Genomic DNA, 72,089 nt, shown 5'->3' with positions numbered 1-72,089 from the left:
CAGAGTGAAGAATAAATTTTACCTAACAATTCTTCCTCTACTATTTCTTTTTCCTTGCAGGATATTCAAAGAGACATATCTTTTCAAGTAGAAAATTCAAGAAACGTGTCTTTTGAAGAACCAATAGGTGTGACCTTTGGTAATCCACAAGACATGTCCTTTGACGTTCCAACAGTTATGCCACTTGAAGTTCAAAATGATGTGTCACTTGAAGTGCCACAAGTTGTGATCATTGAGGCTCCAAGTACATTACAACTGTTAAAGAGATTTCAGCAACCAATGGAATTTTTCATCATCAAGCAACCAACACCCATTAAACATCCTCCATGGTTTGATATTTCCTTTCATATTATTAATAGTTTTTCATTTACTAACTTTGATTTGTGTTGCAGCAACTTGTTTCATCCTTATGGTGAAATACTACCAACCTTAAAGGTAATCATTCGGAGAGGCACAAAGGTGAAAGGACATGATCTTTTAAATCAGCACCAAGGAGTTATTATCTTCACCAAACGATATGTCTCTCCCGTTCAAAGGACATATGATGGTTCCCAAACATTGTGTCCACCCATAAAAGGACGTGAAGTTACCAGAATTGAAGTCAAGAGTTTCAACTATTCGTGTGAAGCATTTATTGGAGAAAAACATAAGGATTCAATCCTTCCAACATCAAGAAGGTCTTCAATGAGAAACTACTTCGATTTGAGGACAAATCGCCTGAAAGAAGGGGAGGATGATAGGATCCAAACTAGCTCCAATTTTCTCTATGACTTAATCATAACATGGATGTTTTTCATTGCTGATTCTAAGGGAGTTTTTTCTTACCCTATCTTATATTCTATCATTTATACGTGTTATTCTATCATAAGCATGCATTCACATGTTAGTATAAATTATCATATTATTATTTTCATCCTATGCTTAATTGATCATGTCTTTCATATCATTCAAATATATGCTATGATTACATATCATTTCTTAGGATATTATTATTACATGTTTCCATTTATCATTTATGAATACCATGTTATATGATATTCATGCATACAACATATACCCAGATCTTTATGATTGATACACATTGTTATAAGTATGTTAGATTAATCTTACATCCATTTAAGCATGATTCATTACATTCATGAAATGGCAGCATGCTTAATCATTCATTTGTTAGCTCATATGCATTCATTTTAGCTCCTAGGTCTTTCACATTAGCTTACATATGTTATATCATTATGTACTTAGCTCATGACATGCATTCATAGCTTATATCACTCAAACACCTCACGACAGCATGCATTTCACCTTAAATGAGTTCATAAATTGCTTAATTTGTTTGTTTGTTGATTCCTATAGGTGAAACACAAAGCAAGGTATATTATGGTAGCTTGGTTAGCTAACAGGACAAACATAGTAGCTCACACTAGCTCATGAACATTATGGCAGTTATTTCATCACATAAGGAGCTTAAACTTTGCTGGAGAAGCTAACATGTAGCTGAACTTAGCTGGAGGAGAGCTTTGAACCAAATTGCTGAAAAGTGGACTAGAGGTAGCTGGGAGAGTAGCTGAGGAGCTGAGAAGACCAAAGCTAACTAGCTTGAGTTCATCAAGCTATAACTCACCTAGTTAGCTACGAAGACACTTATCTAGCTTACCTTGAAACTAGTTCATCTCTAGGCTGCCCAATGGATGTCATGTCATCTAGATACACGTTGGAAGCTAATTCATACCTAGTTGTTGCTTATCTTCATTCCATGGACTTCAAGACATCATCCTATGGTTGCAACCTCATCAAAGCATAGGAAGAAGACCCATGTGCATTCATGTAGGCTGCCATGTGCATCATTCAAGCATATGCACTCCATGTGACATCAAATTGGCGCCAAAACACCAAGGGATGCTTCTTATTCGGCCAAATACTCTTTCCTCTTCATTTTTGCACCCAAATAACTCCCAAAAGCCTTCAAATCATCCTTAGGGCCGAACCAACACATAACCATTCAGCCAAGAGCTTGTATTTTCATTAAAGTCTTGTTTTTCATTAAAAATCATCTCATTTTAGGAAGGTACAAGGGCTGGCCGAACCAACATGTACTTATTCGGCCAAGTCCCTTCAAAAACTATAAATAGGCTTTCCTATTTCATTTGCAATCAGACCTTTTTCTTTAATTAAAGTGAGATTATTCTCTTCCTTAAGTCATGGTGACTTTTATCGACTTATCAAGTATATTTTATACTTGTGGCGTCAACCCCTTCTCTTTCACCTTGATACTTCTGGTTCCTAGTTCTTTATAACTAGTGGGTCAAAGTACTTCATACCACCCCTAAAAGAAGCAATATAAAGTCTGGGTCTTTGCTCTATATAGCATTGGTTCTTCTTTGAGTCTTCTTTAAGATACTATCCTCACAACCATCCCTTTGTTTCATAAACCATAACCACAACCATATCAACCATCTTCCGCTTTCATCTCTCAATTAAACAGCCCACCCTTAACCATTCTGTTTTGAGCCATTCACTTTACAGGTTGTTTTGCTTCATTCCTAGATCCACAATCAATTTGTTAAGGCATCAGAAGAGCCTTACATCAATAACTAGTGGGTTCAAGTCCTTTTATACCATTCCTTAATTAAGTTTATAAAGATCAGGGTTAAACTTCTTATAGTTTTGCTTCCTCTTTGGCTTACTTAAGATTCTACTTAAACTATCACCATATTCCATCACCTTCACGCCAACATCATCACCATTTCATTACCATTCCTTCACCATTAAATCATCCTTCATCTATCATCAAAGTCAACATCCATTATCACCATTGGAGGCCGAGACATTGCAATTGAAGGAGATTTCTACGATACTTCCACAGCTTACCTTTGATAACATCTCTATCTATTTTAATTCTTATCTTTTCATTTCTTTATTTCATTTCTTATTTCATATATATAATTTCTTTCTTTATATTGTACAGATTTCTAATTAATTCAAGTGTAGCATTTGGTGTCTCTCATAGATCAAGAAACAACAAGGCTGCCAACTTCTCCATTATTGAAGAAGCCTGGTTAGCCTTACATCAGGCCTATTTATAGGAAATGGAAAGGCATGGCCGAATGGTTACAAAGGGATTCGGCCAGCCTTGTGCCTTCCTATAGAGACATAATTTAATTACAAAATAGAGATGATGGTTCAGTTTAAATGGAGGTTAATAACCCTTGTCTGAATAGCTCTTGCGTCCCTTCATGTTGGCGCCAAATTGGATTGGAGATGTTGCTTGGCTGAATAGAGAAAGGGCTCTTCATCTTGGCGCCTAAATGATATCACACGCAAGGTACATAGGGGCTGGTCATATGGTATGCACATGGGTGCTCTAGGGAGCCTTGTGGTGCAGCCTTGTACATGGGATAAAGGCTGGTCATGTGCTCCATCTTGGGCATGCATGTGTCTCCTTCCAAGCTAGTTTGAGTTTGGAGCTAGCTAGCTAGCATGGGGCTGTTTGTGAACAAGCTTCCTAGCCAAGTCCTTGTGAGCACCATAACAACATGTTCAGCTACATTCAGCTACCACTGATATCACTTTTGGAAACTCAGCTCCAAATAGTCCAACTAGCTGAGCTTAGCTAGCCTTAAGTTCCTCCAGCTAAATCGAGCTTTCCTTACTGTTCCATGAGATGCCTTGTACTTTGTGAGCTGTTTTTGAGCTGCATATGACGTCCAAATTATCCATCAAGCTACCTCAATGTGTATCACTCTCCAATGTACCTATATATGCAAGGAAACAAGGTAAGTCCATGGAATTGAGCTGATATGAGCTAAATACCTTGCTTCCATGCATGGATATGGTAATGTGAGCTATGATTGAAGGTCATGAGCTAAATATATCATGTTATAATATGTATGAACTAATGCATAAAGCCTAAGTGCTAAAATGAATGCATAGGAGCTGATAAAATAAATGATAATTATGTTGCTGATGTGATCCTGTATAGCACTAACTTTCTTCATGACATACTCATATAATTGAAGATCGATCAAGTTCAATCTAAAGGAGTCTACCTTAATTTATCTTAAATTTACTCATTTATGCACTATGTATTATTATGAGCATACATTTGCATATTAGACTCTACTTGAATTATCAAAACATGAGCATTCATTCATTATGTCATATGGTTTGATCATTGATTGATATTCAAGCATATAATCTATAGTTATAATAATAATATTCATTATCATATGATGCATGAGATATTATTATAACCTATAGTCCACATCTTTATATTATAAGTTATTTACTTTAAATACTTAGCTTATATTGATGTAAGGCACTTGTACTTTAACAATTGATTGTTGATCTAGGAAGGAAGCAAAATAACCTGCACAAGTGAATGGCTCAAAAAAAGATGGTTAAGGGTAGTAAACGTATGGGTGAATAGGTGGGTTGTTTAAATGAGAGATGGAAGCGGAAGATAATTGAAATGGCTATGGGTTATGGCTATGAAACAAAGGGATGGAAGTGAGGATAGTATCTTGAAGAAGTCTCAAAGAAGAACCAATGCTATAGAGAGCAAAGACCCAGACTTTATATTGCTTCTTCAAGGGGTGGTATTAAGGACTTTGGCCTACTAGTTATAAGAACTATGAACCAGAAGTATCAAGGTGAAAAGAAAGGGGTTGATGCCACAAGTATAAAAATACTTGATAAGTCAATAAAAGTCACCAAGACTTAATGAAGAGAATAATCTAACTTATATTAATAAAAAATGGTCTAATTACAAATGAAATAGGAAAGCCTATTTATAGTTTTTGAAGGGACTTGGCTGAATAGGTATATGTTGGTTTGGTCAGCCCTTGTACCTTCCTAAAATGACATGATTTTTAATGAAAAAACAAGACTTTAATGAAAATTCATGCTTTTAGCCGAATGATTATGTGTTGGTTCGGCCCTAAGGATGATTTGAATGCTTTTGAAATTTATTTGGGCTCTAAAATGAAGAGAAAAGAGTCTTTTGCCGAATAGGAAGCATCCCTTGGTATTTTGGCACCAATTTGATGTCACATAGAGTGCACATGTTTGAATTATGCACATGGTAGCCTACATGAATGCACATGGGTCTTCTTGCTATGCTTTGATGAGGTTGCAACCATAGGATGATGTCTTGAAGTCCATGGAATGAATATAGGCAACAACTAGGCGTGAATTATCTTCCAACATGTATCTAGATGACATGGCATCCATTGGGCAGTCTAAAGTTGAACTAGCTTCAAGGTAAGCTAGGTGAGTGTCTTGGTAGCTAACTAGGTGAGTTATAACTTGATGAACTCAAGCTAGTTAGCTTTGGTCTTCTCAATTCCTCAGCTACTCTCCCAGCTACTTCCAGCTACCTATAGTCCACTTTTCAGCAATTTGTTCCAAAGCACTCCTCCAGCTAAGTTCAGCTACATGCTAGCACCTCCAGCTAAGTTTAAGCTCCTTATGTGATGAAATGAGTTGCCATAATGTTCATGAGCTAGTGTAAGCTGTTATGCTTGTCCTTTTAGCTAACTAAGCTACCATAATATGCCTTGCTTTGTGTTTCACCTATAGGAATCAACAAACAAACAAATTAAGCAATGTGTGAGCTCATTTAAGGTAAAATGCATGCTGTCGTGAGGTGTTTGAGTTATATAAGCTATGAATGCATGTCATGAGCTAAGTACATATTGATATAACATATGTAAGCTAATGTGTAAGACATAGGATCTAAAATAAATGCATATGAGCTAACAAATGAATGATTAAGCATGTTTCCATTTCGTGAATGTAATGAATCATGCTTAAATGGATGTAAGATTAACCTAACATACTTATTACATTGTGTATCAATCATAAAGATGTGGGTATATGTTGTATGCATGAATATCATATAACATGGTATTCATAAATGATAAATGGAAACATGTAATAATAATATCCTAAGAAATTATATATAATCATAGCATATATTTAAATGACATGAAAGACATGATCAACTAAGCATAGGATGGAAATAATAATATGATAATTTATACTAACATGTGAATGCATGCTTATGATAGAATAGAATGTATAAATGATATAATATAAGATAGGGTAATGAAGAACGCCCTTAGAAACAACAATGAAAAACATCCATGGTGTAATCAAGTCATGGAGAAAGTTGGAGCTAGTTTGGATCGTATCATCCTCCCCTTCTTTTAGGCGATTTGTCCTCAAATCGAAGTAGTTTTTCATTGAAGACCTTATTGATGTATGAAGGATTGAATCCTTATGTTTTCCTCCAATTGATGATTCACACGAAATGTTCAACCTCTTGGCTTCAATTCTGGTAACTTCACGTCCTTTGATGGGAGGACACAATATTTGGGAACCATCACATGTCCTTTGAATGGAAAAGACATATCCCTTTATGATCCAACTTGATCCTTTTATTTTATTCTTTGAATAATCACAATGCTTGGAAAGGACCTCTGTCTCTTCATTTCCTCCTTTTAATTCACCATGCTTGTTGGTGAAAAGGTTTGTCTCCTGGTTGGAGTCATCACGTATCTTGGTGAAAATAATTGTTCTTTGAATGACTCCTTGGTGCTGATTTAAATGATCATGTCCTTTCATCTTTGTGCCTCTCTGAATGATTGCCTTTAAGGTTGGTACTATTTCACCATAAGGATGAAACAAGTAGCTGCAAAACAAATCAAAGTTAGTAATGAAAAACTATTAACAATATGAATGGAAAAGCAAACCGTGGAGGATGTTTAATAGGTGTTGGTTGCTTGATGATGAAAAATTCCATTGGCTGTTGAAATCTCTTCAATAGTTGTAATGTACTTGGAGCCTCAATGATCACAACTTGTGGCACTTCAATTGGCACATTCTTTTGAATTTCAAGAGGTACATCCATTGAAATGTCAAAGGACATGTCTTGTGGATCACCAAAAGTCACATCTATTGATTCTTCAAAAGACATGTTTCTTGAATCTCTAGCTTGAAAAAATATGTCTCTTGGAATATCCTGCAAGGAAAAAGAAATAGTAGAAGAAGATTTGTTAGGTAAAATTTATCCTTCACTCTGCTTCTCTTCTCTACACTCATCCTTTTCAAATATGCCATTTACAATTTGTTCCACTACTTACAAATCATCCTTTTCAACTTCGACAGATTCATTTCCAATTCTTCTTGTCTCCTCAAAATATTCTTCTTCAATGGTATTTTCTTTGATTTGCTCATTTCTCCTTATATCTTTAATACTTTTCTTCATGGCCTTCATTTTCTCCCATTCTTCTATGCGTGACTTAAGGGTCACTTGGCATTCATGGAATTGGCTTGGAAATATCGGTGCTAATATGATTTTCCTCCCTTGGTGTTGGAATGAATACTTATTGGAAAATCCATCGTGAGTAGCCTTCTTGTCAAATTGCCAAGGACGTCCTAATATAATGTGGCTTGCACTCATGGGCACTACATCACAAAGGACTTCATCATTTTATCTCCCAATTGAGAAAGGTACAACAACTTGTTTGGTTACCTTGGCGTCACCCACATTGTTGAGCCACTGAAGTTTGTAAGGATGAGGATGCTTGGAAGTCTTGAGACCCAACTTTTCCACCATGTGAATACTTGCTACGTTTGTACAACTTCCTCCATCAATGATCACCACACAAACTTTATCTCCCACGTGACATTTGGTATGAGAGATGTTCTCTCTTTGTTCATCCTCTTGACTTTGAATGTTCAAAGTCCTTTTGACTACAAAGATGTTGGATGGAAGAGACATGTTAGCAAATAAGGAAAAATGAAATGTGTGTAGGACCTTACTAGAATATACTCTCACAAAGCCTCACGAGTCACTACAAGGAAACTTGAATGTCACTCAATCTGCTCGTGTTTGCACTCTAGGACTTTAATGGCTTTTACTTGTCCTCTTCTGATCTCACACACGCTCCAACATTTTTCCTCTCGATTCTCTTGTCTCAAGTTCTAGAGAACTTTACTCAAGACTGTATCAAATAAATTTCTACTTGTTTGGCGTCAGCTGCAAAAGGGTTAGTAGGAATGGAAAACAAAATATAATGAAAGGGTGTATTAGAAATAGAAAGAAGAGAACAAAAAGGGTTACTTACACAAGTCACTTCACAACCTTCTATCACCACAATCAATTAAAACTGCTTACTTGAATTGCTTAGTGATGATAATTGTTGATGAGTTCTTCAACTTCTTTTCTTTGCTTTTTCTTCTTTTGAGTGCTGGATTTTTCTTTCTTTTGAGTGCTTCACTTTCTTTTCTGATTTTTCTTTTTCTTTGACTTTGCACTTCACTTTTGCACTTCTTTTTGTATTTTTCTTTTTGTTATTGTTGCACGTTGCTATCTTCCATCAATAGCTATGATTACCGCTTGATGTAAGGCACTTGTACCTTAACAATTGATTGTGGATCTAGGAAGGAAGCAAAACAACCTGCACAAGTGAATGGCTCAAAAAGAGATGGTTAAGGGTGGTAAACGTATGGGTGAATAGGTGGGCTGTTTAAATGAGAGATGGAAGAGGAAGATAATTGAAAAGGCTATGCGTTATGGCTATGAAACAAAGGGATAGAAGTGAGGATAGTATCTTAAAGAAGTCTCAAATAAGAACCAATGCTATAGAGAGCAAAGACCCAAACTTTATATTGCTTCTTCAAGGGGTGGTATTAAGGAATTTGACCCACTAGTTATAAGAACTAGGAACCAGAAGTATCAAGGAGAAAAGAAAGGGGTTGACGCCATAAGTATAAAAATACTTGATAAGTCGATAAAAGTCACCAGGACTTAAGGAAGTGAATAATCTCACTTATATTAATAAAAAATGGTCTGATTACAAATGAAATAGGAAAGCCTATTTATAGTTTTTGAAGGGACTTGGCCGAATAGGTACATGTTGATTTGGACAGCCCTTGTACCTTCCTAAAATGACATGATTTTTAATGAAAAAACAAGACCTTAATGAAAATACATGCTTTTGACCGAATGGTTATGTGTTGGTTCGGCCCTAAGGATGATTTGAATTATTTTGGAAGTTATTTGGGTGTCGAGGAAAGAGTCTTTGGATGAATAGGAAGCATCTCTTGGTGTTTTGGCACCAATTTGATGTAACATGGAGTGCACATGCTTGAATGATGCACATGGCAGCCTACATGAATGCACATGGGTCTTCTTGCTATGCTTTGATGAGGTTGCAACCATAGGTTGATATATTGAAGTCCATGGAATGAAGATAGGTAACAACTCGGCATGAATTAGCTTCCAACGTGTATCTAGATGACATGGCATCCATTGGGCAGCCTAGAGATGAACTAGCTTCAAGGTAAGCTAGGTGAGTGTCTTGGTGGCTAACTAGGTGAGTTATAGGTTGATGAACTCAAGCTAGTTAGCTTTGGTCTTCTCAACCCCTCAACTACTCTCCCAGCTACTTCTACTCCACTTTTCAATAATTTGGTCCAAAGCTCTCCTCCAGCTAAGTTCAGCTACATACTAGCTCCTCCAGCTAAGTTTAAGCTCCTTATGTGATGAAATGAGCTGCCATAATGTTCATGAGCTAGTGTAAGCTGCTATGCTTGTCTTTTTAGCTAACCAAGCTACCATAATATGCCTTGCTTTGTGTTTCACCTATAGGAATCAACAAACAAACAAATTAAGCAATGTGTGGGCTCATTTAAGGTAAAATGCATGCTTTCGTGAGGTGTTTGAGTGATATAAGCTATGAATGCATGTCATGAGCTAAGTACATATTGATATAACATATGTAAGCTAATGTGTAAGACATAGGAGCTAAAATGAATGCATATGAGCTAACAAATGAATGATTAAGCATGTTTCCATTTCATGAATGTAATGAATCATGCTTAAATGGATGTAAGATTAATCTAACATACTTATTACATTGTGTATCAATCATAAAGATGTGGGTATATGTTGTATGCATTAATATCATATAACATGGTATTCATAAATGATAAATGGAAACATGTAATAATAATATCCTAAGAAATGATATGTAATCATAGCATATATTTGAATGACATGAAAGACATGATCAACTAAGCATAAGATGGAAATAATAATATGATAATTTATACTAACATGTGAATGCATGCTTATGATAGAATATAATGTATAAATGATATAATATAAGATAGGGTAATGAAGAACTCACTTAAAAAAACAATGAAAAAATCCATGGTGTGAACAAGTCATGGAGAAAGTTGGACCTAGTTTGGATCGTATCATATATTATGCTTTCTTTTATAGGTGCATATTCGGCCACATGATGGGATCTAAATTTGAGCTTAATTAAGGATAAAGAGCTAGGAAAATTTACATAGGATGACTCGGGAGATCATGAAGAACAAATGGTGAAAAGTTGTCAGTTGACCCCCGAGCTTATAGCTAACTTGAGCTAGCTAGAGATTTCATTTCAGCTGGAGAGTTACACCATCACCACCACCACATAGAGTACTTCAAATATGTCCTAAGTCAAAATTTGTGAAATCATACCTTTTCACGAATAGTTTCCACCTCAAAAGGTACCTTTTCACAAAGAGCTGCCATAATGTTCACCGTGCTACAAGTCACATATGGCTAGCTCACCTTTAGCTCATTCACACCATAAGTAGTTCAAACATGAAGGAACACCTTTCTCAAACATTGTGACCTTTCATGAATGATGCTGCCCATGAAGATGCCTTTACATCCAAGAGCATGCTGATGAAGATATTGTAATCATTGGAGGTTTAAATCACCAAGGAACATGATATAAAGCTCCATGCCTATTCGGCCACACACATTCCATGCACATGAGAGCTTTTGGAACCAACATGAGAATACACAACACCATTCGGACAAGGGAGATGTTCCCTCATCGTTGTCGAATCATCAAGCCCCTTAATGAAGGGTTAGCCGAACCATCACAAGCCCAAAGAACTCCTTCATTCATTTTAAGCATTATGTACTTTCATCAAAAGCCATGTATCAACCGAATAGCTATGTAACCATTCAGTCAAGCCCTCTCATTTCCTATAAATAGAGTGGCTTGCCTTCATTTGTACTCATCTCATCTCATATATAAAAATTACTCTTATGAGTTATTTCTCTTCAAAGTTCTTTGTGAACTTTATCGATTAAACAAGTATAGTTCCTATACTTGTGGCGTCATTCCTTCCATCCTGATTCCAAAATTCCTAGATTGATCAGCACCCCTCAAGCAAGTTTGTGAAGACTGGGATTATGCGTCATAATATAGTTTCCTCTTTAGCGTGTTTGAGATACAACATCACCACCATTGCCATTTCATCATCATCCATCATCCACATCCTTCATCAAGACCATCATCAATTCCATAATTCCGCAGCCATCTCTATCCTTTCTTTATTTCTATTCATTTCTTATCTTTATTATTTCACTTATTCTTCCGTTATTAATCATATTCCTTTTCTTATCTTTGTTGCAGCCAAGCTTGTAATTCAAGGGCATCAGTACTTGTCAATCCTAGATCAGGACACAATAAGGCTATCTACTCTCTTCCACCAAAGCGTGTAGATCACCTTACATCAAGCGGTAATCAGAGCATAGTTGGATTGACAACAAAAGTGTCATTGGCATGCAAAGAAAAAAGAAGTTCAAAAGAGAAAAGACTCCTTCAACGAAATTGGAGTGCAAAAAGAAAAGAAAAGACAAAAAGAAGAAAAAAAATTCAAAAAAGAGAAAGCAAGCCAAGGAAAAAGTTCTTTACCATTACAAGAACATCAAAGAGGCCATCGACACTAAGAGAAGATAACCTTATTGTTTCTTGAGAAAGATTGCAGTAAGTGTTGTTTCTTGAATTGTAAGTTACCTCTTCCTTTTCTATCCTTTCATTTTCCTTGTCTTCAACCATTTCTTTCTTTTAATACCTTTGAATCCTTTCTTCTACCTTTCCATTTTCTTTTATTCTTTCTACCCTAACCTATTTGCAGCCGACGCACACAATGATAAAATTAACTTGTTCTAATTTTGAGTAAGTTCTTCAAAGGACTTAGCAAGAAAAATTGAGTTGAAAAAGGCTATTTGAGAGAGTGATATCAGAAGGGGAATTGTTAAAAGCCAAAATTATATTCCCTATAGTAAACACGAGTATTGAGTGGAGTGATCTTATCTTTTCTTTGGAGTGAAGATTGTGAGGCTTTGTTAGTGTGTTGGTAAGGTTTTTAATTTTCTTTATTTAATACTATCAATGTCTTGTGATCTTCCATCTTTCCAAATATTGGAGGACGAACAACAAAGAACAAACACATTTCACACTCGTTGCCATGTAAATGGTAAAGTGTGTCTTGTAGCTATTGACGGAGGAAGTTGTTCAAATATTGCAAGCACATACATGGTGAACAAATTGGGGCTTACAACGATCAAACATTCCATCCCATATGAATTGCAATGGTTGAATGACGAGGAGGAATTGAAGGTTACTGAACAAGTACATGTTCCATTCTCACTTGGAAGTTACAAAGAAGAGATTCTATGTGATGTGGTGCATATACATACGTGTCATTTACTCTTGGGGAGGCCATGGCAATTTGATAAGTCGGCTGTCCATGATGGTTTCACAAACTGATACTCTTTCTTTCACAATGAAAGGAAAAACATCTTGACTCTACTTTCACCAAACCGAGTAAATGAAGATCAAAACACCTTGAAGAAGAACATTGAAGCAATGAAAGAACAACTTAAATACAATGCAATTGAAGAATGTTTGGAGAAAAATTCAAATGAACAAAAGCATTTTGAAAACAAAATGTTGGAGCTGAAAATGATGAACGCAAAGTGGATGCAGAAACCGTTGGAGTTGAAAAGAATGAATTTGGAGGAAAATAGGAGAGTGAAAAACAATTTTTATCTAACCTTACTTCTTCTCCTATTCTCTCTTTTGTTTTGTAGGATAATTCAAGAGATATATCTTTTCAAGGAGATGATTCAAAAATCATGGCTTTTGAAAAACCAAAAGATGTGACTTTTGAAGAACCAATAGCCATGACTTTTGGTGATTCACAAAACATGTCTCTTGATATTTCAAAGGTTATGCCATTTTAAGTTCCAAGAGAAGTATCACTTGAAGTTCCAAGAGTTGTGTTCGTTTACATTCCAAGTGCATTGCACATCCAGGAAAGAATTAAACAACCAACTCCCATTAAACATCCACCTTGGTTTGATAATTCCTTTCATCTTGTCAATAGTTTTTCATTTACATGTTTTGATTTATTTTATAGCAAATCTATTCATTTCTATGGTATTATCTTATCAATTTTAGATGACATGGTCATTCGAGAATCCTTATGGACGAGACAAAAGATCAAGGATGATTATTCTAACCATGGAATTGTAGAAATTTTCTTTGATTTGTAGGACAATCTAAAATGCACAACTTGTCAAGGGAAAGAGCCAAGAGGCGTGATTAATAAAGGCTTAAAGGACATGACTCTTTCAGAACCTAAGGCTGTGACTTTTCAATCAAAGGACATGAACCTTGGAGGAACAAAGAATGTGTCTTTTAGAATGCCAAAAGTTATGAATGTTCAAAGCAACATCTCTTGTGATTCAAAAGGCATCACTATTGGCCATCCAAAAGATATGAACAGGGAGTATACTTTCAACCTAACAATGGTGATACGATCCAAACTAGCTCCAACTTTCTCCATGACTTGAACACACCATGGATGTTCTTCAAAGCTGTTTCTAAGGGAGTTCTTCATTACCCTATCTTATATTATATCATTTATACATTCTATTCTATCATAAGCATTCATTCACATGTTAGTATAAATTATCATATTATTATTTCCATCATATGTTTAGTTAATCATGTCTTTCATATCATTCAAATATATGTTATGATTACATATCATTTCTTAGGATATTATTATTACATGTTTCCATTTATCATTTATGAATACCATATTATATGATATTCATGCATTCACATCTTTATAATTGATGCACAATGTTATTTCAAGTATGTTAAGTATGTTATATTAGTCTTGCATTCATTTAAGCATGATTCAATTCATTCGTGAAATGGCAGAATGCTTAATCATTCATTTGTTAGCTCACGTGCATTCATTTTAGCTCCTAGGTCTTATACATTAGCTTACATATGTTATATCATTATGTACTTAGCTCATGACATGCATTCATAGCTCATATCACTCAAACACCTCACGGTAGCATGCATTTTACCTTAAATGAGCTCACACATTGCTTATTTTATTTGTTTGGTGATTCCTATAGGTGAAACACAAAACAAGGCATATTATGGTAGCTTGGCTAGCTAAAAGGACAAGCACAGCAGCTCACACTAGCTCATGAACATTATGGCAGCTCATTTCATCACATAAGGAGCTTAAACTTAGCTGGAGGAGCTAGCATATAGCTGAACTTAGCTGGAGGAGTGCTTTGGACCAAATTACTGAAAAGTGGACTAGAGGTAGCTGGAAGTAGCTGGGAGAGTAGCTGAGGAGTTAAGAAGACCAAAGCTAACTAGCTTGAGTTCATCAAGCTATAACTCACCTAGTTAGCTACCAAGACACTCACCTAGCTTACCTTGAAGCTAGTTCATCTCTAGGCTGCCCAATGGATGCCATGTCACCTAGATGTATGTTGGAAGCTAATTCACGCCTAGTTGTTGCCTATCTTCATTCCATGGACTCCAAGACATCATCCTATGGTTGCAACCTCATCAAAGCATAGCAAGAAGACCCATTTTCATTCATGTAGGCTGCCATGTGCATCATTCAAGCATGTGTACTCCATGTGACATCAAATTGGCGCCAAAACACCAAGGGATGCTTCCTATTCGGCCAAAGACTCTTTCCTCTTCATTTTGGCACCCAAATAACTTCCAAATGCATTCAAATCATCCTTAGGGCCGAACCAACACATAACCATTCGGCCAAGAGCATGTATTTTCATTAAAGTCTTATTTTTTCATTAAAAATCATGTCATTTTAGGAGGGTACATGGGCTGGCCGAACCAACATGTACCTATTCGGCCAAGTCCCTTCAAAAACTATAAATAGGCCATTATATTTCATTTGCAATCAGACCTTTATTTTAATTGAAGTGAGATTATTCTCTTTCTTAAGTCCTGGTGACTTTTTATCGACTTATCAAGTATTTTATACTTGTGGCTTCAACCCCTTCCTTTTCACCTTGATACTTCTGGTTCCTAGTTCTTTATAACTAGTAGGTCAAAGTACTTTTAAACCACCCCTTAAAGAAGCAATATAAAGTTTGGGTCTCTACTCTCTATAGCATTGGTTCGTCTTTAAGCCTTCTTTAAGATACTATCCTCTCATCCATCCATTGTTTCGATAACCAAACCCATAGCCATATCCATCAACTTCTGCTTCCATCTCTTAATTATTAAACAATCCACCTATTCACCCTTATGTTTACCACCTTAATCTTTCTATTTTTTAAGCCATTCACTTTGCAGGTTGTTTTGCTTCCTTCCTAGATCCACAATCAAACGAGAAGGTAGAATTACCTTACATCAAATGGTTCATAATTCCCTTACTTATGAAAGTTTTCTTTCTTTTCAGGACAAGGAGGTTTAAGGTACTTATTCAAGGTTTAAAACTTTTCACACAGATCCTATCATAAATCTTTTCGAAAGGGAATATCTTGAACAAGTTTCTACTGAATGGATATATTTTGAAGATAAATCAACAATGTTTGAATGGAAAAACACTAAGGAGAATTCACCTTTCAATTTTGGGACAAATCGCCTAAAAGAAGGGGAGGATGATGTGATCCTGTCTAGCACTAACTTTCTTCATTATATACTCACATCATTGAAAATCCATCAAGTTCAATCTAAGGGAGTTCTACCTTACATTATCTTAAATTTACTCATTTATGAACTATGTGATGTGATCCTACCGACCACCAAGTTAAACAAAAACATGCTCACAACTTTGAAGTTCTTCCAAGATGATTCTAAGGGAGTCTTGCCTTATTTTATTATTTATTTACTTATTTATGCATTACATGTCATGTGAATATGTTTATCTTATTCTTAATTATGCTTGAATGTTATATGCTGTTATTTATATGCATAATATATGATATTCATGCATGACTTATTAATTCACATCTTTATATAACTCATTCAATGCATATGCATTCATAGTTAGCTCATTTGCATTATTAACGTAGGTGGCATTCATAAATATCATAGCTCAATTCCTATCTAATTATTTGTTTACATACTTTGTCTAGGTGGCAATTGAAGAGTTGGTTGGACAGTTCACGTCATTCATATTGATATAAATTTTTGAACATGTTAAAAGCATCTTTGGGAGATGAAATCTTCTTAACATTTAATACCCTATCTCTTATATTTCCAACGCATTTTGAATCACATCAATCCGATATTGGGAGCTTGAGATATGCCCAGATTACTGAAGACAGTGCATGTTGGAAAAAAAGTACCGAATTTGCAACCATTCATCTCCTTCAAAGGATTTATGCATGAGAGGCATTAATGGAGACATGCATGGACAAGAAAAGAGTATTAAAATGAATCAGAACATTTTTTTAAGGTGCAAGGTTTCATTCAAAGGCTTTTAAGTTCATCCATTCATGCATATTCATGCAAGAAGCCAAATAGTCATGTTCACACAAGGGGAGAAGAATTTCAGCCAAGATACATTCATGAACATTCATCCATAGAAGACAAATAAAACATGTTCGCACATGGGAGGAAAGATTCAACCATGAAAATACATTCATGAAGATTTATTCATTAATTCATCATACATTCACCATTGACCTTACATTGTATTTCCTAAGGGATGAACATTCATCCATGAATGTTCAATCATTAAATCTTGTATGTGCATCCTAGACAACTCTTAGGCCTATAAATAGCTTCCCATTTCATTTGTAAAGACCAATTCACTTTGTTTAATCAAATATTTGTGAGAGTTTCTCTCTTTAGTTCTTAAGTGAACTTTATCGACTTATCAAGCTTATGCTTGTGGCGTCACCCCTATCTATGTGACCCTGATACTTCTGTTTCTTATCTCTTTATAGATAGTGGGTAAAAGTCCTTGTTTACTATATCTTAAAGAAGCAATGTAAAGTCTGGGTCTTTGTTCTTTAACATTGGTTCTTCTTTGAGTCTTCTTTGAGATACTACTTTTTATATTCATCTCCATCACCTTCATTCTACTTCCATTACCATACTTCATCATTTCCTTTAAACATATCACCAACTTATATATATATTCCGCTTCTATATTTATCTTTCCATTTCATTACTTCCATTTAACTATTTTTTTGAGCTTTCTTATTTGTGCAGGATCCTTGTTGCTTCCCTAAATCGAAACAATCAAAGGTACAACCTTAACTTCACCATCCATCTAAGTGAGGCTAGGTTGAACTGTATCATATGGTATCAGAGCTAAGGTGGATTGTAATAAGAACAAGCAAAAGCAACATCCTGCCATTCAATAAAAAGAAAATCAAAAAGAGAAGTGCCAAAAGAAAAAAATCAGCAAGTTAATCCCAACATCAACAAGGGATTCCAAGTGAAGAAAAACTAAAGAAAGGAAACAAAGAAATCAAAATGCAAAGAAGTGCCAAAGGTGACAAGCAACATCATTATTTCAACCGTTCCTATGGAAGTCTTCAAGACCTTGATTGTTCTTCTAGGAAGGTGGTGAGTATCTTTGCATAGTAAGTGAACCTTTTTTTATTTTTATTCCTTTTATAAGACCACCCTTCATTATTTAATCTTTCTACTTTTCTATTTTTTCCTCTACACTAACAAATTTTTCAGTCGACGTCCATAGCACTTGAAAGATCTCGAGTTAGTTCTTTTAAGAACCTTACAAGAGAGGAACGAGTGGAAAAGGATAATTGAGTGTGTGAGATCAGAAGGGGAATTGTAAAAGCCAATTTATATTCCCGAGTGCATACACGAGCGTTGAGTGGAGCATCATCATTTTTTTGGAGTGGTCGTGAGGATTTGTGAGTGATTGTTGGTAAGGTCCTTTCATCTTATTCAACTACTAATTTTTCACTAATAATTCTCCCATCTTTTTAATGGAATACGAACAACAAAGAAGGAATCCATTTCATACTCGTTTTCATGTGAATGATAAAGTATGCCTTGTAGCCATTGATGGTGGTAGTTGTGCGAATCTTGCAAGCACATACATGGTTGAGAAGTTGGGGCTTATAACATTCAAACATCCCAGTCCATATGTTTTGCAAGGATTAAATGAAGATGAAGAGTTAGAAGTCATAGAGCAAGTACGTGTCTCATTTTCAATTGGGGGATATGAAGATGAAGTTTTGTGTGATGTTGTTTCTATGAATTCAAGCCATCTACTCCTTGGACGTCCTTGGCAGTTTGATAAACGAGCATTGTATGATGGGTTCTCCAACAAATATTCATTCAAACACCAAGGAAGAAAGATCGCGTTGGTTCCATTGTGCCCAAATCAAGTCCATGAATGCCAAGTTATCGTCAAATCACGTATAGAGGAATGGACGAAAACTAAAGCCATGAAGAAAGTTGAAAGGGAAGTTTCACGTGAGAAACAAATAACAGTGGAGGGAGATCAAAATGAAAATGAGAAAAGTGATGTGAGAAACATTGGAGTCAAAAAAGATAAAGTTGAAAAGATTGTGATGCAAGCACGTTTTCATCTACAAAGGGAGTACTTTTGAACATCTTTATATTGAATTTACTTATTACTAGCTTTTATAATAAATGCTATTATAATACAATTTATGATAAGAATATTATTTATGTAACTTAGTATGGACACATCATGCACATTGTTATTTTAATATGTTAAGTATGTTAGAATAATCTTATAATCATATTAAGCATGATTATCATATATAGATTAAGGCATCTTACTAATTATACATTTCATTAGTTCATATGCATTCATATTAACTCTTAAGCTTTATGCATTAGTTCACACATATTATGACATGATATAATTAGCTCATGGCCTTCAAACTTAGCTCATATTCCTATAAATCAAACATGGCAGCAAGGTATTTAGCTCATCTTAGCTCAATATCATGGACTTACTTTATTTCCTTGCACATATAGGTACAATGGAGTGTGATGAACGTTGAGGTAGCTTGGTGGATGATTTGGACATCATATGCAGCTCACAAACAGCTTACAAAGTACATGGCAGCTCATGGAACACTAAGGAAAGCTCCATTCAGCTAGAGGAGCTTATGGCTAGCTAACCTCAGCTAGTTGGACTATTTGGAGCTTAGTTGCCAAAAGTGATATCAATGGTAGCTTAATGAAGCTAAACATATTGTAATGGAGCTCACAAAGACTTGGATAAGAAGATTATTCACAAAACAACCCATACTTGTTAGCTAGCTCAACAACTCAAGCTACCTTAGAGGAAACATGTGCACACATAATAGGGAACATATGACCAGCCATCATCCCATGCACAAGGTTGCACCACAAGGCTCCCTATAACACCCATGTGCGTGCCATATGACCAGCCCCCATGTGTCGTGCATATGATCTCATTTAGGCGCCAAGAAGAAGAGCCATTTAACCATTCGGCCAAGCATCATCTCCTCTCCCATTTGGCGCAAATTTGAAGGGATACAATTGTTATTCAGACAAGGATCATTTCCCTCCATCAAGGGTCGAACCATCATCTCTTTTAGAATTTAAATTAAGTCTTTATAAGGAGATACATGGGCTGGTCGAACCATTATGTCTCTATTCGGCCATGCCCCTCCATTTACTAGAAATAGGAAAGCATATCTCAATTGTACTCAGACCTTTTGATTAATATAAGTGAGATTATTCTCTTCCTTAAGTCCTGGTGACTTTTATCGACTTATCAAGTATTTTTAAACTTGTGGCGTCAACCCCTTTCTTTTCACCTTGATACTTCTAGTTCCTAGTTCATATAACTAATGGGTCAAAGTACTTAATACCACCCCTTGAAGAAGCAATATAAAGTATGGGTCTTTCATCTCTATAGCATTGGTTCTTCTTTGAGTCTTCTTTAAGATACTATCCTCACAACCATTCCTTTGTTTCATAAGCCATAACCATAGCCTTATCAACCATCTTTCGCTTCCATCTCTCATTTTAAATAGCCCACCTATTCACCATATGCCTACCACCCTTAACCCTCTCTTTTTGAGCCATTCACTTATGCAGGTTGTTTTGCTTCCTTCCTAGATCCACAATCAATTGAAGAGGTATAAGTGCATTGCATCAAGTGGCATCAGAAGCCTCACATCAAGCGGTAATCAGAGCTTTGGTGGAAGAAATCAACGTGAAACAACAATAAAAAGAAAAATACAAAAAGAAGTGCAAAGTCAAAGAAAAAGAAAATCATAAAAGAAAGTGAAGCACTCAAAAGAAAGAAAAAAATCCAGCACTCAAAAGAAGAAAAAGAAAAGAAAAGAAAAGAAAGAAGTTGAAGAACTCATCAACAATTATCATCACCAATCAATTCAAGTAAGTCGTTTAAATTGATTGTGGTGATAGAAGGTTGTGAAGTGACTTGTGTAAGTAACCCCTTTTGTTCTCTTCTTTCTATTTTTCTAAGCCACCCTTTCAATTATATTTTGCTTTCCATTCCTACTAACCCTTTTACAGCCAATTTACTTGATACAGTCTTGAGTAAAGTTCTCTAGAACTTGGGATAAGAGAATCGAGAGGAAAAAGGCTAGAGTGTGTGAGATCAGAAGAGGACAAGTAAAAGCCTTAAAGTCCTAGAGTGCAAACACGAGTGGGTTGAGTGACATCAAGTTTACTTGGAGTGACTCGTGAGGCTTTGTGAGAGTATATTCTGGTAAGGTCTTTTACACATCTTATTCTTTCTTTATATTTCACTAACCATGTCTCGAAGTCCAGGAAGAACCCAGAAAGAGAAGGCCCTAACTTGTAAACACAAGCCATTATGCATGAAATGGCAAGATTGCTGAAATTAGAATTGGAGCCTTTGCATGATCGTATGGATCAATTTGAAGCATCCTTAGGCAACCGGAGAGTAAATCGCCCTAGAATGGAAGAATAATTCGACGAGGAGGAGGCTGAAGTAACATCAATAGCAAGAAGAAATGTTCATCGAAATCAAAATGACAACTTCAGCATCATTAAGGTAACCATTCCTCCATTTCAAGGACGAACTGATCTTGAAGCCTATCTTGACTGGGTAATCAAGATCGAACAGATTTTTGAATGTCAAAACTATACGGAACAAAAGAAGGTCAGGCTTGCTGCTATGGAATTCGTGGACTATGCCCTAGTCTGGTGGGATCAATTGGTGAGTTCAAGAAGACGAAATGGTGAACATCCCATCACTACGTGGGAAGAAATGAAGGCTATTATGAGGAAAAGGTTCATGCCTACTCACTATGACAGAGATCTCTATCATAAGCTATAAAATCTTAAACAAGGGAGCATGAGCGTTGAAGATTATTTCAAAGAAATGGAGATAGCCATGATCCAAGCCAATGTGGATGAAGATAGAGAAGCAGCAATGGCAAGGTTCTTATCTGGCCTAAATCTTGATATTGCTAACCTTGTTGAACTTCAGCATTATGTAGAGATTGAAGAGATGGTACATGTGGCCATGAAAATTGAACGACAACCTAAAAGGAAAACCTACAATCGGAGTAGTCCAAATTTGGCCACCAAATGGAAGCAAGAGCCTAATACCTTCCGGAATCCAATTCCAGCCCAAGCAAAGGATCCTATAGAAATTACCAAGACTAAACAAGTGGGCGAATCTAGCAAGGGTAAAGAAAAGCAAACCAACACTTTCGATAGGTCCAAAGACATGAAATGATACGATCCAAACTAGCTCCAACTTTCTCCATGACTTGAACACACCATGGATGTTCTTCAAAGTTGTTTCTAAGGGAGTTCTTCTTTACCCTATCTTATACTATATCATTTATACATTCTATTCTATCATAAGAATGCATTCACATGTTAGTATAAATTATCATATTATTATTTCCATCCTATGTTTATTTGATCATGTTTTTCATATTATTCAAATATATGCTATGATTACATATCATTTCTTAGGATATTATTATTACATGTTTCCATTTATCATTTATGAATACCATGTTATATGATATTCACGCATACAACATATACCCATATATTTATGATTGATACACAATGTTATAAGCATGCTATGATAGTCTTATAATCATATTAAGCATGATTATCATATATACATCAAGGTAGCATCATTATAAATCATTTCATTAGTTCATATGCATTCATATTAGCTCTTAAGCTTCATGCATTATCTTACACATATTTTGAGATGATATAATTAGCTCATGACCTTCAAACATAGCTCACATCACTATAATCATACATGACAGCAAGGTATTTAGCTCATAACAGCTCAATGCCATGGACTTACCTTGTTTCCTTGCACATGTAGGAACATTGGATCATGGCACACGTTGGGGTAGCTTGGTGGATTATTTGGACATCAAATACAGCTCACAAATAGCTCACATGGAATATGGCAGCTCATGGAACACTAAGGAAACCTCAACTTAGCTGGAGGAGCTAGCATGTAGTTGAACTTAGCTGGAGGAGAGTTTTGGACCAAAGTGTTGAAAAGTGGACTAAAGGTAGCTGGAAGTAGCTGGGAGAGTAGCTGAGGAGCTGAGAAGACCAAAGCTAACTAACTTAAGTTTATCAAGCTATAACTCACCTAGTTAGCTACCAAGACACTCATCTAGCTTACCTTGAAGCTAGTTCATCTCTAGGCTACCCAATGAATGCCATGTCATCTAGATACACGTTGGAAACTAATTCACGCCTAGTTGTTGCCTATCTTCAATCCATGGACTTCAAGACATCATCCTATGGTTGCAACCTCATCAAAGCATAGCAAGAAGACCCATGTGCATTCATGTAGGCTGCCATGTGCATCATTAAAGCATGTGCACTCCATGTGACATCAAATTGGCGCCAAAACACCAAGGGATACTGATACAAGCACGTTTTCAACTATAAAGGGAGTATTCTTGAACATCCTTATAATGCATTCACTTTATAATAGCCTTATAATATATACTATTATAATACATATCATGCTTAGGATATTAGTTATTAAGTTAAAGAATAAGTTAGTATGAATACATCTTGTACATTGTTATTTTAATATGTTAAGCATGTCAGGATAGCTTTATAATCATATTAAGCATAATTATTATTTATACATCAAGGCATCATACTTATAATGCATTTCGTTAGTTTCATATGCATTCATATTAGCTCTTAAGCCTCATGCATAATCTTACTCATATTATGAGATGATATAATTAGCTCATGGCCTTCAAACTTAGCTCACATTACCATAATCAAACATGGCAGCAAGGTAATTAGCTCGTTTTAGCTCAATAACATGAACTTACCTTGTTTCCTCGCACATATAGGTACATTGGAGTGTGATGCACGTTGAGGTAGCTTGGTGAATGATTTGGACGTCATATGCAGCTCACAAACAGCTTACAAAGTACAAGGCAGCTCACGGAACACTAAGGGAAGCTCGATTCAGCTGGATGAGCCTAAGGCTAGCTAAACTTAGCTAGTTGGACTATTTGGAGTTGAGTTGCCAAAAGTGATGTCAAAGCTAGCTCCACAACTTAAGCTAGCTCGGAGGAGACACATGCACGCCCAAGAGAGAACACATGACCAGCCATCATTCCATGCACAATGATGCACCACAAACATCCTAGAGAAGCCTTGTGCACGCCTTGTGACCAGCCCACCATGTGCTAGGCGTGTGACTTCATTTAGGCGCCAAAATGAAGAGTCGTCTCACCATTCGGCCAAGCACTCCTTTCTCTCCAATTTGGCACCAACTTGAGGGGACATAAGAGCTATTCGACAAAGGGTTATTTCCCTCCATCTAGGGCCGAAACATTATGCCATTTAGCATTAAATTATGCCATTTTATAGAGACACAAGGGCTGACCAAATCCTCTTGTAACCATTCGGCCCTGTCTCTCCATTTCCTATAAATAGGAAAGCATTCATCATTTGTAACCAGACCTTTATTTTTAAATGAAGTGAGATTATTCTCTTTCTTAAGTCCTGGTGACTTTTTATCGACTTATCAAGTATTTTATACTTGTGGCGTCAACCCCTTCCTTTTCACCTTGATACTTATGGTTCCTAGTTCTTTATAATTAGTGGGTCAAAGTACTTTTAAACCACCCCTTAAAGAAGCAATATAAAGTCTGGGTCTCTTCTCTCTATAGCATTGGTTCGTCTTTAAGCCTTCTTTAAGATACTATCATCTCATCCATTCCATTGTTTCGATAACCAAACCCATAGCCATATCCATCAACTTCCGCTTCCATCTCTTAATTATTAAACAACCCACCTCTTCACCCTTACGTTTACCACCTTAACCTTTCTATTTTTGAGCCATTCACTTTGAAGGTTGTTTTTCTTCCTTCCTAGATCCATAATCAAACGAAAAGGTAGAATTACCATACATCAAGTGGTAATCAGAGCTTTGGTGGAAGAAAGCAAAGTGCAACAACAACAAAGAAGGAAAATACAAAAAGAAGTGCAAGTGAAGTGCAAAAGTGAAAGAAATAAAGAAATATCAGCAAAGAAAATAAAAGCACTCAAAAGAAGAAATTGAAAGCACTCGGAAAAAAAAAAGTTGGAAGCAATCATCAACAATTCTCATCACCAAGCCATTCAAGTAAGCCTTTAAATTTGATTGTGGTGATAGAAGGTTGTAAAGTAACTTGTGTAAGTAAACCCTTTGTTTCTCTTATTTCTATTTTTCTAAGCCACCCTTTCAATTATATTTTGCTTTCCATTCCTACTAACTCATTTGCAGCCGACGCCAAACAAGTAAAATTTACTCGATATAGTCTTGAGTAAAAGTTTTCTAGAACTTGAGACAAGAGAATCGAGATGAAAAAGGCTGGAGAGTGTGTGAGATCAGAAGAGGATAAGTAAAAGCCATTAAAATCCTAGAGTGCAAACACGAGTGGATTGAGTGACATCAAGTTTTCTTGGAGTGACTCGTGAGGCTTTGTGAGAGTATATTCTGGTAAGGTCTTTTACACATCTTATTCTTTTCTTATTTGCTAACCATGTCTCAGAGTTCAGGACGATCACCAGAAAGAGAAGCCCCTAACTTGCAAACCCAAGCCATTATGCATGAAATGGCAAGATTGATGAAATTAGAATTGGAGCCTTTACAAGATCGTATGGATCAATTAGAAGCATCCTTAGACAACCGGAGAGTAAACCACCCTAGAATGGAAGAAGAATTAGAAGAGGAGGAGGCTGAAGTAACATCCGTAGCAAGAAGAGATGTTCATAGAAATCAGAATGACAACTTCAGCAACATCAAAGTAACCATTCCTCCATTTCAAGGACAAACAGATCTTTAAGCCTATCTGGACTGGGTAATCAAAATCGAACACATTTTTTAATGTCAAAATTATACGGAACAAAAGAAGGTCAGGCTTGCTGCTATGGAATTCGTGGACTATGCCTTAGTTTGGTGGAACCAATTGGTAATTTCAAGAAGACGAAATGGTGAACGCCCCATCACTACATGGGAAGAAATGAAAGCCATTATGAGGAAAAGGTTCGTACCTACTCACTATCACCGAGATCTTTATCATAAACTACAAAATTTGAAACAAGGAAGCAAGAGCGTTGAAGATTATTTCAAAGAAATGGAGATAGCCATGATCCGAGCCAATGTGGATGAAGATAGAGAAGCAACAATGGCAAGGTTATTATCTAGCCTAAATCTTGATATTGCTAACCTTGTTGAACTTCAGCATTATGTAGAGATTGAAGAGATGGTGCACGTAGCCATGAAAATTGAAAGACAACTCAAAAAGAAATCCTATAATAGGAGCAGTCCAAATTTGACCAACAAATGGGAGTAAGAACCTATTACTTTCCAGAAGCAAACTCCAGTCCAAACAAAGGATCGTGCAGAGGTACCTAAAACTATACGAGTGGGCGAGTTTAGCAAGGGTAAAGAAAAGCAAACCAGCACTTTCAAGAGAACAAGAGACATCAAATGTTTCAAGTGTTTTGGAAAAGGACATGTTGCTAGTCAATGTCCCAACCGAAATGCCATGATGATACTTGACAATGGAGATATTGTATCGGATTCATACGAGCCTATTTTTGATGAGGAACCTGAAACAATGCAAGACGAAGAAACTAAAGAAAAACGCAGATCATGGTGAGATGCTTGTTTCGAAAAGGTGCCTACAGTCAAAAACATCCCAAGAGGATATTCAAAGAAACAATATTTTCTATACAAGATGCCATGTCAAGGACAAGGTTTGCACAATGATCATCGATGGAGGAAGTTGCACAAACGTAGCCAGCACTTTTATGATTGGAAAACTTGGATTGGCAACGTCAAAGCATCCTACTCCATATAAACTCCAATGGCTAAATGAAGGAGGTGAGTTAAATGTTACCAAACAAGTTCTAATTCCTTTTTCAGTTGGAAGGTACAAGGACGAGGTACTTTGAAACATTGTCCCTATGCATGCTAGCCACATTCTACTTGGGAGACCATGGCAGTATGACTAAAGGACCATTCATGATTGTTTTAACAATCAATACACTTTTAAGCATGATGGACGCAAGGTGACCTTGATGCCTTTAACGCCTAAAGAAGTACAACAAGATCAATTACATATACGAAAGAGTGTACAAGCATGGCGCAAAGACAAAACCCCAACAAAAAAATGAAGAGGAACTAAACAAGAAACCAAACTTCTTCATAAAGAAACATGATGGTTCAATTATGGAAAATGAAGGGTCTCCTACGAAAGGTGGTGATGATTGGGACTTAAAGTCACAACTCTTCACCAAAGGTTTTAATCTTCAAAAGGTAAGTACCCTTTTATATGAAACCTTTTCTCTCCTCACTTTTCAGGACAAATCACGAGAAAAGTCACTTCCAAAAGGGATATCCCTAGATAAAGATCATTCCCAAAAGGTACCTGTTGGTAATCATATTCCAAAGAAAGACCTAAAGGGAAATCTTACGAAAGGGAATCTAATGGAAAGACATAATCGTTCAAAGGATGTTTTCTTTTAGCAAAAAGACGTGACGCTATGCAAGGACAAAATGAACTCGATTTGAGGAAAAATCGCCCTAAAGAAAGGGGGATGATACAAGCATGTTTTCAACTATAAAAGGAGTATTCTTGAACATCCTTATAATGCATTCACTTTATACTAGCCTTGTAATATATACTATTATAATACATATCATGCTTAGGATATTAGTTATTAAGTTAAAGAATAACTTAGTATGAATACATCTTGCATATTGTTATTTTAATATGTTAAGCATGTTAGGATAGCTTTATAATCATATTAAGCATGATTATTATTTATACATCAAGGCAGCATACTTATAATACATTTCGTTAGTTCATATTCATTCATATTAGCTCTTAAGCCTCATGCATAATCTTACACATATTATGAGATGATATAATTAGCTCATGGCCTTCAAACCTAGCTCACATTACCATAATCAAACATGGCAGCAAGGTAATTAGCTCGTTTTAGCTCAATAACATGAACTTACATTGTTTCCTCGCACATATAGGTACATTGGAGTGTGATGCACGTTGACGTAGCTTGGTGAATGATTTGGACGTCATATGCAGCTTACAAACAGCTTACAAAGTACAAGGCAGCTCACGGAACAATAAGGGAAGCTCGATTCAGCTGGAGGAGCCTAAGGCTAGCTAAACTTAGCTAGTTGGACTATTTGGAGCTGAGTTGCCAAAAGTGATGTCAAAGCTAGCTCTACAACTCAAGCTAGCTTGGAGGAGACACATGCATGCCCAACAGAGAACACATGACCAGCCATTATTCAATGCATAAGGATGCACCACAAACATCCTAGAGAAGCCATGTGCACGCCTTGTGACCAGCCCACCATGTGCTAGGCGTGTGACTTCATTTAGGCGCCAAAATGAAGATTCCTCTTACCATTCGGCCAAACACTCCTTTCTCTCCAATTTGGCGCCAACTTAAGGGGACATAAGAGCTATTCAACCAAGGGTTATTTCCCTCCATCTAGGGCCGAAACATTATGTCATTTAGCATTAAATTATACCATTTTATAGAGACACAAGGGCTGACCGAATCTTCTTGTAACCATTCGACCATGTCTCTCCATTTCCTATAAATAGGAAAGCATTCATCATTTGTAACCAGACCTTTATTTTTAAGGGTAAAGTATAGTAATGGTCACTGAACATTTCTGAAGCTTGCATTTAGGTCCCCCAACATTTAAAACTTGCAATACAGTCCCCCAACATTTATTTCGTTTGCAATATGGTCCCCCAACTTAAACCACAGTTAGAAAATTAGGATAAATTATATAAACGGTCATTGAACTTTTCAGTCACTTGAATTTAGGTCCCCCAACTTTTAAAACTTGCAAAACAGTCATCAATTTCATTCTAAACCCTAATTTCCAAAGTAATTCAATTTTATTCTAAACCCTAAATTCTAAAATACTTCAATTAAATTCTAAAATACTTCAATTTAAGGTAATATAGGCTTGAAGAAAGAGTTCAAGGCACAGACACAACGAATAAAAATATATTTATATAAATGTATATTTATATTTAGATGTATAAATAAAAAATATATTCATATATTAATGTATGAATCATTTATATTTTTTGAATATTTTATTTTTAATAAGAAATTAAAATTATTAATTATATTAGAAATACTCAACTTAAGATTATATATATAATCATGAATTATAAATATGAAAAATATAATTATTAAATTTAGTTTAAAAATATATAAATCTTAAATTTATTCTTTTAAAATATTGTATCAACTAATATTTAAAAAATATATTAAATCTATCAAACAATTTATCAAATATAATATTTTTTTATTGTAAAAATATAATATTTTCCCATCATTTATTGCTTTCAAATTTTTTGCCGAAGTTCAAATCTCATTATTTCCATTTTACATTATATTCTTTTTTTTTCTGGCATTGATCATACTATTAGTATATGTATTATTGTATATCTCTTAACACAAACGATGGTGTTAGCTTAGTGGCTCCACCCTGTATCTTTCATTTGCGTGACTCAGGTTTGAGTTTGCCCAAGACCCAAATTTTACTTCTTTGTAACTTAATTTTCTTCTAATTAGGAGGTGACATGTGTCACCAATAACACATATCATGATCATGTGTTAACACATGTCAGATCCTGATTAAATGATTAATTTATTAAATTTTATTTAATTTAGGACCAAATTGATAGCATATATAAATAATTAGGTGGTAACATGTGTCACCAATGACACGTGTCATGATCATGTGCTAACACATGTCAGATCCTAATTAAATGATTAATTTATTAAATTTTATTTAATTTAGGACCAAATTGATTATAAATAATAAAGACTGAATGTATAATAATACCAATTCCTTTTAACTGCCACATCATCATTTTTATCAATTGGTAACGACTAGTGGCTTAGTTGAAACAGTTAAATAATTATGTGGTATGATTGATAAATTTAAAAGATCGATGACAAAAGTAAAAAGGGCTAGATAGTTAAGTTATCAACCGAGTAGTTTACACTTTTATTTATACGTCAAAATAACATTTTATAAATTTAAAATTCGAATTATTTTCAACCTCTTCTATATCCTAACTACTTTTTTTAATTAAAAAATTTCTTCAACAGATAAGAATTATACTATTATATTTATATAAAAAATACGTATCACATGAAATAAGATGAAATTAAATAATAATAAATTTGACATAATTGAATTTAATTTAAGTATTTTGGAATTTAGGGTTTAGAATAAAATTGAATTACTTGGAAATTGGGGTTTAGAATGAAATTGATGACTGTTTTGCAAGTTTTAAAAGTTGGGGGACCTAAATTCAAGTGACTGAAAAGTTCAATGACCATTTATATAATTTATCCTAATTTTCTAACTGTGGTTTAAGTTGGGGGACCATATTGCAAACGGAATATATGTTGGGGACTGTATTGCAAGTTTTAAATGTTGGGGGACCTAAATGCAAGCTTCAGAAATGTTCAGTGACCATTACTATACTTTACCCTATTTTTAATTGAAGTGAGATTATTCTCTTTCTTAAGTCCTGGTGACTTTTTATCGACTTATCAAGTATTTTATACTTGTGGTGTCAACCCCTTCCTTTTCACCTTGATACTTCTGGTTCCTAATTCTTTATAACTAGTGGGTCAAAGTACTTTTAAACCACCCCTTAAAGAAGCAATATAAAGTCTGCATCTCTGCTCTCTATAGCATTGGTTCGTCTTTAAGCCTTCTTTAAGATACTATCCTCTCATCCATTCCATTGTTTCAATAACCAAACCCATAGCCATATCCATCAACTTTCGCTTCTATCTCTTAATTATTAAACAACCCACCTCTTCACCCTTACATTTACCACCTTAACCTTTCTATTTTTGAGCCATTCACTTTGCAGGTTGTTTTTCTTCTTTCCTAGATGCACAATCAAACGAGAAGGTAGAATTACCTTACATCAGATGCTTCCTATTCGGCCAAGGACTCTTTCCTCTTCATTTTGGCTCCCAAATAACTTCCAAAAGCATTCAAAACATCCTTAGGGCCGAACCAACACATAACCATTCGGCCAAGAGCATGTATTTTCATTAAAGTTATATTTTTTCATTAAAAATCATGTCATTTTAGGAAGGTACAAGGGCTAGCTGAACCAACATGTACCTATTCGGCCAAGTCCCTTCAAAAACTTACTCAATTCCCCTTCTGATCTCACTCTCTCAATTAGCCTTTTTCCACTTAACTCAACACTCATGTTTACTCTCGGGAATATAATTTGGCTTTTAATAATTCCCCTTCTGATCTCGGGAAGGTACAATGGAGTGTTATGAATGTTGAGGTAGCTTGGTGGATGATTTGGACATCATATGCAGCTCACAAACAGCTTACAAAGTACATGGAAGCTCATGGAACACTAAGGAAAGCTCAATTCAGCTGGAGGAGCTCAAGGCTAGCTGAACTCAGCTAGTTGGACTATTTGGAACTGAGTTGCCAAAAGTGATATCAATGGTAGCTGAATGTAGCTGAACATATTGTTATGGAGCTCACAAAGACTCGGCTAAGAATATTATTCACAAAATAGCCCATACTTGTTAGCTAGCTCCACAACTCAAGCTATCTTAGAGGAGACATGTGCACGCCCAATAGGGAACATATGACCAACCATTATCCCATGCACAAGGCTGCACCACAAGGCTCCCTAGAACACCCATGTGCGTGCCATATGACCATCCCCCATGTGCTGTGCATATGATCTCATTTAGGTGCCACGGTGAAGAGCCATTTAACCATTCGGCCAAGCATCATCTCCTATCCTATTTGGCATCAATTTGAAGGGATACAAGTGTTATTTGGCCAAGGATCATTTCCCTCCATCAAGGGCCGACCCATCATCTCTTTTAGCATTTAAATTATATCTTTACAGAGAGATACATGGGCTGGCCGGACCATTATGTCTCTATTCGGCCATGCCCCTCCATTTACTATAAATAGGAGGAAAGCATATCTCAATTGTACTCAGACAGTGCAGGCTGGAAAAAAGTATCGGATTTGCAACCATTCATCTCCTTCAATGGATTTATGCATGAGAGGCATTAATGGAGACATGCATGGATGAGAAAAGAGTATTAAAATGAATTAGAACATTTTTTTAAGGTTCAAGGTTTCATTCAAAGGCTTTTAAGTTCATCCATTCGTGCATATTCATGCAAGAAGCCAAATAGTCATGTTCACACAAGGGGAGAAGAATTTCAGCCAAGATACATTCGTGAATATTCATCCATAGAAGGCAAATCAAACATGTTCATACATGGGAGGAAGGATTCATCCATGAAGATACGTTCATGAAGATTTATTCATTAATTCATCATACGTTCACATTTGATCGTACATTGTATTTCCTAAGGGATGAACATTCATCCATGAATGTTCAATCATTAAATCTTGTATGTGCATCCTAGACATCTCTTAGGCCTATAAATAGCTTTCCATTTCATTTGTAAGGACCAATTCACTTTGTTTAATCAAATATTTGTGAGAGTTTCTCTCTTTAGTTATTAAGTGAACTTTATCGACTTATCAAGCTTATGCTTGTGGGTCACCCCTATCTATGTTACCTTGATACTTCTGGTTCCTATCTCTTTATAGATAGTGGGTCAAAGTCCTTGTTTACCATCCCTTAAAGAAGCAATATAAAGTCTGGGTCTTTGTTCTTTAACATTGGTTCTTCTTTGAGTCTTCTTTGGGATACTACTTTTTATATTCATCTCCATCACCTTCATTCTACTTCCATTACCATAATTCATCATTTCCTTTAAACATATCACCAACTTATATATATATATATTCCGCTGCCATATTTATCTTTCCATTTCATGACTTCCATTTAACTATTTTTTTGAGCTTTCTTATTTGTGCAGGATCCTTGTTGCTTTCCTAGATCGAAACAATCAAAGGTACAACCTTAACTTCACCATCCATGCAAGTGAATCTAGGTTGAATTGTATCACTATGTATTATTATGAGCATACATTTGCATATTAGACTCTACTTGAATTATCAAAACATGAGCATTCATTCATTATGTCATATGGTTTGCATCATTGATTGATATTCAAGTATATAATCTATAGTTATAATAATAATAATCATTATCATATGATGCATGAGTTATTATTATAACATATAGTCCACATCTTTATATTATAAGTTATTTACTTTAAATACTTAGCTTATATCATGCTTTCTTTTGTAGGTGTATATTCGGCCACATGATGGGAGCTAAATTTGAGCTTAACAAAGGATAAAGAGCTAGGAAAATTTACATAGGATGACTCGGGAGATCATAACGAACAAATGGTGAAAAGTTATCAGCTGACCCCCGAGCTCATAGTTAACTTGAACTGGACTTTTAAGCTAGCTAGAGATTTCATTTCAGCTGGAGAGTTGCACCATCACCACCACATAGAGTACTTCAAATATGTCCTAAGTTAAAATTTGTGAAATCGTACCTTTTCACAAATAGTTGCCACCTCAAGAGTTACCATTTTAAAAAGAGCTGCCATAATGTTCACCATGCTACAAGTCACCTATGGCCAGCTCACCTTTAGCTCATTCACACCATAAGTATCTCATATATGAAGAGACACCTTTCTCAAACATTGTGACCTTTCATGAATGATGCTGCCCATGAAGATTCCTTTACATCCAAGAGCATGCTGATGAAGACATTGTAATCATTAGAGGTTTAAATCACCAAGGAACATGATATAAAGCTCCATGCCTATTCGGCCACACACATTCCATGCACATGAGAGCTTTTGGTGCCAACATGAGAAGACACAACACCATTCGGCCAAGAAAGATGTTCCCTCATCATTGTCGAATCATCAAGCCCCTTCATTAAGGGTTAGCCGAACCATCATGATGTGATCCAATTCAGCATCACAAATGGACTTGCATCTCCAACCTTTCTCAATAATCTAAGGGGGATTTTCTTTAACTTAATCTTTCTTTATACCATAGTTATGATAATAGCTTAAGTACATTATATTTATAGTTATGATGATGATATTATGAATGTATGAAGTTATTATTATGAACCACATATTTACATAATTATATCTTTAAATACTTAGCTTATATTATGCTTTCTTTTGTAGGTACATGTTCGGCCACATCATTGGAGCTAAGTTAAAGCTAGAATTGGAGTCATTGAGCTAAGGAAACTTGACTAGGATAACTCCGGGATAGCTCAATGACATTTTGAGATAAAGTTGTCTGTTGACCTCTGAGCTCATAGCTCACTTGAGCTGGACTTTTGAGCTAGCTAGAGACCTTATTTCAGCTGGAGAGTTGCACCATCATCTTCACCACACAGAGCACTACAAATATGTTTAGGTCGAATTTTGTGAATTCGTACCTTTTCGCGAAGAGTTACTCGAGAAGTTCCCTTTCACAAGGAGCTGTCCTAAGGCTCATCTTCATGTATTTCATCTATGGCCAGCTCATCTTCAGCTCAAACACATGGGAAGTAGCTCAAATGATGAAAGGATGCTTCACACAAATGTGCCCTTTCATAATTAGTTGCTGCCTCATTGATGCCATGTCACCAAGATACAAGATGGAAGCCAAGTCACACCTAGTTGCTGCTCAACTTCACGCCAAGTAGAAGCCACACCATAAGCACCCTATGCCGCCCATATGAGTGTCTCATGACCAGCCCACACATGTGCTATGCATGTGGATGAAATGGTTGCCAAAATGAAGAGGGTTCTCTCTATTCGGCCAAACCATCATCTTGCTTCAAGTTGGCGCCAAGATGAAGAGACAAGGGAACCATTGGGCCAAAGACATCTCCCCTCATCTAAGCAACATCTATTTTCGTTTTAAGGCATGTATCTAGCTGAATAGAGACCTAATTATTTGGCCAAACCTATGCAAGCCTGTAAATAAGATTTGACATTTCATTTGTAACTTAACCTTTTTGATAAATTAAAAACTCTTGTGAGATTATTCTCTCTGCATGTTCTTTTTAGAACTATATCGATTAAGCAAGCTTTCATAGTTTGTGGCGTCAAACCCCTTCAATTGATACTTCTGGTTCCTAGTTTATATAACTAGTGGGTCAAAGTCCTTTCATACCATCCCTTATAAGACTTATAAGAAACGGGTCTTTGCTCCTTTATAGCATTGTTTCCTTCTTAGTTTTATAAGATACTACCTAAACATCACCATCTTCCATCACCATTTTCACTTCTATAACATCACCATCTTCCATTACCATTGCACACCTATATCATTACCATCTTCTATCACCATTTCACGCCTATATAACCACCAATCCCTTACCAGCTATTCATCATTCAATCATCCTTCAACCATCATCAAGGCATTCATCCATCAACATTATTTGGAGGCCGAATTCATCAATTCTTGAAGGATTCTTCTACAATACTTCCGCAGCCATCTTTGATAACATTTCTATCCATTTCCTTACTTATCATTTCCTTTCTTCTTCCATATTCCATTTTAATCATTTCTTTCTTTGAATTTTTACAGATTACTTATTAATTCAAAGTGTAGCATTTGGTGTCTCTCCTAGATCGGGAAACAATAAGGTTGCCAACTTTTCCATTATTGAAGAAGCCTGGTTAGCCTTACATCACATCACAAGCCCAAAGGACTCCTTCATTCATTTTAAGCATTATGTACTTTCATCAAAATCCATGTATCAACCGAATAACTATGTAACCATTTGGCCAAGCCCTCTTATTTCCTATAAATAGAGTGGTTTGCCTTTATTTGTACTCATCTCATCTCATATATAAAAATTACTCTTGTGAGTTATTTCTCTTCAATGTTCTTTGTGAACTTTATCGATTAAACAAGTATAGTTCCTATACTTGTGGCGTCATTCCTTCCATCCTAATTCCAAAATTCCTAGATTAATATCTAGTGGGTTGAAGACACTATCACCACCCCTCAAGCAAGTTTGTGAAGACCGGGATTATGCTTGATAGCATAGTTTCCTCTTTGGCGTGTTTGAGATACAACATCACCACCATTGCCATTTCATCATCATCCACATTCTTCATCAAGACCATCATCAATTACATAATTCCGTAACCATCTCTATCCTTTCTTCATTTCTTTATTTCTATTCATCCACATATTCCTTTTCTTATCTTTGTTGCAGCCAAGCTTATAATTCAAGGGCATCAGTACTTGTCAATCCTAGATCGGGACACAATAAGGTTATCTACTCTCTTCCACCAAAGCGTGTAGATTACCTTACATCAGCTGCCTTGACGTTTATGTGATAATCATGCTTAAATGAATGCAAGACTAATATAACATACTTAACATGCTTGAAATAACATTGTGGATATATGTTGTATGCATGAATATCATTTAACATGGTATTCATAATAAATGATAAATGGAAACATGTAATAATAATTTCCTAAGAAATGATATGTAATCATAGCATATATTTGAATGATATGAAGGACATGATCAACTAGGCATAGGATGTAATTATTATGATAATTTATGCTAACATGTGAATGCATGCTTATGATAGAATAGAATGTATGAATGATATAATATAAGATAGGGTAGGGAGGAACTCCCTTAGAAACAACTTTGAATAATATCCATGGTGTGATAAAGTCATGGAGAAAATTGGAGCTAGTTTGGATCGTATCACCTTCACTCTGCTTCTCTTCTCTACACTCATCCTTTTCAAATTTGCCACTTTCAATTTGCTCCACTACTTGCAAAACATCCTTTTCAACTTCAACAAATTCATTTCCAATTCTTCTTGTCTCCTCAAAACATTCTTCTTCAAAGCTTCTTTTTATGACCTTTATTTTCTCCCATTGTTCTATGCGTGACTTAAGGGTTACTTGAAATTCATGAACTTAACTTGGAAGCAGTGGTGCCAATATGATTTTCTTTCCTTGATGTTGGAAAGAATACTTGTTGGAAAATCCATCATGAGTAGCCTTCTTGTCAAATTGTCAAGGACGTCCTAGTATAAGGTGGCTTGCACTCATGGGCACCATATCACAAAGGACTTTATCATTGTATCTTCCAATTGATAAAGGTACAACAACTTGTTTTGTTACCTTGGCTTCACCCACATCGTTGAGCCACTGAAGTTTATATGGATGAGGATGCTTGGAAGTATTGAGACCCAAATTTTCCACCATGTGAGTACTTGCTACGTTTATACAACTTCCTCTATCAATGATCACCACGTAAACTTTATCTCCCACGTGACATCTTGTATGGAAGATATTCTCTCTTTGTTCATCTTCTTGACTTTGAATGTTCAAATTCCTTTTGACTACAAAGATGTTGGATGGAAGAGACATGTTAGCAAATAAGGAAAAACGAAATGTGTGTAGGACCTTACCAGAATATACTCTCACAAAGCCTCACAAGTCACTCCAAGGAAACTTGAATGGCACTCAATCCGCTCGTGTTTACAGTCTAGGACTTTAATGGCTTTAACTTGCCTCTTCTGATCTCACACACGCTCTAGCCTTTTTCCTCTCGATTCTCTTATTCCAAGTTCTAGAGGACTTTACTCAAAACCGTATCAAGTAAATTTTACTTGTTGTGCGTCGGCTGCAAATGGTTTAGTAGGAATGGAAAAACAAATATAATGAAAGGGTGGCTTAGAAATAGAAAGAAGAGAATAAAAGGGATTACTTACACAAAGTCACTTTGCAACCTTCTGATACGATCCGATCTACCTTATCGAATGATTGTGGATCTAGGAAGGAAGCAGAACAACATGCATAAGATAATGGTAAGAAATGGATAGATTAGATGGTAAAACGTGGTGGTAAATGGTCGGTTTAAGAGTGGATAGCGGAAGACTTGGTTGTGATAATATTATGGTTTACGAAATGAAGGAATGGTGAAATGATAGTATCTTAAAGAATACTCAAAGAAGAACCGATGTTAAAGAACAACGACCCAGACTTTATATTGCTTCGATAAGGGATGGTAAATAGGACTTTGACCCGCTATCTATAAAGAGATATGAACCATAAGTATCAAGGTGAAATAAGGAATGACGCCACAAGTAACAAGTTACTTGATAAGTCGATAAAAGTCACAAAGGACTCAATAAGAGAAAACTCTCAATTATAATTCAAATTCCAATGTTTTATTACAATGCAATATGAAGACCATTTTATAGGACTTGGAATACAAAGCTGAAAATGATATTATGCATGGCCTAGTCGTGCTTGATGATGTGGCAACCTTTAACATATAATTCAAACGTGTTTTAAGCATAATTATAATGCTTAAATTCGGTCAAATGGAGAAGTGAAATGCCTTGGCCGAATTTCCTTCAATGGTGGTGTAGTGGAGACAAGTAATATTCCAAGCACATGGGCTGTTTGAGTGCCTTATTCCCTCACGCACATGGGCTGTCTCTAAATGCAATTGTGTGAATGTTTTCTATCAGCAAGTGCACGTGGTTTGTCTTTATCCTATGCCCAAGTAAGTGGAAATATAATAAGGACAAGCGGGATGCATTTTCCAGCTCATTTGATTCTCCAAAGATGTTTCATGAATCTGCCCAGCTTTGTTACGTGATTTGGTGAGTTGGAAATGCTGGATATTTCTCCATTAAAAACCGTGCATCATGGGGCATGTGCTTGATGTTCCCTTGATGAATTGTTTATGATGCCCATATTGTCGTGTCTTGTGCTGGAATTGTTTGAAAGTAATGCTCCAATATTCTGCCAAATAGGTTCCATAATATAATAGCTTGTTGCCGTGTATTTGTGCTGGAAATGTGTTAGAAAGCTCTTCAAAAACCATCCAGCATGGGCATGCCCTATAAGTGCAAGAATAAACAAGTATTATAATGATATAGTGCTCAAACACTTGCTGCCATGTATGACCTTGTGTTTTGTGAAACCATGTGCATGTTTATTAACTATATTAACCACACGTGAAGATGCTGGATGTAAATATGAGTGCAATGTACTGTCAATTAAATATGAATGCAATTGATGAACTTCATAAAGGATATGTTGTTTAACACGTGAACAATGTTGAATGCAATGAACAACATAAATGCTATGCAATCATATGGAAGTAAAAACATGAAAAACACGTGAAAACTATAAGTATTAAAAATAAATGCATGGATTTACATGAAACATGTTAATATGATAATGCTAATGAGCTAATCAAACGATTAAATATGAATGCAAATGATTTGCACTATGATATGTTTATTGTGTGAACAACACGTGAACTTAGTTGAAAACCTAGGAACTAAGATGAATGCACATTAGTTATATATGATGTATGCTGTTTATGGAAACATGCTACATAACACGTGAACATTTTAAATGCTAAGATGGAATGCAAAAACTAATAATATGCATGACATGAATTGATGTTTGAACGAAATTGTGAAACATGATATGCAAAGCTACTCTAACATGCTAAGCAAACTTAAATACTACTATACAAGACATGTAATGCATAAATAAGTAAATAAGTAATAAAATAAGGTAAGACTCCCTTAGAGTTAACAAGGTAGAACGTCCTTGAAGTGATCATGTGTTGAAAAAGTTTGGTCCTTGGCATGATCACATCATCCTCCCTTTCTTTAAAGCGATTTGTCCTCAAATCGAAGTAGTTTCTTATTGAAGACCTTCTTGGTGTAGGAGGGATTGAATCTTCATGCTTCTCCCCAATGGACGATCCACTCGTATTGTTCAACCTCTTGGCTCCAAATGTGGTATCTTTGTGTACTTCAATGAGGAGACACAATGTTAGTTTCACCCCGTCGTGGTGGATGAATTTGTTGTACCAATCAAACTCAAAATGACAAATATTTTTGTCATCATAAATTTGTTGGATAACACTGCTTAAGTGAATCAAATTGCTATAAAATAAATCAAAGTTAGTGAATGAAAAACTATTAACAAAATGGGTAGAACTAGCAAACCATGGTGAATCCTTAATTGGTTGCTGAATTCTTTTCAGGATCGGCAATGCACTTGGAATATCAATGAACACAACTGTTGGCACTTCAAGTGATGCTTTGTTTGAAACTTCAAGTGGCATAACCTTTGAAATATCAAGGGACGTGTTTTGTGAATCATAAGGAGTCACACCTATTGGTTCTTTTAAGGTCACATCCTTTAGACCTCCATAATTCATGATTCTTGAATCATTCTCCCAAGAAGATACATCTCTCGAATTGTCCTGCAAAACAATAGGAAGAATAGATGGAAGAGCAAGGTTAGTTAAAATATGTTCTCCAACATTTCGCACATCAATTTTCTTGTTTTCATTGTTCTCAATGTCGTTTTCAACTTTCACTTCTTCTTTCTTTTTGCAATCAATTCCTTGTTCTAGTTGTCTTTGCAATTGGGTTTCTTTGATGAGATTGTCAACACACTGTTGTAAACGAGCTAGAGTTTCTGGATTAGAAAATGCAAAATTCCTTGGCTCTTTTAGCGTTGAACTTTTGACATTATTTAGGAAATTGGGATCCTCTTTGTAAGATCTTTCTCTCCAATTGGATGTAGGAACGGGTCGAGTGTCGTCTATCCTCTTGATTTGGCCTTTGATCTTTGGCGGAGGTGTTTGTGAACAAGAACGTTTTTCGATTATACAATCCATCTTCTTTATGATTGGTTTGTGATGTTCTTTGAGAAAACTCCTCATTTCTCGACTGAAATCTTGAAATTGAGAATTTGATGAAAAATCTCTTTCATTATCTCTTGTATAATCATTTGGTCTTGTGTACTTTTGAGACATAATGAAAAGAAAAAGGTTAATAAAAAAATCAAAATAAATGTCACTAACATAAAAAAAAATCTCACCAATACACTCCAAAGAAAACTTGAATGTCGCTCAACACTCGTGTTTAACTCGGGATGGCTTTTTCCCTTAGTGTTCACTCTTGCCTTTTACCGCTCAATTCTCTTTATGTCAAGTCCTAAAATGACTTTACTCAAAAACCGTATCAAGTAAATTTCACTTGATGTGCGTCGGCTGTAAAAAGGGTTAGTAGGAATGGAAGACAAAATATACAAAGGTGGCTTAGAAATTGAAAGAAAAAAAATGGTTACTTACACACGTTAATCCACAACCTTTCTATCACCACAATCAACTAAAGTCTTACTTTAATGGTTTGATGATAAAACTTGTTGTTGTGTAACTTTTCTTTGCTGATTTTTGTTTTTCACTTTGCACTATACTTGCACTTCTCTTTTTGTATTTTTTTTTGTTTTTGTTTTTGTTGTTGCTCGTTGCTTCTTCCACCAAAAGCTTTGATTACCGTATGATACGATCCGATCTGCCTTATCGAATGACTGTGGATCTAGGAAGGAAGCATAACAACATGCATAAGATAATGGTAAGAAATGGATAGATTAAATGGTAAAACATGGTGGTAAATGGTCGGTTTAAGAGTGGATAGAGGAAGACTTGGTTGTGATAATATTATGGTTTACGAAATGAAGGAATGGTGAAATGATAGTATCTTAAAGAATACTCAAAGAAGAACCGATGTTAAAGAACAATGACCCAGACTTTATATTGCTTCGATAAGGGATGGTAAATAGGACTTTGACCCGCTATCTATAAAGAGATATGAACCATAAGTATCAAGGTGAAATAAGGAATGACGCCACAAGTAACAAGTTACTTGATAAGTCGATAAAAGTCACAAAGGACTCAATAAGAGAAAACTCTCAATTATAATTCAAATTCCAATGTTTTATTACAATGCAATATGAAGACCATTTTATAGGACTTGGAATACAAAGCTGAAAATGATATTATGCATGGCCTAGTCGTGCTTGATGATGAGGCAACCTTTAACATATAATTCAAACGTGTTTTAAGCATAATTATAATGCTTAAATTCGGTCAAATGGAGAAGTGAAATGCCTTGGCCGAATTTCCTTCAATGGTGGTGTAGTGGAGACAAGTAATATTCCAAGCACATGGGCTGTTTGAGTGCCTTATTCCCTCACGCACATGGGCTGTCTCTAAATGCAATTGTGTGAATGTTTTCTATCAGCAAGTGCACGTGGTTTGTCTTTATCCTATGCCCAAGTAAGTGGAAATATAATAAGGACAAGCGGGATGCATTTTCCAGCTCATTTGATTCTCCAAAGATGTTTCATGAATCTGCCCAGCTTTGTTACGTGATTTGGTGAGTTGGAAATGCTGGATATTTCTCCATTAAAAACCGTGCATCATGGGGCATGTGCTTGATGTTCCCTTGATGAATTGTTTATGATGCCCATATTGTCGTGTCTTGTGCTGGAATTGTTTGAAAGTAATGCTCCAATATTCTGCCAAATAGGTTCCATAATATAATAGCTTGTTGCCGTGTATTTGTGCTGGAAATGTGTTAGAAAGCTCTTCAAAAACCGTCCAGCATGGGCATGCCCTATAAGTGCAAGAATAAACAAGTATTATAATGATATAGTGCTCAAACACTTGCTTCCATGTATGACCTTGTGTTTTGTGAAACCATGTGCATGTTTATTAACTATATTAACCACACGTGAAGATGCTGGATGTAAATATGAGTGCAATGTACTGTCAATTAAATATGAATGCAATTGATGAACTTCATAAAGGATATGTTGTTTAACACGTGAACAATGTTGAATGCAATGAACAACATAAATGCTATGCAATCATATGGAAGTAAAAACAAAAACACGTGAAAACTATAAGTATTAAAAATAAATGCATGGATTTACATGAAACATGTTAATATGATAATGCTAATGAGCTAATCAAACGATTAAATATGAATGCAAATGATTTGCACTATGATATGTTTATTGTGTGAACAACACGTGAACTTAGTTGAAAACCTAGGAACTAAGATGAATGCACATTAGTTATATATATGATGTGTATGCTGTTTATGGAAACATGCTACATAACACGTGAACATTTTAAATGCTAAGATGGAATGCAAAAACTAATAATATGCATGACATGAATTGATGTTTGAACGAAATTGTGAAACATGATATGCAAAGCTACTCTAACATGCTAAGCAAACTTAAATACTACTATACAAGACATGTAATGCATAAATAAGTAAATAAGTAATAAAATAAGGTAAGACTCCCTTAGAGTTAACAAGGTAGAACGTCCTTGAAGTGATCATGTGTTGAAAAAGTTTGGTCCTTGGCATGATCACATCATCCTCCCTTTCTTTAAAGCGATTTGTCCTCAAATCGAAGTAGTTTCTTATTGAAGACCTTCTTGGTGTAGGAGGGATTGAATCTTCATGCTTCTCCCCAATGGACGATCCACTCGAATTGTTCAACCTCTTGGCTCCAAATGTGGTATCTTTGTGTACTTCAATGAGGAGACACAATGTTAGTTTCACCCCGTCGTGGTGGATGAATTTGTTGTACCAATCAAACTCAAAATGACAAATATTTTTGTCATCATAAATTGGTTGGATAACACTGCTTAAGTGAATCAAATTGCTGTAAAATAAATCAAAGTTAGTGAATGAAAAACTATTAACAAAATGGGTAGAACTAGCAAACCATGATGAATCCTTAATTGGTTGCTGAATTCTTTTCAGGATCGGCAATGCACTTGGAATATAAATGAACACAACTGTTGGCACTTCAAGTGATGCTTTGTTTGAAACTTCAAGTGGAATAACCTTTGAAATATCAAGGGACGTGTTTTGTGAATCATAAGGAGTCACACCTATTGGTTCTTTTAAGGTCACATCCTTTAGACCTCTATAATTCATGATTCTTGAATCATTCTCCCAAGAAGATACATCTCTCGAATTGTCCTGCAAAACAATAGGAAGAATAGATGGAAGAGCAAGGTTAGTTAAAATATGTTCTCCAACATTTCGCACATCAATTTTCTTGTTTTCATTGTTCTCAATGTCGTTTTCAACTTTCACTTCTTCTTTCTTTTTGCAATCAATTCCTTGTTCTAGTTGTCTTTGCAATTGGGTTTCTTTGATGAGATTGTCAACACACTGTTGTAAACGAGCTAGAGTTTCTGGATTAGAAAATGCAAAATTCCTTGGCTCTTTTAGCGTTGAACTTTTGACATTATTTAGGAAATTGGGATCCTCTTTGTAAGATCTTTCTCTCCAATTGGATGTAGGAACGGGTCGAGTGTCGTCTATCCTCTTGATTTGGCCTTTGATCTTTGGCGGAGGTGTTTGTGAACAAGAACGTTTTTCGATTATACAATCCATCTTCTTTATGATTGGTTTGTGATGTTCTTTGAGAAAACTCCTCATTTCTCGACTGAAATCTTGAAATTGAGAATTTGATGAAAAATCTCTTTCATTATCTCTTGTATAATCATTTGGTCTTGTGTACTTTTGAGACATAATGAAAAGAAAAAGGTTAATAAAAAAATCAAAATAAATGTCACTAACATAAAAAAAAATCTCACCAATACACTCCAAAGAAAACTTGAATGTCGCTCAACACTCGTGTTTAACTCGGGATGGCTTTTTCCCTTAGTGTTCACTCTTGCCTTTTACCGCTCAATTCTCTTTATGTCAAGTCCTAAAATGACTTTACTCAAAAACCGTATCAAGTAAATTTCACTTGATGTGATTCGGCTGTAAAAAGGGTTAGTAGGAATGGAAGACAAAATATACAAAGGTGGCTTAGAAATTGAAAGAAAAAAAATGGTTACTTACACACGTTAATCCACAACCTTTCTATCACCACAATCAACTAAAGTCTTACTTTAATGGTTTGATGATAAAACTTGTTGTTGTGTAACTTTTCTTTGCTGATTTTTGTTTTTCACTTTGCACTATACTTGCACTTCTCTTTTTGTATTTTTTTTTGTTTTTGTTTTTATTGTTTCTCGTTGCTTCTTCCACCAAAAGCTTTGATTACCGTATGATACGATCCGATCTGCCTTATCGAATGACTGTGGATCTAGGAAGGAAGCATAACAACATGCATAAGATAATGGTAAGAAATGGATAGATTAAATGGTAAAACATGGTGGTAAATGGTCGGTTTAAGAGTGGATAGAGGAAGACTTGGTTGTGATAATATTATGGTTTACGAAATGAAGGAATGGTGAAATGATAGTATCTTAAAGAATACTCAAAGAAGAACCGATGTTAAAGAACAATGACCCAGACTTTATATTGCTTCGATAAGGGATGGTAAATAGGACTTTGACCCGCTATCTATAAAGAGATAGGAACCATAAGTATCAAGGTGAAATAAGGAATGACGCCACAACTAACAAGTTACTTGATAAGTCGATAAAAGTCACAAAGGACTCAATAAGAGAAAACTCTCAATTATAATTCAAATTCCAATGTTTTATTACAATGCAATATGAAGTCCACTTTATAGGACTTGGAATACAAAGCTGAAAATGATAATATGCATGGCCTAGTCGTGCTTGATGATGTGGCAACCTTTAACATATAATTCAAACGTGTTTTAAGAACAATTATAATGCTTAAATTCGGTCAAATGGAGAAGTGAAATGCCTTGGCCGAATTTCCTTCAATGGTGGTGTAGTGGAGACAAAACCAAGTGGAGACAAGTAATATTCCAAGCACATGGGCTGTTTGAGTGCCTTATTCCCTCACGCACATGGGCTGTCTCTAAATGCAATTGTGTGAATATTTTCAATCAGCAAGTGCACGTGGTTTGTCTTTATCCTATGCCCAAGTAAGTGGAAATATAATAAGGACAAGTGGGATGCATTTTCCAGCTCATTTGATTCTCCAAAGATGTTTCATGAATCTGCCCAGCTTTGTTACGTGATTTGGTGAGCTGGAAATGTTGGATATTTCTCCATTAAAAACCGTCATCATGGGGCATGTGCTTGATGTTCCCTTGATGAATTGTTTATGTCTTAAGTGCTGAACACGCTGCCAAATGCTTTGAATTGTTTATGATGCCCATACTGTCGTGTCTTGTGCTGGAATTGTTTGAAAGTAATGCTTCAATATTCTGCCAAATAGGTTCCATAATATAATAGCTTGTTGTCGTGTATTTGTGCTAGAAATGTGTTAGAAAACTCTTCAAAAACCGTCCAGCATGGGCATGCCCTATAAGTGCAAGAATAAACAAGTATTATAATGATATAGTGCTCAAACACTTGCTGCCATGTATGACCTTGTGTTTTGTGAAACCATGTGCATGTTTATTAACTATATTAACCACACGTGAAGATGCTGGATGTAAATATGAGTGTAATGTACTGTCAATTAAATATGAATGCAATTGATGAACTTCATAAAGGATATGTTGTTTAACACGTGAACAATGTTGAATGCAATGAACAACATAAATGCTATGCAATCATATGGAAGTAAAAACATGAAAAACATGTGAAAACTATAAGTCTTAAAAATGAATGCATGGATTTACATGAAACATGTTAATATGATAATGCTAATGAGCTAATCAAACGATTAAATATGAATGCAAATGATTTGCACTATGATATGTTTATTGTGTGAACAACACGTGAACTTAGTTGAAAACCTAGGAACTAAGATGAATGCACATTAGTTATATATATGATGTGTATGTTGTTTATGGAAACATGCCACATAACACGTGAACATTTTAAATCCTAAGATGGAATGCAAAAACTAATAATATGCATGACATGAATTGATGTTTGAACGAAATTGTGAAACATGATATGCAAAGCTACTCTAACATGCTAAGCAAACTTAAATACTACTATACAAGACCTGTAATGCATAAATAAGTAAATAAGTAATAAAATAAGGTAAGACTCCCTTAGAGTTAACAAGGTAGAACGTCCTTGAAGTGATCATGTGTTGAAAAAGTTTGGTCCATGGCATGATCACATTACCTTCTATCACCACAATCAATTTAAAAGGCTTACTTGAATGGCTTGGTTATGAGAATTGTTGATGAGTGCTTCAACTTTCTTTCTTTTTCTTTTCTTTGCTTTTCTTCTTTTTGAGTGCTGGATTTTTCTTCTTTTGGAGTGCTTTTAATTTCTTTTCTGATTTTTCTTTTTTTATTTCACTTGCACTTCTTTTTGTATTTTTCTTTTTGTTGTTGTTGCACGTTGCTTTCTTCCACCAAATCTCTAATTACCGCTTGATGTAAGGCACTTGTACCTTATCGATTGATTGTGGATCTAGGAAGGAAGCAAAACAACCTGCATAAGTGAATGGCTCAAAACAGATGGTTAAGGGTGGTAAACGTATGGGTGAATAGGTAGGCTATTTAAATACTGATTGATGGAAATAGAAGATGGTTGATATGGCTATGGTTTATGGTTGATGAAACAAAGGGATGGTTGTGAGGTAGTATCTTAAAGAAGACTAAAAGAAGAACCAATGCTATAGAGAGCAAAGACCCAGACTTTATATTTCTTCTTTAAGGGGTGGTATAAAGGACTTTGACCCACTAGTTATAAGAACTAGGAACCAGAAGTATCAAGGGGAAGGGGATTGACGCCACAAGTATAAAAATACTTGATAAGTCGATAAAAGTCACCAGGACTTAAGAAAGAGAATAATCTCACTTGTATTAATCAAAAAGGTCTCATTACAAATGAAATATGATGGCCTATTTATAGTTTTCAAAGGGTTTAGGCCGAATAAACACTTGATGGTTCGGCCAAGGTTGAAACCCCTTTGAAAATACATGATTTTTTTATGAAAATACACGATTTAAATGAAGATACATGCTCTTGGCCGAATGGTTATGTGTTTGTTCGGCCCTAAGGAAGATTTGAATTCATTTGGAAGTTATTTGGGTGTCAAAATGAAGAGAAAAGAGTCTTTGGCCGAATAGGAAGCATCCCTTGGTGTTTTAGCACCAATTTGATGTCACATGGAGTGCACATGCTTGAATGATGCACATGGCAACCTACTTGAATGCACATGGGTCTTCTAGCAATGTTTTGGTGAGGTTGCAACCATAGGATGATGTCTTGAAGTCCATGGGCAGCCTAGAGATGAACTAGCTTCAAGGTAAGCTAGGTGAGTGTCTTGGTAGCTAACTAGGTGAGCTATAACTTGATGAACTCAAGCTAGTTAGCTTTGGTCTTCTCAGCTCCTCAGCTACTATCCCAACTACTTCCAGCTACCTTTAGTCCACTTTTCAGCAATTTGGTGAAAAGCGCTCCTCCAGCTAAGTTCAGCTACATGCTAGCTCCTCCTGCTAAGTTGAGTTTTCCTTAGTGTTCCACGAGCTGCCATGATATTTGTGAGCTACTTGTGAGATGCATATGACGTCTAAATACTCTACCAAGATGTCCCAATGTGTGCCATGTTCCAATGTACATACACGTGCAAAGAAAACAAGGTAATTCAATGGCATTGATCTTGTATGAGCCAATTACCTTGCTGTCGTGCATGATCATGGTCTTGTGAGCTATGAATGCATGATATGAGCTAAGTATATGACTTAGGAGCTGAAATGAATGCAAATGAGCTAACAAATGAATGATTAAGCATGCTGCCATGTCATGAATGTATTGAAACATACTTAGATGAATGCAAAACGAATATGAAACAATAACATGCTTGAAGTATCATTGTGTAGCAATTAATATAAACATGTGGATATGTTATATGCATGAATATCATATAACATGATATTCATAATAAATGATAAATGGAAATATGTAATAATAATATCCCAAGAAATGATATGTAATCATAGCATAGATATAAATGATATGGAAAACATGATGAACTAAACATAGGATGGTACGAATGATATGATAATTTACACTAACATGTGAATGCATGATTATGATAGAATATAATGTATAAATGATATAATATAAGATAAGGTAAGACAGAACTCCCGTAGAATCAGCTTTGAATATCATCCATGGTGTGTTCAAGTCATGGAGAAAGTTGGAGCTAGTTTGGATTATATCATCCTCCCCTTCAAATTGCTCCTTCATTGCTTCAATTCTTTTCCTCAAGGTGATGCAAGCACGTTTTCATCTACAAAGGGAGTACTTTTGAACATCTTTATATTGAATTTACTTATTACTAGCTTTATAATAAATGCTATTATAATACAATTTATGATAAGAATATTAGTTATGTAACTTAGTATGGACACATCATGCACATTGTTATTTTAATATGTTAAGTATGTTAGAATAATCTTATAATCATATTAAGCATGATTATCACATATACATTAGGGCAGCATACTAATTATATGTTTCATTAGTTCATATGCATTTATTGATGTAAGGCACTTGTACCTTAACAATTGATTGTGGATCTAGGAAGGAAGCAAAACAACCTACACAAGTGAATGGCTCAAAAAGAGAGGGTTAAGGGTGGTAGACGTATGGTGAATAGGTGGGCTGTTTAAAATGAGAGATGAAAGCGGAAGATGGTTGATAAGGCTAAGATTATGGCTTATGAAACAAAGGAATGGTTGTGAGGATAGTATCTTAAAGAAGACTCAAAGAATAACCAATGCTATAGAGAGCAAAAACCCAGACTTTATATTGCTTCTTCAAGGGGTGGTATTAAGTACTTTGACCCACTTGTTCTATGAACTAGGAACCAGAAGTATCAAGGTGAAAGAAAGGGGTTGACGCCACAAGTATGAAATACTTGATAAGTAGATAAAAGTCACCAGGACTTAAGGAAGAGAATAATCTCACTTATATTAATCAAAAAAGGTCTGATTACAAATGAAATAGGAAAGCATATTTATAGTTTTTGAAGGGACTTGGCTGAATAGGTACATGTTGGTTCGGCCAGCCCTTGTACCTTCCTAAAATGACATGATTTTTAATAAAAACAAGACTTTAATGAAAATACATGCACTTGGCCGAACGGTTATGTGTTGGTTCGGCCCTAAGGATGATTTGAATGCTTTTGGAATTTATTTGGGTGCCAAAATGAAGAGGAAAGAGTCTTTGGCCGAATAGGAAGCATCCCTTGGTGTTTTGGCGCCAATTTGATGTAATATGGAGTGCACATGCTTGAATGATGCACATGGAAGCATACTTGAATGCACATGGGTGATCTAGGGAGCCTTGTGGTGCAGCGTTGTGCATGGGATGATGGCTGGTCATGTGCTCCATCTTGGGCGTGCATGTGTCTCCTCCTAGCTAGCTTGAATGTGGAGCTAGCTTAGCAAGCATGGGGCTGTTTGTGAACAAGATTCCTAGCCGAGTCCTTGTGAGCTCCATAACAGCATGTTTAGCTACATTCAGCTACCATTGATATCATTTTTGACAACTCAGCTCCAAATAGTCCAACAAGCTGAGTTTAGCTAGCATTGAGCTCCTCCAGCTGAATTGAGCTTTCCTTAGTGTTCCATGAGCTGCCATGTTCCTTGTGAGCTGTTTGTGAGCTGCATTTGATGTCCAAATAATCCACGAAGCTACCCCAATGTGTGCCATGATCCAATGTACATACATGTGAAAGCAAACAAGGTAAGTCCATGGCATTGAGCTGATATGAGCTAAATACCTTGCTGTCATGCATGAATATGGTAATCTGAGTTATGATTGAGGTCATGAGCTAAATATATCATCTTATAATATGTATGAACTAATGTATAAAGCCTAAGTGCTAAAATGAATGCATAGGAGATGATAAAATGAATGATAATTATGTTGCCTTGACGTATATGTGTTAATCATGCTTAAATGAATGCAAGACTAATATAGCGTACTTAACATTCTTGAAATAACATTGTGGATATATGTTGTATGCATGAATATCATTTAACATGGTATTCATAATAAATGATAAATGGAAACATGTAATAATAATATCCTAAGAAATGATATGTAATCATAGCATATATTTGAATGATATTAATGATATAATATACGATAGGGTAAGGAATAACTCCCTTAGAAACAACACTGAAAAACATCCATGGTGTGATTAAGTCATGGAGAAAATTGGAGCTAGTTTGGATCATATCATCATCCCCTTCTTTTAGTCGATTTGTCCTCAAATCGAAGTAGTTACTCATTGAAGACCTTATTGATGTAGGAAGGATTGAATCCTTATGTTTTCCTCCAATAGATGATTCACACGAAATGTTCAACCTCTTGGCTTCAATTCTGGTAACTTCACATCCTTTGATGGGAGGATACAATGTTTGGGAACCATCACATGTCCTTTGAATGGAAAAGACATATCCCTTCACGAACCAACTTGATCCTTTTACTTTATTCTTTGAATAATCAAAATGCTTGGAAAGGACATCTATCTCTTCAATTCCTCCTTTTAATTCACCATGCTTGTTGGTGAAAAGGTTTGTCTCCTGGTTGGAGTCATCACATCTCTTAGTTAAAATAATTGTTCTTTGAATTACTCTTTTGTGCTGATTTAAATGATCATGTCCTTTCACCTTTGCGCCTCTCCAAATGATTGCCTTTAAGGTTGCTAGTATTTCACCATAAGGATGAAACAAGTTTCTTCAAAACAAATCAAAGTTAGTAAATGAAAAACTATTAACAATATGAATGGAAATAACAAACCATGGAGGATGTTTAATGGGTGTTGGTTGCTTGATGATGAAAAATTCCATTGGTTGCTGAAATCTCTTCAATATGTTCAATGTACTTGGAGCATGAATGATATCAACTCTTGGTACTTCAATTGGCACATTATTTCAAATTTCAGGAGGTACATCATTTGAAATGTCAAAGGACATGTCTTGTGGATCACCAAAAGTCACGTTTATTGATTCTTCAAAAGACATGTTTCTTGAATCTTTAACTTGAAGTGACATGTCTATTGTATTGTCATGCACATCAAAAGAAATAATAGGAGTACGATTAGATAAAATATGTTTTTCACCTTCATTTTCTTTTTCCTCTTTGCTCCCATTTCAATCCTTTCATTTTTCTCATTTTCAACTCTCTCCACTCTTTTCTCATGCAAAAATTCTCTTTCAACTTTCTTCATGACTTTAGCTTTCTCCCATTCTTCTATGCGTTACTTAAGGGTAACTTGGCATTCATGGACTTGGCTTGGAAGCCTCCGTGCTAATATGATTTTCCTCCCTTGGTGTTGGAATGAATATTTATTGGAAAATCCATCGTGAGTAGCCTTCTTGTCAAATTGCCAAGGACGTCCTAATATAATGTGACTTGCACTCATGGGAACCACGTCACAAAGGACTTCATCATTGTATCTCACAATTGAGAAAGGTACAACAACTTGTTTGGTTACCTTGGCTTCACCCACATCGTTGAGCCACTGAAGTTTGTAAGGATGAGGATGCTTGGAAGTCTTGAGACCCAACTTTTCCACCATGTGAGTACTTGCTACGTTTATACAACTTCCTCCAACAATGATCACCACACAAACTTTATCTCCCACGTGACATCTTGTATGGAATATATTCTCTCTTTGTTCATCTTCTTGACTTTGAATGTTCAAAGTCCTTTTGACTATAAATATGTTGGATGGAAGAGACATGTTAGCAAATAAGGAAAAACGAAATGTGTGTAGGACCTTACCAGAATATACTCTCACAAAGCCTCACGAGTCACTCCAAGGAAACTTGAATGTCACTCAATCCGCTCGTGTTTGTACTCTAGGACTTAATGGCTTTTACTTGTCCTCTTCTGATCTCACACATGCTCCAGCCTTTTCCTCTCAATTGTCTTGTCCCAATTTCTAGAGGACTTTACTAAAAACCGTATCAAGTAAATTTTTACTTGTTTAGCATCGGCTGCAAAAGGGTTAGTAGGAATGGAAAGCAAAATATAATTGAAAGGGTGGCTTAGAAAAATAGAAAGAAGAGAATAGAAGGGGTTACTTACACAAGTCACTTCACTTCACAACCTTCTATCACCACAATCAATTTAAACGGCTTACTTGAATTGTTTGGTGATGATAATTGTTGATGAGTGCTTCAACTTCTTTCTTTTCTTTTCTTTGCTTTTTCTTTTTTTGAGTGATGGGTTTTGTTTTCTTTCTTTTGAGTTCTTCAGTTTCTTTTCTAACTTTCTTGATTTCTTTGACTTTGCACTTCACTTTGCACTTCTTTTTGTATTTTTCTTTTTGTTGTTGTTGCTCGTTGCTTTCTTCCACCAATAGCTCTGATTCCACTTGATGTAAGGCACTTGTACCTTAATAATTGATTGTGGATCTAGGAAGGAAGCAAAACAACTTGCACAAGTGAATGGCTCAAAAAGAGAAGGTTAAGGGTGGTAGGCGTATGGTGAATAGGTGGGCTGTTTAAAATGAGAGATGGAAGCGAAAGATGGTTAATAAGGCTAAGGTTATGGCTTATGAAATAAAGGAATGGTTGTGAGGATAGTATCTTAAAGAAGACTCAAAGAAGAACCAAATCTATAGAGAGAAAAGACCTAGACTTTAGATTTCTTCTTCAAGGGGTGGTATTAAGTACTTTGACCCACTAGTTATATGAACTAGGAACCAGAAGTATCAATGTGAAAGAAAAGAGTTGACGCCACAAGTATAAAATACTTTATAAGTCGATAAAAGTCACAAGGACTTAAGGAAGAGAATAATATCATTTATATTAATAAAAAAAGGTCTGATTACAAATGAAATAGGAAAGCTTATTTATAGTTTTTGAAGGGACTTGGCCAAATAGGTACATGTTGGTTCGGCCAGCCTTTGTACCTTCCTAAAATGACATGATTTTTAATGAAAAAACAAGACTTTAATGAAAATACAAGCTCTTGGCCGAATGGTTATGTGTTGGTTCGGCCCTAAGGATGATTTGAATGCTTTTGGAAGTTATTTGGGTGCCAAACTGAAGAGGAAAGAGTCTTTGGCCGAATAGGAAGTATCCCTTGGTGTTTTGGTGCCAATTTGATGTCACATTGAATACACATGCTTGAATGATGCACATGGCAACCTACTTGAATGCACATGGGTGATCTAGGGAGCCTTGTAGTGCAGCGTTGTGCATGGGATTATGGTTGGTCATGTGCTCCATCTTGGGCGTGAATGTGTCTCCTCCTAGCTAGCTTGAATGTGGAGCTAGATTAGCAAACATGGAGCTGTTTGTGAACAAGCTTCCTAGTCGAGTCCTTGCGAGTTCCATAACAACATGTTCAGCTATATTCAGCTACCGTTGATATCATTTTTGACAACGCATCTCCAAGTAGTCCAACTAGATGAGTTTAGCTAGCATTGAGCTCCTCCAGCTGAATTGAGCTTTCCTTAGTGTTCCATGAGCTGCCATGTTCCTTCTGAGCTGTTTGTGAGTTGCATTTGATGTCTAAATAATCCACCAAGCTACCCCAATGTGTACCATGATTCAATGTACCTACATGTGCAAGCAAACAAGATAAGTCCATGGCATTGAGCTGATATGAGCTAAATACCTTGCTGTCATGCATGAATATGGTAATGTGAGTTATGATTGAAGGTCATGAGCTAAATATATCATCTTATAATATGTATGAACTAATGCATAAAGCCTAAGTGCTAAAATGAATGCATATGAGCTGATAAAATGAATGATAATTATGCTGCCTTGATGTATATGTGATAATCATGCTTAAATGAAGGCAAGACCAATATCGCATACTTAACATGCTTGAAATAACATTGTGGATATATGTTGTATGCATGAATATCATTTAAGATGGTATTCAGAATAAATGATAAATGGAAACATGTAATAATAATATCCTAAGAAATTATATGTAATCATAGCATATATTTGAATGATATGAATGATATAATATAAGATAGGGTAAGGAAGAACTCCCTTAGAAACAGCAATGAAAAACATCCATGGTGTGATTAAGTCATGGAGAAAATTGGAGCTAGTTTGGATCGTATCATTCATATTAACTCTTAAGCTTTATGCATTAGTTCACACATATTATGAGATGATATAATTAGCTCATGGCCTTCAAACTTAGCTCACATTACTATAAATCAAACATGGCAGCAAGGTATTTAGCTCGTCTTAGCTCAATATCATGGACTTACCTCATTTCCTTGCACATATAGGTACAATAGAGTGTGATGAAAGTTGAGGTAGCTTGGTGGATGATTTGGACATCATATGCAGCTCACAAACTACTTACAAAGTACATGGCAGCTCATGGAACACTAAGGAAAGCTCAATTCAGAGGAGCTCAAGGCTGGCTAAACTCAGCTAGTTGGACTATTTGGAGTTGAGTTGCCAAAAGTGATATCAATGGTAGCTGAACATATTATTATGGAGCTCAAAAAGACTCGGTTAAGAAGATTATTCACAAAACAACCCATACTTCTTACTAGCTCCACAACTCAAGCTATCTTAGAGGAGACATGTGCATGCCCAATAGGGAACATATCACCAGACATCATCCCATGCACAAGGCTGCACCACAAGGCTCCCTAGAACACCCATGTGCGTACCATATGACCATCCCCCATGTGTCGTGCATATAATCTCATTTAGGCGCCAAGATGAAGAGCCATTTAACCATTCGGCCAAGCATCATCTCCTCTCCCATTTGGCGCCAATTTAAAGGGATACAAGTGTTATTCGGCCAAGGATCATTTCCCTCCATCAAGGGCAGAACCATAATCTCTTTACCATTTAAATTATGCCTTTATAGGGAGATACATGGGCTGGCCGAACCATTAGGTCTCTATTCGGCCATGCCCCTCCATTTACTATAAATAAGAAAACGTATCTCAATTATACTCAGACCTTTTGATTAATATAAGTGAGATTATTCTCTTCCTTAGGTCCTAGTGTCTTTTATCAACTTATCAAGTATTTTTATATTTGTGGCATCAACCCTTTTCTTTTCACCTTGATCCTTCTGGTTCCTAGTTCATATAACTAGTGGGTCAAAGTACTTAATACTACCCCTTGAAGAAGCAATATAAAGTCTGGGTCTTTGCTCTCTATAGTATTGGTTCTTCTTTGAGTCTTCTTTAAGATACTATATCCTCACAACCATTACTTTGTTTCATAAGACATAACCATAGCCTTATCAACCATCTTCCACTTCCATCTCTCATTTTAAATAGCCCACCTATTCACCATATGCCTACCACCCGTAACCCTCTCTTTTTGAGCCATTCACTTGTGCAGGTTATTTTGCTTCCATCCTAGATCCACAATCAATTGAAGAGGTATAAGTGCATTGCATCAAGTGGCATCAGAAGCCTCACATCAAGCGGTAATCAGAGCTTTGGTGGAAGAAAGCAACGTACAACAAGAACAAAAAGAAAAATACAAAAAGAAGTGCAAAGTCAAAGAAAAAGAAAAAACAGAAAAGAAAGTGAAGCACTCAAAAGAAAGAAAGAAAATCCAACACTCAAAAGAAGAAAAAGCAAAAAAAAGAAAAGAAAGAAGTTGAAGCACTCACCAACAATTATCATCACCAAGCAATTCAAGTAAGCCATTTAAATTGATTATGGTGATAGAAGGTTGTGAAGTGACTTGTGTAAGTAAGCCCTTTTGTTCTCTTCTTTCTATTTTTCTAAGCCACCCTTTCAATTATATTTTGCTTTCTATTCCTACTAACCCTTTTGCAGCTGACGCCAAACAAAGAAAATTTACTTGATACAGTCTTTAATAAAGTTCTCTAGAACTTGGGACAAGAGAATCGAGAGGAAAAAGGCTAGAGTGTGTGAGATCAGAAGAGGACAAGTAAAAGCCTTGAAGTCCTAGAGTGCAAACACAAGTGGACTGAGTGACATCAAGTTTATTTGGAGTGACTCGTGAGGCTTTGTGAGAGTATGTTCTGGTAATGTCTTGATGTAAGGCTAACCAGGCTTCTTCAATAATGGAGAAGTTGGTAACCTTGTTGTTTCCCGATCTAGGAGAGACACCAAATGCTACGCCTTGAATTGAAAAGTAATCTGCACAAAATAAGAATAATTGGTTAAGTAAATGAATAATTAAGAAAGGAAATGGAAAGAATTGAAATGGATAGAATAGTTATCAAAGAAGGGCTACGGAAGTGTTGTAGAATGATCCTTCAAGTGATGATGGATTCAGCCTTCAATGGTGGTAAATAGAAGAATGCCTTGTTGATGATGAAGGATGATTATATGGGTGTGAAGGGATATGGATAATGGGGATGGAAATATTAATGGAATGGAGTTGGCGTGATAGTGATGATGGAAGGTGGTAATGAATAGATAGTATCTTATAAGACTAAGAAGGAACCAATGCTATAAAGGAGCAAAGACCCGTTTCTTATAAGTCGTTATAAGGGATGGTATTAAGGACTTTGACCCTCTATCTATAGGGGATAGGAACCAGAAGTATCAAGGTGAATGAATGACGCCACAAGCTTTAGAAAGGCTTGCTTAATCGATATAGTTCTAAAAAGAACTTGAAGAGAGAATAATCTCACAAAGGATTTTTAATTGATCCAAGGGTTACAAATGAAATGAAATAGCCTATTTATAGTTTTCAAAGGGTTTAGGCCGAATAGATACTTGATAGTTCGGCCAAGGTTGAAACCCCTTTGAAAATACATGATTTTTGATGAGAATACATGATTTAAATGAAGATACATGCTCTTGGCCGAATGGTTATGTGTTGGTTCGGCCATAAGGTTGATTTGAATGCATTTGGAAGTTATTTGGGCGCCAAAATGAAGAGGAAATAGTCTTTGGCCGAATAGGAAACATCCCTTGGTGTTTTGGCGCCAATTTGATGTCACATGGAGTGCACATGGTTGAATGATGCACATGGCAGCCTACTTGAACGCACATGGGTCTTCTTGTAAGGCTTTGGTGATGTTACAACTATAGGATGGTGTCTTGAAGTCCATGGAATGAATATGGCAGCAACTAGGCGTGACTTGGCTTCCAACATGCATCTAGGTGTCATGGCCTTCAATGTGCAGCAACTTGTCATGAAAGGTCACATTATGTGGAATGTAACCTTTCATCATTTGAGCTACTTTACAAGTGTTTGAGCTGAAGATGAGCTGGCCATAGATGAATTACATGAAGATGAGTCATAGGTCAGCTCCTTGTGAAAAGGCACCTTTTGGAATGACAACTATTTGCGAAAAGGTACGAATCCACAAAAATTAACATAGACCATATTTGAAGTGTTTTATGTGGTGAAGATGATGGTGCAACTCTCTAGCTGAAATGAGGTCTCTAGCTAGCTCAAAAGTCCAGCTCAAGTGAGCTATGAGCTCGGGGGTCAGCTGGCAACTTTGTCCCAAAATGTTCTTGGGCTGTCTCGGAGTTGTCATAGTTAAGTTTCCATAGCTCTTGGACTCCAATGCTAGCTTTAAGTCAGCTCCCATCATATGGTCGAACATGCACCTACAAAAGAAAGCATAATATAAGCTAAGTATATGAATTATTATAAAGTAATAACAATGTGCATATTATAAAGATGTGAACTATAGGTTATAATAATAACTCATGAATGAATATTATTATTATAACTATAAATTATATGCATGAATATCAATCAATGATGCAAACCATAGGACATAATGAATGAATGTACATGTTATGATAATTCAAGCATAGTCTAATATGAAAATGTATGCTCATAATAATATATAGTGCATAAATGAGTAAATATAATATAAAGTAAGGTAGAACTCTCTTATATTGAGTTTGATGGATTTTCAATGATGTGAGTATGTCATGCAGAAAGTTGGTGCTAGAGAGGATCACATCGTGTCTTTTACACATCTTATTCTTTTTTTTTTCACTAACCATGTCTCGGAGTCCAGGAAGAACCCCAGAAAGAGAAGGCCCTAACTTGCAAACACAAGCCATTATGCATGAAATGGCAAGATTACTGAAATTAGAATTGGAGCCTTTGCATGATCGTATGGATCAATTTGAAGCATCCTTAGGAAACCGGAGAGTAAATCGCCCTAGAATGGAAGAAGAATTCGAGGAGGAGGAGGCTGAAGTAACATCAATAGTAAGAAGAGATGTTCATCGAAATCAAAATGATAACTTCAGCAACATTAAGGTAACCATTCCTCCATTTCAAGGATGAATTGATCCTAAAGCCTATCTTGACTGGGTAATCAAGATCGAACACATTTTTTAATGTCAAAACTATACGGAACAAAAGAATGTCAGGCTTGCTGCTATGGAATTCGTGGACTATGCCCTAGTCTGGTGGGATCAATTGGTGAGTTCAAGAAGACGAAATGGTGAATGTCCCATCACTACGTGGGATAAATGAAGGCTATTATGAGGAAAAGGTTCGTGCCTACTCACTATCACAGAGATCTCTATCATAAGCTACAAAATCTTAAACAAAGGAGCAGGAGCGTTGAAGATTATTTCAAAGAAATGGAGATAGCCATGATCCGAGCCAATGTGGATGAAGATAGAGAAGCAACAATAGAAAGGTTCTTATCTGGGCTAAATCTTGATATTGCTAACATTGTTGAACTTCATCATTATGTAGAGATTGAAGAGATGGTACATGTGGCCATGAAAATTGAACGACAACTTAAAAGGAAAACCTACAATCGGAGCAGTCCAAATTCGGCCACTAAATGGAAGCAAGAGCCTAATACCTTCCGGAAACCAATTCTAGCCCAAGCAAAGGATCCTATAGAAATTACCAAGACTAAACAAGTGGGCGAATCTAGCAAGAGTAAAGAAAAGCAAACCAACACTTTTGAGAGGTCCAGAGACATCAAATGTTTCAAGTGTTTTGGGAAATGACATGTTGCTAGTCAATGTCCCAACTAAAATGCCATGATAGTACTTGACAATGGAGATATTGTCTCAGATTCTGAAGACCCTATTTATGATGAGGAACCTGAAACAATACAAGATGAAGAATCTGAAGAAAATGCAGATCATGGTGAGATGCTTGTTTCGAAAAGGTGCCTACAATCACAAACATCCCAAGAGGATATTCAAAGAAACAATATTTTCCATACAAGATGTCATGTCAAGGACAAGGTTTGCACAATGACCATCGATGGAGGAAGTTGCACAAACGTAGCCAACACTCTTATGGTTAAAAAACTTGGATTGGCAACATCAAAGCATCCCACTCCATATAAACTCCAATTTCTCAATGATGGAGGTGAGTTAAATGTTACCAAACAGGTTCTAATTCCTTTTTCAGTTGGTAGGTACAAGGACGAGGTACTTTGTGACATTTTCCCTATGCATGCTAGCCATATCTTACTTGGAATACCATGGCATTATGACAAAAGGGCCATTCATGATTGTTATCACAATCAATACACTTTTAAGCATGATGGGCGCAAGGTAACCTTGGTGCCTTTAACGCCTAAAGAAGTACAAAAAGATCAATTGCATATGCGAAAGAGTGTACAAGCATGGCACAAAAACAAAACCCCAACGAAGAATAAAGAGGAACGAAACAAGAAACCAAACTTCTTCATAAAGAAAAACGATGGTTCAATGCTGAAAAATGAAGGGTCTCCTACGAAAAATAGTGATGGTTGGGACTTAAAGTCACAATTCTTCACCAATGGTTTTAATCTTCAAAAGGTAAGTACCCCTTAATATGAAACCTTTTCTCTTCTCACTTTTCAGGACCAATCACGTGAAAGATCACTTCCAAAAGGGATATCCCTAGATAAAGATCATTCCCAAAAGGTACCTGTTGGAAAATCATATTCCAAAGAAAGACCTAAAGGGAAATCTTACGAAAGGGAACCTATGGAAAAACAAAAATGTTCAAATGATGCTTTCATTTAGCAAAGAGACGTGAAGCTATGAAGGGACAGAAAGAACTCGATTTGAGGATAAATCGCCCTAAAGAAGGGGGGATGATGCAAGCACGTTTTCATCTACAAAGGGAGTACTTTTGAACATCTTTATATTGAATTTACTTATTACTAGCTTTATAATAAATGCTATTATAATACAATTTATGATAAGAATATTAGTTATGTAACTTAGTATGGACACATCATGCACATTTTTATTTTAATATGTAAAGTATGTTAGAAAAATCTTATAATCATATTAAGCATGATTATCACATATACATTAAGGCATCATACTAATTATACATTTCATTAGTTCATATGCATTCATATTAACTCTTAAGCTTTATGCATTAGTTCACATATATTATGAGATGATATAATTAGCTCATGGCCTTCAAACTTAGCTCACATTACTCTAAATCAAACATGGCAGCAAGGTCTTTAGCTCGTCTTAGCTCAATATCATGGACTTACCTTATTTCCTTGCACATATAGGTACAATAGAGTGTGATGAACGTTGAGGTAGCTTGGTGGATGATTTGGACATCATATGCAGCTCACAAACAGATTATAAAGTACATGGAAGCTCATGGAACACTAAGGAAAACTCAATTCAGCTGGAGGAGCTCAATGCTAGCTAAACTCAGCTAGTTGGATTATTTGGAGTTGAGTTGCCAAAAGTGATATCAATGGTAGCTGAATGTAGCTGAACATATTGTTATGGAGCTCATAAAGACTCAGCTAAGAAGATTATTCACAAAACAACCTATACTTGTTAGCTAGCTCCATAACTCAAGCTATCTCAGAGGAGACATGTGCATACCCAATAGTGAACATGTGACCAGCCATCATCCCATGCACAAGGCTGCACCACAAGGCTCCCTAGAACACCCATATGTGTGCCATATGAACACCCCCATGTGCTGTGCATATGATCTCATTTAGGTGCCGAGAAGAAGAGCCATTTAACCATTCGGCCAAGCATCATCTCCTCTCCCATTTGGCGCCAATTTGAAGGGATACAAGTGTTATTTGGCCAAGGATCATTTCCCTCCATCAACGGTCGAACCATCATCTCTTTTAGCATTTAAATTATGTCTTTATAGGGAGATACATGGGCTGGCCGAACCATTATGTCTCTATTCAGCCATGCCCCTCCATTTACTATAAATAGGAAAGCAGATCTCAATTGTACTCAGACCTTTTGATTAATATAAGTGATATTATTCTCTTCTTTAAGTCCTGGTGACTTTTATCAACTTATCTAGTATTTTTATACTTGTGGCTTCAACCCCTTTCTTTTCACCTTGATACTTCTGGTTCCTAGTTCGTATAACTAGTGGGTCAAAGTACTTTATACCACCCCTTGAAGAAGCAATATAAAGTCTGGGTCTTTGCTCTCTATAGCATTGGTTCTTCTTTAAGTCTTCTTTAAGATACTATCCTCACAACCATTCATTTGTTTCATAAGACATAACCATAGCCTTATCAACCATCTTATGTTTCCATATCTCATTTTAAATATCCCACCTATTCACCATACGCCTACCACCCTTAACTTTCTCTCTTTGAGCCATTCACTTATGCAGGTTGTTTTGCTTCCTTCCTAGATCCACAGTCAATTGAAGAGGTATAAGTGCATTGCATCAAGTGGCATCAGAAGCCTCATATCACAAGGTGTTTTGATCTTCATTTACTCGGCTAGGAGATAATGGAGTTAAGATGATTTTTCTTTTATTGTGGTAGAATAAATACCGATTTGTGAATCCATCATACAATGCTCATTTATCAAACTTCCATGGTCGACCGAAAAGAAGATGACTTGAATTTATGGGAGCAACATCTCAAAAGACTTCATCTTCATATCTCCCAATTGAAAAGGGCACAAGTACTTGCTCTATTACTTCTAACTCTTCATCTTTATTTAATCATTACAAAACATATGGGCTGGGATGTTTGAATATTGTAAGTCCCAACTTCTTGACCATGTATGTGCTTGCAATGTTTGTACAACTTACTCCGTCAATAGCTACAAGGCACATTTTACCATTTACATGGCAACGAGTTTGAAATGTGTTTTTCTTTGTTGTTCATCCTCCAATGTTTGGAAAGATGGAAGATAACAAGACATTATTAGTATAAAAATAAAAAAAAATTAAAACCTTACCAGCACGCTCACAAAAGCCTCACTTGGTCACTCCAAGGAAAATTAAGATTGCACTCTACTCACACTCGTGTTTGCACTCGGGGATATGTTCCTTGGGTTTTTCTTATCCCCCTTATGATCTCACCCTCTCATTTTCCTTTTACCGCTCAATTCTCTCTTGTGGGTCCTTTTAAAGAACTAAATCAAGATTGAACAAGTTTCTTTATTTGTACCTCAGCTTAAAAAGATATGGTTAGGGTTTAAAAATGGTTATGATAGATGTAGGATAGAAAAGGTTAAGAAAAGAATAAGGTAATGAAATAAGAAAATATGAAAGAATAAGGAAATGAAATAGTAAGAAAATGAAGATACTTACAACTCAAGTTGCAACACTTACTATATTCCTTCAAAATAAACAACAAGGATACCTCCTTCTAGTTTTTTGTTGGTCATAATGTAATGTGCTTCTCTTTGAGTGTACTTTGTAACTTGCTTCACTTATCTTTGCTTTTGATTTCATCTTTTTTTTTCTTTTCTTTATTTTGCACTCCAATTTTGATGTAGGAGTCTGTTATAAGCACGCCCTACTCCACTTGGTGAGGTAAGACTTGCACTTTGATTGTAGGACCTAGGAAGGCAGCAAGTGTTCCTGAAATAAGAAGGCTTTAAAGAAAATGTTAAATATGAATGAGTAAGATGATAAGATAGAAATAAAAACTGAATATATGAAGATGATGATATGTTTAAAATGATTTAAAGAAGTATTTGTATATGGAACATTGTTATGGTGATGGAAGAAGGAAGTATGGAAATGGTAGTGAAGAATGAAGATAGTATCTCAAGAAACAAAGGAATCAAACTAAGCTATATTAAAGCTTAACCCTAGACCTTATAGAAACTTGAGGGATGGTGTTTAAGGACTTTGACCCTTTAGGTATATTAAACCAAAGAACCAAAAGTAGCAAGATTGATAGAAGATAAGCGACGCCACAAGCACAAGAGCACTTGATAAGTCGATATAATTCTTAAAGAACTAGAAAGAGAGAAAATCTCACAAGTTTTGATTAAAAAATTTTGGTTTTTTTACAAAATGAAAACTAAACTATTTATAGGCCTAAGGATTCCTAGGATACACATACAAGCTTTAATGAGTGAACATTCATGGATGAATGTTCATACTTTAAGTAGATACAAAGCATGGCTTAGGTGAATGAATTTTATAAATGGATGTTCATCTTTTAATGCAATGCATTCTTTGGCTGAATTCATCCCACATTGTGTGAAATTGTTGATTTGTCTTCTATGGATGAATGTTCATGAATGTATCTTGGCTGAAATTCTTCCCCCTGGTGTGAACATGACAATTTGGCTTCTTGCATGAATATACATTAATGGATTAACTTAAAAGCCTTTGAATGAATCCTTGCTCTCCTTAAAAATGTGCTGATTCATTTTAATATCATTTTCTCGTCCATGCATTTTTTCATTAATGCCTCAAATGCATAAGTCCTTTGAAGGAGATGAATGGTTGCAAATCCCGTATTTATTTCTAGTCTGCGATGTCTTCAGTAATCTGGGCATTTCTTGAGCTCCCAATATCGGTTTTATATGATTCAAAGTGCGTTGGAAAGATAAGAGATAGGTAAATAAATGTTAATAGACATAATCACCCAAAGATGCTTGGAACAGGTTTAAAAATAGCGATCAATCTGACTAACGTGAACTGTCCATTGGATTTCCTTGAATGTACCTTGCACTAAATACAAAATGTTACAGTTCAACCTAGCCTCACTTGGATGGATGGTGAAGTCAAGGTTGTACATTTGATTGTTTCGATCTAGGAAAGCAACAAGTATCCTGCACAAACAAGAAAGCTAAAAAAATGGTTAAATGAAAGTAATGAAATGGAAAGATAAATATGGCAGCGGAAAATATATATATATAAGTTGGTGATATGTTTAAAGGAAATGATGAAGTATGGTAATGGAAGTAGAATGAAGGTGATGGAGATGAATATTAAAAGTAGTATCTCAAAGAAGACTCAAAGAAGAACCAATGTTAAAGAACAAAGACCCAGACTTTATATTGTTTCTTTAAGGGATGGTAAACAAGGACTTTGACCCACTATCTATAAAGAGATAGGAACCAGAAGTATCAGGGTGACATAGATAGGGGTGATGCCACAAGCATAAGCTTGATAAGTCGATAAAGTTCACTTAAGAACTAAAGAGAGAAACTCTCACAAATATTTGATTAAGCAAAGTGAATTGGTTCTTACAAATGAAATGGAAAGCTATTTATAGGCCTAAGATATGTCTAGGATGCACATACAAGATTTAATGATTGAACATTCATGGATGAATGTTCATCCTTAAGTAGATACAATGTACGTCCCCTATGCAAGTTCATGGACTAATAAAATAAATGAATGTTCATCCATTTAAGTGAATACATCTTCATAGCCAAATTCATCCTCTCTTGATGTGAACATGTTGATTCATTTCCTTGCATGAATTTGCAAGAATGTTTCATTGTATGTTCGGCCCCCTTTGGAATGCATGCACCAAGTGTGAACGTGACTCATAGGCTCCCTTCATGCACTTGGATTTGGTGAATGTGTTTGAAAATAATGCATCTATTTCCCTTGAATATGAACAAGTCCTTTAGCCTCCTTGTATGATTTTACACGCCATAAATGGATTCATGAAGGTGGAAATGCATCAGGTGTGAACATGGCTCTTCATTTGGTGTAAATCCCGTACTTATTTCCAGCCTGCACTGTCTTAATTAATCTGGGTATATCTTGAGCTCCCAATATTGGATTGATATGATTCAAAGTGAGTTGGAAAGCTAAGAGATAGGGGATTAAATGTTAAGAGTCTTCATCACCCAAAGATGCTTGGAACATGTTCAAAAATGACGATCAATCTGACTAACGTGAACTGTCCATCCAACTCTTCAATTGCCACCTGTGTTATGAATGTAAATGAGCTAACTATGAATGCATATGCATTGAATGAGTTATATAAAGATGTGAATTAATAAGTCATGCATGAATATCATATATTATACATATAAACGACAGCATATAATATTCAAGCAAAAATTAAGAATAAGATAAACATATTCACGTGACATGTAGTGCATAAATGAGTAAATAAATAATAAAATAAGGTAAGACTCCCTTAGAATCAACAAGGCAGAACGTCCATGAAGTGATCATGTGTTGAAGAAGTTTGGTCCTTGGCATGATCACATCATCCCCCCCTTCTTTAGAGCGATTTGTCCTAAAATCGAAGGCTTTTGTCATTGATTGATTCATTGGTGTAAGAAAGGATGAATGAAGATCATTACACCTATTAGGGTATGCATGAATTTCTTTGAATCCTTCAAGTAGGTAAGGCATGCCAACTTTAGTCTTTGTACCCTTCCACATTATAAATCTTGAATAGTTGGATAATGTTCGTTTCTTTTCCTTCAATTGATGATCACAAGCAAGAACACTTCCATGTAAATGATTCAATGTGCTGCAAAATAGAAATAAGTTAGAACATGAAACATCATTAACAATGTGAATGAACGTACAAGATTCATTAAAGTTCATGAATGAAATTTGGTTCGCTGAAACTTCCCTTTCATAAGGTTGTTTGAACTTTGAATGTAGAATGAATGTACTTTGAATGTCAAAGAGCACATTCTTTGGAATACCAAATGTTACAACCTTTGGAACTTCAATGGACAAATGTGATTCATCAATTTGCAATGGTATGGCCTTTGGAATAACCTGCAAATCAAATGAAAGAATTGGAAGAAAAGATTGATTAGTATAAAGTAAAACTTCCTTCTCCTCACATTCTTTTCTCTCATGCTCATGTTTGTTTTGAATTCTCTCTTCAATCTCACTCTCATATTTTACAACACACTCATCTTCACTCTCAATGCTCTTACTCTCATTTTCAATTACTCCAATGGATTTCTCACGCAAAATCACACTCTTATTTTCAACTCCAAATGTCTTGGTTTTCTCACGATGTTCTTCTTTGATTTGTGCATGTTCAACTCTCCACTCTTATTTGTTTTTCATGTAAAACTTCTCTTTCAACTTTCTTCATGGCTTTAGTTTCCTCCTATTCCTCTATATGCGACTTAAGGGTCTCTTGGCATTCATGGACTTGATTTGGGCACATTGGAACCAACGTGATCTTTCTCCCTTGGTGTTTGAATGAATACTTATTGGAGAACTCATCATACAATGCTTGTTTATCAAACTGCCAAGGTCGACCGAAAATAAGATGGCTTGAATTAATGGAGGCAACATCACAAAAGACTTCATCTTCAAATCTCCCAATTGAAAAGGGTACAAGTACTTGCTCTATGACTTTGAACTCTTCATCTTCATTTAATCCTTGCAAAACGTATGGGCTGGGATGTTTGAATGTTGTAAGTCCCAACTTCTTGACTGTATATGTGCTTGCAATGTTTGTACAACTTCCACTATCAATGGCTACAAGACATACTTTGCCATCTTTACCGTTTACATGGCAACGAGTATGAAATGCATTCTCTCTTTGTTAAAAGTTCTCCATTGCTTGGGGAGAGGAAAGATCAAATAACATTGTTAGTAAAGATTTGAAATGTGAAAATTAGGACCTTACCAAATTTCACAAAACAAAACCTCACGGTCACTCCAAAAAAAACATTGTGATGTTACTCCACTAAAGCACTCGTGTTTCACTCGGGAATATGTCTTTGGCTTTTGTAATTCCCCTTCTGATCTCACACACTCGATTAGCCTTTTTCCACTCGTTCCTCTCTTGTAAAGTTCTTAAAAGAACTAACTCGAGACCTTTCAAGTGCTATGGACGTCAGCTGAAAAATTTGTTAGTGTAGAGGAAAAAATAGAAAGGTAGAAAGATTAAATAATGAAGGGTGGTCTTATAAAAGGAAGAAAAATAAAGAAAGGTTCACTTAATATGCAAATATACTCACCACATTCCTAGAAGAACAATCAAAGGTCTTGAAGACTTCCTTAGGATCGGTTGAAATAATGATGTTGCTTGACACCTTTGGCACTTCTCTGCATTTTGATTTCTTTATTTCCTTTTTTTAGTTTTTCTTCACTTGGAATCCCTTGTTGATGCTAGTATTAACTTGCTGATTTTTTTCTTTTGGCATTTCTCTTTTTGATTTTCTTTTTATTGAATGGTAGGAAGTTGCTTTTACTTGTTCTTGTTGCAATCCACCTTAGCTCTGATACCATATGATACAGTTCAACCTAGCCTCACTTGGATGGATGGTGAAGTCAAGGTTGTACCTTTGATTGTTTCGATCTAGGAAAGCAACAAGTATCCTGCACAAACAAGAAAGCTAAAAAAATGGTTAAATGAAAGTAATGAAATGGAAAGATAAATATGGCAGCGGAAAATATATATATATAAGTTGGTGATATGTTTAAAGGAAATGATGAAGTATGGTAATGGAAGTAGAATGAAGGTGATGGAGATGAATATGAAAAGCAGTATCTCAAAGAAGACTCAAAGAAGAACCAATGTTAAAGAACAAAGACCCAGACTTTATATTGCTTCTTTAAGGGATGGTAAACAAGAACTTTGTGATAGGGAAGCGGTGGCGGGTTAATGAACGTTTCTCTTGTTGAAGAATCAAACCTAGAAAAGATCTAGACTCGATGAAGAACAATAAGGGATGAATCGGGAAGGTGGTGGCAATAGATAGGGTTTCTTTCTGGTGCTGGAAACAAGATAAAAATAAGATTAAAACAAGATAAAGAAAAGATAAATGAATTGTAAATAAAATAAGATAAACAAGAAATCTAAAGATCTCCCTTATGAAGGTGAACGATAAAGATGATTGATGACGTGGATGGATATATGGAAAATCGATGGATAATGTCCTATCGAGCCCTCTTACTCGCAATGAAAAGGAAAACACGATAATATGGCTCTAACCAACCCTCCTAGTCGTGATGAAAAGGCAAATTGGAGTGTGAAGATTAATCTCCCTCACAAGAACTTGAAAGAACTCAAGGAGAAGAAGCTTCGAAGGCACAAGGCAATCAACACTTGCAAAAATGAACTCTCATTGTATTATTAATCAAAGAAATCTTATTTACAAAGTAGAATGAAGCCTCCTTTATATAGGGGCTGAGTTCTAAAGGTCCTAAATAACTAATGAATAAAATAATAATAAACTAAACATGTCTTAACTCTAATTCCTAATAAAATAATAATAACTAAAGATAATATTTTAACCCAACATTAATTCCTAATAAAATAATAAATATAATCCTAAAAGATAATGCATCATCATATATTAAGTTATATTACAAATAATCAATAAAAATATTGAAAATTCGTAATATTTACAAAATCGCGTATTAATCCCGTATAGGATTTTCTGCATGTACCATCTTCAGTAAAATGGCCATATCTTGAGTTCCTAATATCGGATTGATACGATTCAAAAACCGTTGGAAAGATAAGAGACAGAAAGTTGTATCTCCAGAAGATATGTTGACCAAATAAGATCAGTATCCCATTCAAAAAGTCGTCTCAAGTCTGCTACTGTTCTGATCTTCTTTTCCAAAGCTTGTACGAGTGGATCATTTGGAAGAGTTATTACTTCTTCCTTTGATGTTAGCCTTGTGATGCATGTATCATCCTCCCTTTCTTCAAAAAGATTCGACCTCGAATTTGAAACATTAAAGGGAGCAAAATTAGAATAGTTTAATAATTCATTCACATTATGCTTACCGAATAGATATGCTTTGAATCTTTGAGACTTTGTTATTCTAATAGGTTCGAGTAGAAACATTAGTCCAAAGAAGCATGTATTATGGACTCTGGTACATGTATCATTCCCCCACTCCTCAAAAGGATTCGTCCTCGAATCTGAAAATCCAAAAGAAAGAGATTTAGATGTGTTGAAAGAAAAACTTGTGAAACATTTACCAGGATCAATGTGATGTGTCTTTATGCGTTTTAGTCGAGGTTTCTTCTTTGTAGGAACTGATTTCTTGTAGTCTTGAAATCCTCTTTTCCATACAAGTCTTGCAATATGATGTTTTGGTTGAAATTCAACATGGCGCCGGCCACTGTTGGCTTTCTGTATGATTATTTCAGATAATTTCTCCATGGTTTTATTCGTGTGTGGTGAGAATGAGTGTTTAAAAACCATGTCAACTGGTTTGTTAAAGTAATCCCTTACGTCTTCTAAGTGTGGTTCATGAATTAATGATTCCCAGGAGGATATTTGTGGACTGTAGAACCTGTTTAGTTGGCAAGGAAACTCATATACAAGATAAAGCTCATTAAAAGCACTTTTAAAAGTATGGGTAAAAATATCAGAAATATTCGAGTTATCGTGATATACATCTTTGATATGTTCAATTCTCAGAATAGTAATATGAGTTTGATAGGTAAGAGTATACCTTCGTGGTAGTGTATCGTCTACTGTGTTTTGCTTACCTCGGTATGTTATGCACTTAAAGGTGTTGTGTTTAGTATAGATGTCAACTTCACGAGCCTTACCTTGTAAGAATGAGAAGAAGTACGTTACAATGTCATTAAAATGAGTAATAAAATACTTACCTTTGGACTCTCGTAAATCATGACACTTCAGTAATATGACATAGTGATTAGGGCTTTCAGTTGGTAACCCGTCAGGAGGGTCACCTAGCACTATTCGACAACTCTTGGCGATGGAAGATGGTGTGGGCCAGTCTCGTGTTGCTTTTACTTTCTCATCATTTACATGGATTCCCTGTGCACGAACTATAAAGCATGTGGAGTTGTTCAAGTCATGTTTCGTCATTAAGATGACGTTACGACTAAGGCTTTCATGGATGTATCCTTTGTAACAAATCTAACTCTTTGGTTTCTTCAAGATTATATGTTTGACGAGGTATGATGGAACCTTGAATTAGATTGGTTTGGTGTTGTTTTCCTTTTTCCAGTGGTAATCCGTCAGGTGGATCACCTAACACTTCTCGAAAATCCTGTAACAAAGATGAAAACACACTAGGCAAATCCTTGTTAATGTTAGAAATTGAAATAATTGATTCTCTAAACCGAAAAAGGATGAAAGGTTGTTTGTAAAGAAGGTTCTCTCTCAATTCTTTTGTGCTCACACGTAGATTTTGAGTCACTCTTTTCTTCTCACAATTAGGTTCACTCACCTCCCATGGGTCATTATGCTTTTGGCTTTTGTAACTAGTGACCTCTTTTTCTTTTGCCTCTTTCTCAACTTTTTCTTTTTTTGATTTCCCTACCTCCTCACAAATTTGATCTTTAGGGGCTGGAAGTGTGTCATTCTTTGCTGGTCGTTCTTTCTCATTGTCAGGTTTGTCATCTCTTGGCTTTTTCAGAGAAGATGGAGTAGAAGATGAGGAAGGATTTGAAGGATTACCTTGGTAAGAGGTTGAAGTACCTTGGTAATGTTCACTGAATCAAGATTTCCTTTGGATTTGTGCTTCGATTGTCATTGCTTTCTTTAGTGTATCTTCAAGGTTTTCGTACCCTTGTAGATCAAGAAGATCAGTGATGTTTGAGTTTAAGCCAACGATGAATCTTGACAATGTGACTTCTTTTTTTTCAGTTATGTTAGCCCTATTGAGTAAGGACTGCATCTCCTTGTAGTAATCTTTAATTGAACTTCTACCTTGTCGAAGTCGGTGTAGTCGTTGTTTAACTTCTCGTGTATAATGTGTCGGTAGGAATCGATTCCTCATGGTTTGTTTGAGGTCGGTCCAAGAAGTGATTGTTGGAATTTGTAAGTTCTGGATCTTTTTCCTTGTTTGCATCCACCAAGTTCGAGCATATCCTTCAAATTTTATGGTGATGAGGTGAACTTGTTTAGCTTGGGGGCAGTCATGGTATGCGAACATGAGATCAACTTTTACTTCCCATTCGATGTACCTGTCTGGATCGTTGTCTCCTTTGAAAGACGGGATCATGAACTTTGGTTTTGTAAAGAGTTTGGGTGCTTGGAAACGTGGTTGTTCTCGCCCAGGTACCAAAAGTTCAGCATTGTTTGGTCTTGGATTCTGGTTTGGTAGATCCAGTTATGGTTCTTGTCGTTCTCTCACGATTTCATCAAATCTTTCAACTTGAGTCGTGAGTCGGGCAAGTGTGGCTAAGATAGCCGTAAGTGTCTTGTTGTTATTGTCACCCATTCTGAAATCATAACACTCAAAAGAAAATTTTAAAGTAAAATAAAAATAAAAGAAAGAAAATTCAACAAAGCAAGAAACCTCACAAGTTACTCCAAGAAAGTAACACAATGAGAGGCAAGTAAGCCGGTCTTGTACTCTTTAAAACTCACTTGACCAAGTAGTCTTCCACAGTTCGTATCGGAGTTTGATTACTAGCAAAGATTATAAGAAAAACTTAAAAGTTCTAAAAGGCCAAACAAGGGTTAGACTCCAAGAGAACGAGAATGCAAAGAAGGAAGAAATATGCAAACTCTTTAGTCCTACTAACACAAGAAAGATAATGTGTTAGATAAGGCAAAAGAACAATAAAAAGAAAAAACA

The sequence above is a fragment of the Hibiscus syriacus genome, unplaced genomic scaffold (assembly GCF_006381635.1).
Source record: "Hibiscus syriacus cultivar Baekdansim isolate YM2019G1 unplaced genomic scaffold, ASM638163v2 tig00003454_pilon, whole genome shotgun sequence".
Lineage (NCBI taxonomy): Eukaryota > Viridiplantae > Streptophyta > Magnoliopsida > Malvales > Malvaceae > Hibiscus > Hibiscus syriacus.
The sequence above is the reverse complement of the archived record's forward strand: the minus strand, read 5'-3'. Positions refer to the sequence as shown.